Source organism: Paramisgurnus dabryanus, chromosome 8, assembly GCF_030506205.2.
Source record: "Paramisgurnus dabryanus chromosome 8, PD_genome_1.1, whole genome shotgun sequence".
Lineage (NCBI taxonomy): Eukaryota > Metazoa > Chordata > Actinopteri > Cypriniformes > Cobitidae > Paramisgurnus > Paramisgurnus dabryanus.
This window is the reverse complement of record NC_133344.1, coordinates 9,529,896-9,601,984: the sequence shown is the minus strand read 5'-3', so window position 1 is coordinate 9,601,984 and position 72,089 is coordinate 9,529,896. Positions and strand designations below refer to the sequence as shown.

The 72,089-nt window shown below is 38.3% G+C and overlaps 3 long non-coding RNA genes across 3 annotated transcripts; 2 read left to right on the top strand and 1 right to left on the bottom strand.

Annotated features, from left to right (window-relative positions):
- Positions 1–23,888: 23,888 nt before the first annotated feature.
- Positions 23,889–31,280, bottom strand: LOC135771867 (uncharacterized). The gene is made up of 3 exons (XR_010543098.1): positions 31,009–31,280; positions 30,728–30,799; positions 23,889–24,079 (listed from the first exon to the last, which is right to left on the bottom strand). It is a non-coding gene; the product is annotated as an uncharacterized lncRNA (long non-coding RNA).
- Positions 31,281–38,388: 7,108 nt separating this feature from the next.
- LOC135771860 (uncharacterized) lies at positions 38,389–40,402 on the top strand. Its single transcript, XR_010543090.1, has 3 exons — positions 38,389–38,500; positions 38,949–39,061; positions 39,606–40,402. It is a non-coding gene; the product is annotated as an uncharacterized lncRNA (long non-coding RNA).
- Positions 40,403–55,183: 14,781 nt separating this feature from the next.
- LOC135771852 (uncharacterized) lies at positions 55,184–58,339 on the top strand. Its single transcript, XR_010543072.1, has 3 exons — positions 55,184–55,322; positions 56,469–56,581; positions 57,676–58,339. It is a non-coding gene; the product is annotated as an uncharacterized lncRNA (long non-coding RNA).
- The last annotated feature ends 13,750 nt before the right edge of the window (positions 58,340–72,089 follow it).

The following is a 72,089-nucleotide window of genomic DNA, read 5'->3' as shown; positions in this document are numbered from 1 at the left end:
TGATGTCTGTAGCCATAGAAGGCCACCAAAAACGTTGGCGGACGGCAGCCAACGTTCTCCGAATACCTGGATGGCCGACAAATCTGGATTCATGGCCCCACCGGATGACATCGGAACGTAAAAACTCAGGAACCCACAGACACCCCGCTGGACACCCATCCGGCCTTTCCTCCTCTCGTCCGGCCTCTCTCACCCGCTGCTCGATACCCCAAATGAGGGCACCGACCACCCTGCCCTTAGGAAGAATGGTTTCGGTCCGCTCAGACTCGGAATGACCGAACAGACGGGAGAGAGCATCAGGTTTAGTATTCTTGGAGCCAGGCCGGTACGAGAGGGTGAAATTAAAACGGTCAAAGAAAAGTGCCCAACGAGCCTGCCTAGATGTTAACCTTCTGGCCGAACGGATATATTCTAAGTTCTTATGATCCGTCCAGACCAGAAAGGGCTCCGAGGTTCCCTCCAACCAGTGACGCCACTCACCCAGCGCGAGTCTAACCGCCAGCAGCTCCCTATTACCTATGTCATAATTTCGTTCCGCTGGGTTTAACCGGTGAGAGAAAAAAGCACACGGATGTACTTTCCCGTCAATGGACGACCGCTGTGATAAAACGGCACCTACCCCGACATCAGAAGCATCTACCTCCACTATAAATTGTTTTGCCGGGTCAGGAATAGAGAGGACCGGAGCAGAAATGAAACAGGACTTTAATTCATCAAAGGACTCCTGAGCCTCTTTATTCCAGCGGAAACACACTTTAGAGGAGGTGAGAGCAGTGAGAGGTTTAGCGATCTGACCAAAGTTTCTGATGAAACGCCGGTAAAAATTGGCGAACCCCAGAAAACGCTGAAGCTCTTTACGAGTGTCGGGCACTGGCCATTCGGTGACCGCTTTAACTTTAGCGGGATCGGGGCGAATCTCTCCCTCAGCAATAACGAAACCCAGAAACGAGACTGACACCCTGTGGAACTCGCACTTCTCCGCCTTAACAAAAAGTTGGTTCTCTAAAAGCCGTTGTAAAACCTGGCGAACATGCTGAGTGTGTATCTGCATGGAGGGAGAAAAGATGAGAATGTCATCAAGATACACAAAGACAAAATTATTAATCATGTCTCCCAGCACTTCATTTACCATAGTTTGGAAAACAGCCGGTGCGTTACAAAGACCAAATGGTAAAACGCAGTATTCCCAGTGTCCTGATGGTGTATTGAAAGCTGTCTTCCACTCATCGCCCTCCTTAATACGTACCAAATGATAAGCATTACGCAAATCTAATTTGGTAAACACGCGTGCTCCCTGAAGTAATTCAAAAGCTGATGACATTAAAGGCAAGGGGTACTTGTTCTTAACAGTAATGTCATTAAGCACTCTATAATCAATGCACGGGCGAAGAGAACCGTCTTTCTTTTTAACAAAGAAAAATCCAGCACCGGCTGGAGACGAGGAGCGGCGAATGAGACCGGCATTAAGCGCTTCATTAATGTACTTATCCATAGCCTCTCTTTCAGGTTTAGAAAGGGAAAAAACACGACCCTTAGGCGGAAAAGTACCTGGGAGGAGATCGATAGAACAATCGTACGACCGGTGAGGAGGTAAAGAGGTGGCCCGAGCCTTGCTGAACACCTGGTGCAGATCTGAATACTCCGCCGGGACCCCCGAGAGATCGGCAGCAGGAATCTGAAAAGTAGAACAAACAGAAGCAGAAGGAGCAGGACCAAGACACGAAACATGACACGAAGACTTCCAAGACAAGACAATATTGTTCTGCCAATCAACGTGAGGATTATGTTTAGTTAACCAGTCATGCCCCAAAATAATGGGAGAATTACATGACTGTAACAGATAGAATTCAATGTCCTCACGATGATTGCCAGAAACATACAGACCTACAGGGGGAGTGCGATGGGTGATTACTGCCATATGCTGACCCTTTAACGTCCAGGCAGAGAGAGAAGAGGTTAAAGGGATAGCAGGAATACCCCAAGATTCAGCCAACCTGGCATCCAAGAAACTTGCCTCCGCACCAGAATCCAGCAATGCCTGTGAATTAAAATCAGAGTGGTTATATTTCAAAATTACAGGCAATAAGGTGCGGTTTACGGGAGAATCAAAGGATGAAACGCCCACCGATACTCCCGGGTTTATCGGCGGGCACCCCCTTTTACTGGACACGCAGCGACTAAATGCCCCGCCTTACCGCAGTAGAGGCACAATCCATTATTCAAGCGACGTTGTCGTTCGCTGCCGGTAAGGCGGAGCCTACCCAATTGCATGGGTTCCTCAAGCTCAGACGGTGAAACAGGTGTAACAGGTGAAACCGAAGACTCAGATGCCACAGTAAAGCGACGAAATGACTGGCGAAGGTCTCGTTGACGCTGACGAGTCTCTATGCGTAATGCCATGTCAATCGCAGCCTCCAATGACGTAGGTGGGTCCCGTGCAGCGACTTCATCCTGGATGTGCGGGTTGAGACCCTCAAGGAACTGAGCTCGGAGAGCAGCATCATTCCATCCACAAGTGACAGCCAAGGTCTTAAAGGTGATAGCGTAGTCAGTGACGGAAGAATCTCGTTGTAATAATCGCACTAATTCAGCTGCTGCCATGTCACCTTGTAGAGATCGATCGAAAAGTCTCAGCATTTCGTCCTTGAGGGCCTCGAACGAAGCCGTGCACGGGGCCTGGACCTCCCAAACAGCCATTCCCCAGTCTCTCGCCCTCCCCGTGAGCAGCGTGAGAACAAACGCCACTCTGGAAACAGACGCTGCAAACCTCCGGGGCTGGAGAGCGAAGACCAGGGAGCAAAGGAATAGGACACGTCTGGGAAACAATCAGAGAAACGAATGGGAGGAGCGAGTGCACACGTGAGGAACCAACACCAAAGGTAAACAAACAGACACACATACACTGCCGATCACCCAGGTGCCATGACAGTTTTATTCTCAATAATTCACGTTTGTACTGTCGGGTTGCTTTTGAAACATTTGATGAAACAGAAATTAAAAATGAAAATGTAATTTAATTATTTTTTGCAAAGAAAAACAACAAAATATGTTTGCAGTTACATATTAATGAGGTCATAGTCGTTTATATTTACTAAAAACAAGTGTAACACAAAAATCTATCTTCTTCTGTTGTGTTACTTTCGTTTCAGCTGACAGAGTCAAAATAACAATGCACTTCTTATGTAATGCAATGCTAACAGGAGTTAACTTACACACTGCAAAAAAATTATTTTCAAGAAAAAGTTTTCTTAGTTTTTTTGTCTTGTTTTCAGTAACAATATCTACAAATATCTTTAATTAAGATGCATTTTCTTGATAAGCAAAACGACCCAAACAAATAAGTCTAGAAATTTAAGTGATTTTGTGCATAAAACAAGCAAAAAAATCTGCCAATGAGGTAAGCAAATTTTTCTTGAATTTAGAGTTTAAGAAAAATTTTCAAGATTTTAACACCAGATATAAACACCAGTTGATTCATTTTCATGAGCTTGATAAGACGTTTTAAATGCTTTATGCATAGCTTATTGCAGAGATTCATAGTATTATGTATTTTTTTGTGTGAAATAATTTTGTCTCCCATTTACTTTTTAAGAGTTAAATGCCATGCCACACAACAATTGCAATGCTAACTTCATAAAATAAATAAAGTCTTGAATTTGCAGAGTGCAGTTCAGTGTATTTCATTTATTTTTAGATGTGCCTGTCAATCAAACATAAACACACTTATTTATTCTGATGTGAAAGGTACACATGGTTTCATCCACAGGTTCCCCAGAGACCCAAAGACCCTCTGCCACAAACACAACGCATACAATCTGAACCTTCAGAGCAAAATTCACTCATAGTTTAAATTAAAATTATTTGATTCAGTCAGCTTGAGATTAAACTTTTTTTTAAACCATTTTTAAATTTTATCATGTGGTATACAGTAGGACTATAGAGGTGGGGGGGATCAGGTGTCAGGTGGAATTCAATCAATAAGCATTGATGTCTTTTTAATTGACATCACAGTGAGGAACATTACATTGAAAAAAATAGAAAAGTAAGCTGAGAAAGGACCTGCTTTAAAGATACTAAAGCCTTCTCACAATGTGTCCTTTCACCAAGCAAAAAGCCTGCAAATACCTCTTAATTTAAAGACACAAAACATATAATCCACGGCACTATTTCTGCGTGCGTGTATAAAAGACTTTAATCAGTTGTGTAGATAAATGTTCACTAGATGGCGAAATAAGATCAGTTTAGTAAGACATGAGATGCAGCAATGAGCACATTATCACAATCCACACTGTGTGCTGGAGAAATTAAAGTTTGTATCCAGACTCACAGTTTCTGCTTTCTGTATCAAAATTACAGCATTACGGCATGTTTGAAAGTAGGAAGCTTTATTTCCTCTTTATCATCATCATTACACTCAGAGGAGAAACTGTTGTACTGCAGCTAAAAACATCTTTATTAAAGTAGACACAATGGTAAGACCAGCTCTTTTTAATGAGATTTAATGAGTAAACTTTCTTTTAGGTCCACTGCATGAATTTAATGTGGGGTGGGGGTTATGTTTTTAAGTGTTGTTTTCATGACACCCATATTGATGATTAAATTTGCCAAAGTTTCCTGTGGCCCCATTCATTTCTTATCCTGGTTATAGATCTGTACTTACATATTCATAGCTACCATAAACTAATTTGTCACTTTGTATAGAAAACGGTCAAATTAGTTTTGTGATTACTTTACAAATTACTTTTATCCTTAAGACCAATGAACAAAACTATGCAGGGTAAAAGAAAGTTGGACCCATGATGAAATTTGAGTTCACTTGCAATGAGAATAACACATGGTTTGTGGCATCCACAGCACTGAAAAAAATGATTCATTCAATTTACTCATTTTTTTAAGGTAAGTGGTTGCAATCAATTTATTTAAGCTACATTTAAACAAAAGTGTTTTATTTTATTTAAATGTAGCTTAAATAAATTGATTGCAACCACTTACCTTAAAAAATGAGTAAATTGAATAAATCATTTTTTTCAGTGAGTGTGGATTATGTAGTGAATCATTGTCTGCAGAGAGCATTTGGTATATGAAATGTTGGTATATAATAAACAATGTTTGTTTTACTGTGTTGATTTTAGTTTAATCTCATGGAAAGTCATGTTATATACACTGTCAGAAATAAAGGTGCAAAACTGTACCTTTTCTGTCACTGGGCTGTACCCTAAGTTTCCATTTGGTACCTTTACATGAATAAAAACAGAATACAATTTTGGTTAGATTACCGTAACCTTTAAGACCTACACTGTTAGAAAACAGTCAAAATATGTACCCTAGCTGTCAGTGGGGCAGCGCCCTTTAAGAAGGTAATTGTATGAACCATTAGGTACAGATATGTAAACATTTAGTACCAATATGTACCTTTGAAATACTAATATGTATTTTTCAGGTACTAATAAGCTCTCTTTGGTCCCAGCATTTACCTCTGAGGTACTAAAATGAAATCCTTAGGTGCAAAGCTGTACTTTTTGAAAGGGTACAGCCCCAGTGACAGAAAAGGTACAGATTTGTACCTTTATTTCTGACAGTGTAGTCATGCAAAATTTGATCAATTTATTTGTGTCCATGGCACAAAATTCAGCCTTTTTTGTGCCTTGAGTCTTCTTTTTCGTTTCATTTTATGTCTTTTTTACATTGTTTTTTCCTATTTTCCATTGTTGCTTGGGGTTGGGGTTAAAATCACTTTCTGTTACATTTTTAGACATCCTAACTCAAACCCCAACTCTAACCCCAACTCCAGGCGAGAATAGTTTGAAAAGCAGAAGAAAAACATGTAGAAACCACTACTTAAAAGTACATCCTAACCCAAATCCAACCCCAAGCGACAATGATTTAAAAATAGAAAAAACAAGATAAAACAATACATAAAATGACAGCCGTGCCACAGACACAACAAACTATTCGCTTTAAAAGCTTGTGCGAGTGTACCTGCAATGGGCACTGTAAAGAACCAAGCAGCCAAAGGCAAAATTAACACAGGTTTTCCAAAACAAAGATGGTTTATTCAGGGTCAAACCCATCAAAAGTTACAACTTAAATTTGAATAAAGAAATCAGAAAAAAGAAATCCAAAATTAAATATTCCATTAAATGCTAAACAAATTATGTGTTAACACAAAAATGTGAATTTAGTGTCATGCAGTTACCGCTCTAATGTGCGGCTGCATCAATCGCCATCACAGATACAAATAAATTAACCAAATTTTTTATAACACGATTTAACACACCTGAAAATCCCAATCAAAGGCTTGAGTATGACTTGGAAATGACATTCAGGTGTGTTTGATTAAGGTTGTAGCTAAACTTTGCAGGACAGTGGCCCTCCAGGACAAGGAATGCCCACCCCCCTGATTTAGCATGCGTACAGACAACGTGATCTCATGAGAATACATGTGTATTTTTAAGTTTCAGTGTGGTTGTACCATACGTATAGTTACTTACATTTAAAACACACTGAAACATATAATATCGACGTTTTGACAGGACTAATACGTAAATTATTTATGCATTTACAGCTTTACAAACGTACTATTTTGTATGCAAGTTCTTCCTATTCATAAATATTAAAATTTTGGGCATTGACATTTCTTACTCATATTTATTTAAGACAGTTTACCCATTTACCTAATGAAATGATTATGATATTCCGAGAATTTTAAAATATTGAACATTTTATAACTTTAAAATGAATAACATTCCTGTATTTATTTAACTTTTTTTTTTAATATCTAGTTAGTTTGCCATGACACACAAAAACTTGTTTTCTCCTATGCTGTCTTTTATGCATCACTTTATTTTAACTACTAAGCAATAGTTACACCAAAATACAACATAAATTCACAAAAGCGGTTTCCCGGACAGGGATTACACTAGTCCTAGACTAAAATAAACGTATGAGCTGTCCAAACTGACAACAACTTGCACTGACATATCTTAAAATAAATCAGTGCCCTTTGTTTTGCCTCAAAATGTAAAAAAATAATGTTTTAATTAAGGCACGTTTTTTAAAATTAGTTATAGTTCCTAATTAAACTAAGGCCTAGTCATGGCTTAAGCTAATCTCTGTCCTGGAAATCACCCCATATTCATTTGCTGTAATCCACATCTTTAAAATTCATACGATTGCAAGGAACAGATCCAAATTCAGCCCTTGATCCAGCGATCTTGATCCGAGTTCTCATCAGCAACCGTAGAGTCAGATTGTGCATTCATTATATGAATTTGAAAATTAAATATTGTGCCTCAAGATGCTTTATGACACATTGCTTTACAGCAGTGATATCAAAAGCTCATTGGCTCTTTGCGTGCCACGTGACATATTTGCGTCATTTCTTTTTCTGTACGTTTAAAATTTATAAAAAGCGTGCCGTGACTGAGGGAAGCCGGATCAACGTTCTCTTGAATTAATAAATTTAATACTTCTCTTTACTTTACTTCATATACTCCAGAGAGGACCGCGGCTGCAGCACATCGTAATTTTAACTACTTTTGTTACTGATTTTAATATTCGCAATAAATAAGTTGTTGTTATTACACTTGTCTGTCTTTTATGCTTTTTGTAACAGTAATGTTAAATGATTTTAATAAACTGTTTTGCATAAGACTGTGATGGCTTTAAATATCGTTTGAATGCTATATTGTTACTAATATGTTCCTAAACATATCTGTCCGTTACAGTGCATAATATAAAACGAATACATGACGTATTTAAACATTTTGTATAAAAGGGTGATGATAAGTTTACCCAGACTCCTTTCCCACCCTGGACCACCCCCTATGAACTCTTGTGTTCCCCCACCCCCCCCTCCCTTGTTTGTTATTTTTATTGTCCCACCCTAGTCCTGTCATAGTTTTATCCTGTTTGCCCTTGTTAGTCTTTGTTATGTTTTCGTGGGTTATGTCTTGTATGCAGTCTGTTTTGTCCCGTGTTTAGTGTTCCCCTTGAGGAGCGTCTAGTAGCCGCTCTTTAAGGGGGGGTTACTGTCAGGATCCGTCCGAAATCATCTGTTTTTTTACATCTAGTCTTTGTGTTCGGGGTCCTGGCAGTACCATGTTTTATGTGGGAAATGTGTGGTTTTAGTATTTTGCAAGCAAATCATATTTTTTGACATTACATTATCTTTTGTCTTTTATTTTAGGTTTTGAATGCAGAAAGAATGTAATATCTTTATTTTTGTTACTTTTAGTTATTTTTTATTGTTAAGAAACAAAAACATTTCATTTCCTGTCTTAAAATGAAAACCTAAAATATTTTAATATTTTAACTTAATTAAATAAAGAATATTTAATATAAAAAACCTAAATAAATTAGTATTATAGATAATATTTTCTGATTTCCATAGTATGTGTATGAATTGACATATCAACCATTTTGTAGAGGCCGATATTTAAAAAATGATGGGATGTGTTGAAAAAAAATACATTGAGTGTATTAACTAGCAACATAAGGAGATAAGAAATGCAAACACATTTTTTTTTCAAAAGCCTTTTTCTTGGTGTGGCAGTTAAAGGGTTAAGTGTCACGTTTTAACTCTGTGAAATGGATGCATGTAGACACTGAGCGATTTAGTAACTTACCCCGATGTTGTTTTGTATTTGTTTGTATGATACAATCTCTGTGTATGTGCAATGTTTCTTTTTAGGTTGTTGGCAAATAATTAGAAAACATTTTGTAATAATTTCACAACAAACTTTGTTTCCTTGTGCAGCTGTCTATCCCATCACCTGGATTATAGTGGTTTTCTGCATATTTTAAGATATTAATTAAACTTAATGAAATACAAGAAGTTGTTTACATATTCATATATTTTTACGGTGGTTTTCTGGCAATCACATCTGCATTTTACCATTAAAAAAATAAGAGTTTCTAACAGGTAATAAATTAAAGAAAGGGCCAAAACACACATTTATAAAATAAACAAAACAAACTGACTACCAATGGTTCCCGTTACTGATGCACTCTGCCATTGACCTTGAAGATTACAAATTCAAAGTCTCCGTCTTTTAGCTCTACTGTAAACAGAGTTGTTTTAAATATCACACTGGGAAAAGGGACACAACGCATGTCACTAATTAAACGAAAACAAAAACATTTTTAATAGTGCTGTCAGACTCCACTACCCACTTAAATATTACTCAAAATGTGACTGTCATATTTTGTAAAAAAAAAAAAAAACATTTTGTCCTGAAATTAATGAGTACACTGAATAAACAACTTCCACGTAAAAAATCCACGTAACAATTTTGGAAGTAAAATTTACAGCTTTTTTAAGTACAACTTACCTGCCAAAGTCAAATAAAATCTACTTAATAATGCATAAAGCATTTGTTATATAATTAAGTAAATGTCACTTAATTATTGTTATTTTAGAAGTTAGATTTATTTTAATTATTTAGGTAAAGTCTCTAACCTTTTTAAATACTAAAGCATTGTCCTAAAAAATTAAATAAATCTTATTTGCTGTTGCATGTTAGATTATATTTAATGTTTGTTGTTTTCTTTAACATAGTTGTATGGACTTAGTTACTCTTGGTGTTATAACACAAATCTCACAATTTGGCTATAAGTCAGTCATTAAAAAACCTTGATCTTCCATGTAAAACACACACAAATGTTTTTTTTACATGCATTGTCTGTGGAGAGAAATACAATAAAATATTCAGAAATTTTATTTAATTATTTTAGGACTATGTGCAGTGACTATAAAACAGTTAAATAATACATAGAAATATATAATACGATTTAGTATTCCCACACAGTTCATTTTGTACATGAATTAATTGTGCATTTATTACCCATTTACTTTACTTAAAATCTAGTTCTCAATAAATGTTAATATAGAAATTATGAGGGTAAATGTAATATATTTTACTACACCAAAAAGATTGTTATTTCAGTGTTGAACTAACAATTTAATCACAAATCTTACTTAAATGTTAGCAGCTATGTTATCTTAATGATTAAGATTAACATATTTTATATTAATTCTATATATTTTATGCATTTCTAAACTTGATTACATAAGTTACATTATTTAGTCAAATTAAGGTTAAGCAACTTATTGTGGTGGATTTCCCAAAACCACCATTAGCCAATATTGTCACAACTTCTGTTGTTACAGTATAATTTAACTATTCGGATGTTTCCCAAGACCACCCAAAGAACATTTGCAGACTGCATTACAAACTTGTCTGGTTGGTCAATATATATCACAACATACATGCAACATGCATACAATACATTTTATAATCATCATTTGAAATATATACAATTAACTTTCTACATCCATTAGTTTCTCACAAGTATTCAAGTGCAGCTTGCATGTGTATGCATGCTTTGCTACAAGGGTTGTCAAATGTTATGATGCCAGAAACCTGCAAATATAAAGAATCTTTTGTGAAAGACCCTTTTCCTTCTTACTATTGCTGCTTGCAGTTAGGGTTTAAATCACTTTCTGTTAGATTTTTAGACATCCTAACCCAAACCCCAACTCTAACCCCAACCTCAAGCGACAATGATTTAAAAATAGGGGGGAAAATGTAGAAAAAAATACATAAAATTAAAACGAAAAAGAAAGTCGTGCCACACAAAAACGCTATTTATAGATATCCATGCGAGTGACACGAAGAAGACATTCGTGTTCAAGGCAATCAAAAAAGCTGAATTTCGTGCTATTGACACAAATAAATTATTTTTTACATTTTTCGTGACTATAACACGACTTTCTGTGAGATCAGTCGGGTCTATAGTTAACCTAGACAGTGAAATTATGGTTATTGCTTGTTGGGAAGTGAAGCGCTGATGAGGGGTTGATCAGATGAATGCATATAATTCTCCCAGCTCGAAAACACATGTAGCTTTGATACACTCCTTAAGTTTTAACGCGCTATAAACAAATACAACACAATAACTGCAGTTATATAAAACAAGGCTACACTTTAAAACTTTAAAATGAATAACATTTCTGTAACCATTTTGTAATGCATACCCCTGGTTTCCCAGACAAGGCTTAAGACTAGCCTTAGTTCTCCTAGACTAAGACACATGTTTGAGCTGTCTTTACTGAAGATAACTTGTACTGATAGATCTTAAAAAATGCCATTGTCACTCATTTTTCCCAAGATGCACATTAGTAACGTCGTTTTAAGGCATGTTTATACACTCTTAAAACGAATGTGTTAAAATAACACATCTATTGTGTTGTCCTTAACTTATTTTTGGAACAATACATTTTGTGTTGTTTTAACACATCTTGTGATGTCCCTTTTATTTATTTGAACTAAAAATCAATGCGAAATGACACATACAGTAAGTGTTTAAATAACACATAATGTGTTAAATAGTTTAACCCAAAACAATGTGTTAAAATTAACACATCCTGTATATTTCACAAAAATGTCCTAAAAGCACCATTAGCCAATAATGTAACAACAACTTCCGTTGTTACAGTATAATTTAACAATTCGGATGTTTCCCAAGACCACCCAAAGAACATTTGCAGACTGCATTACCAACTTGTCTGTTTGGTCAATATGTAGACTCACATACAGTACACGGTAAACATTTGCAACATGCTTGCAATACATTATATAATCATCATTTGAAATATATACAAATACCATTCTACATCCATTAGGTTCTCGAAAGTATTAAAAATGCAGCTTTTAAAGAATAGGCATGTGTATGCATGCTTTGCTACAAGGCCGTCAAATGTTATGATGCCAGAAACCTGCAAATAAGGAACTTTTTGTGAAAGACCCTCTTCCTTAAACAAACGTAAACAATTATTTAATGTTGTATGCAAACTTGAAAATAAACAATATTAACATAATTTTTTTGCAGTGCAGCAACTTTCACAATAAATCTTCTTTTATACCAGCTTTACAGAGATAAAACTTTTTTTATAAATATAAGCCATTCAGGAAAGTTTGAAGCAAGAACACAAAAAAAAAACATTACATTTACTCAATTTTTTATGGTAAGTGGTTGCAATCAAGTTATTTAAGCTACATTTAAAATCCAAAATAAAGGTACAATTTTAAAAATATGTTAACAAAAGTCATTATTGACTGTTTATTTCACGCTTCACTGAAAAAAAATGATTCATTCAATTTACTAAATTTTTAAAAATAAGTGGTTGCAATAAATTTATTTCAGCTACATTTAAAAAAATAGAAAAGATTTAAAATAATCGTGGGAAACAAGAAATATAACTTTAATATTTTAAGGTCAATGGACATTTATGGATATACATAAACTATGGAAATGCATTATTCTTCTTAAAAAAGCCAAATGGTTTACAGCCAAGTGTCAACAATGTGATGCTGACTGTTTTAGACAATTTCTGAAAACAGCTGAATGTGTTAATGTGTTAGTTTAACAGGCTTACAAAAGCAGAAATGACATCAAGCAGTGATTAAACATATTAACAACAGTTATTTAAAGTAATAAAATGTATCTAGATCGGTTTTGTAGATCTGTCAAACTCAGATAGCTATAGTTGAAATAAATGTAATGATGTTCAATTAAACCCAGATGTATATTTTAACAAGTCCTTATTTTCAGTTTCTTTTAGTCCAATGTTCATTAATTTGTAGAGATAGCAAAGTCAAACCTGATCTTTTTTATACCGTCGCACTCTTCTGTTCGTAGAGAGTAATATATTACAGTAATGTTGCACTTGAAACCTTGGCTGTAAAGGATATTTGAAAAACCGTAGTCTACGCTGGTGAATGTCGCCCTCTCTTGTGAATCAGTGTACTGTCTTCAACGTTGCCAGGAGCCAACACTCCCGTCTTCTCTTAATCAGCAAACTGATGCTCCGCCCACACTCAGCTATAGTCTTCTCTTCGGATAATCGCCAATCTTCTCTTTAATTTATCTGACTTTAATCTTCTTTGGCGATACGTTTTCACTGTAGCTGCACTGGTTCAATAAAATAATGCCCACGCATCGTACTGATGTCGTTTGAATTTATTTTCACACTCTCTCACTCGCTCTCTCTTCAAACACCGTGAAAACTATAAAAAATATAAACATATAATATTCAAATGCACATCTCACAGACATAATAAACATCCACAAAACGCAATCCTTTCATAATTAGTCCCAATCACGACATTACAATACACAATACACTTATACACACGACGATATACATCTTACATAACAGCACATGAACAACATTATAACATTTAACACAGTTACCGTGTGCGCCTTTTGAACCACATGCAGATAAATCGTAGTTATTTGTGGAAGCCGATCATGTCAGCATGTTAACGTGTCCATGTCGTTGCTACACTCTGTCCCACAATTCCATAGTCCCGCGCTAGAACCATAGACAGTAAAAGAAATGGACACAGCGACCCCATTGGATTCAACGGAGACAAGTGAAGTCAATTAGAAGCACGCACTTCCTGGGTGTCGAGCGTACTGCGCAGACTCAAACTGAGCTCAATGACGTGGATGTCACGTGAGCAACCTGTCTGGCAATTGTAAGTCTTCTAATAGCCGTGCCACGGGAAATCTGAATCACCTACTGAATCTTGCAGAGACGGCGAGCGTGAACAGGAGCACATTTTGGTTAGTATTCTGATTAATAATCTCCCTTGACTTTATGCCTTCACGTCCACCCCATTGCCTCATAGTCAGTAAAAGATTGCCTGTGAGCTTCTCTCCCAGTCCATATGGTAATTTCTCTACTGTGCGACAGAAAGTCGCAGGTTATGACGCAATCGTTAGCCTATTTTTACAAAAACTGCTTCTACTGGGACATAACGTAAGATACATGGTAATGGAGCCTTTTATACATTTTCGTGTTTCTTTAGAAATAATTAATGGACAAATGGAGTCTTTAAACGCCTCAGATGTAAAGTTATTCGCTGTCAAAGTGACGCCAAAATGAATGGGAGTCAATGGGATGCTAACAGCAGATGGGTGTTCGCTAAGCAATGGCGGCGTCCAGGGAAGCTTCAATAAAATATGAAACCCTGCCCCCCTGGCTAGAACACTGGCGTCACGTGCAGAGGCGATTCTAGGGTTAGAGCTTTAGGGGTGCTGAGCACCCAATGAGCTCCGCTGCCACCATCCACTCTTTTTTCCTACAGAAACCAATAATATGTTCAACGGTTCATGGCATGCGCAATGTAGTCTCATGCCCTGTATGTGACCTCAGATAGCGTGTTTCCCTTTCGCGCGAAAGAAGAGGTGACTGGTTTGGAGTATAAGTACTGCAGGTTATGTTACGTGTATCCAGTTTATCACGCCCCACTTGTAATGTTCCTATTCCCCACCAGTGGGGCCCGCCCCACACTTTGAGAAACGCTGCTTTAAAGAATGTTAAAAGAATTAACCTCCTTGAATAATTCTAGGCATAAGATACCCAAAAAGACTCTTACATGTCTTATAAATTAGCCATAGAGATTCCCTATGCTGGTCAGCAGCTAAAACAATCATATAGTTAGGTTTGATTTGTGTAATCAAAATACATTATTTTATTAAACTATGCCTATACCATGAGTTATATCCAGTGTTATCCAGTTAACATACTGTAATTAAATGTGAGTGACAAATACTTTAATTCTTTACACGTTTCTAGTCTTCTATTAAGTTTTCTCGACGTGGGCACCATTCTTACCTCTCTCTCTCTCTCTCTCTCTCTCGCTCGCTCTCTCTCTCCTCTACAATGTCAAATGATCCTTTGTAAAAGCGCGTTCTTGCAGTTGAGTTTTTTCGCTTGAGTTGCATAACTCGCGCGAAGACGCGTTTAAAGGGGAAAGCGCGTGTTTTCGCGGCAATTGCGCCGCCCAATTCGCGTCATTTGCATCGCCCTGTGAGAACGCACCTGGTTGCGTCTTTGCATTGACTTTGTATGTAATCTGTTCGCGCAAATCGTTAAACTTGCGTTGGTGAGTATGCCCTATAATGAATGGAAACGCATTATTCCCTTCACTTCAGTGCACACGCACCAGCGCAGCGAGTGCACGCACACAAGCGCAGCTGGTACACTGGCAAGAGCAGAGCGAGACTTTCAGCCTATGTGCCGGGGCTTAGCCCCGGACGGCCCCGTTGAAAACCCGTGAGAAAGCATGGGAACAGCGGATAGCAACGAATATGTGATAGGGCCGCCGACTGTCAATCAAATTCTTCCAGATCGGGCGGGCCCCTGATTGGTCCGGGCCCGTAAGCAACGCTTACCCTGCTTACCGATAGTTACGCCCCTGGCTTTGGCATGAAATACTTCATGTTAAAGGAATGGCTTCATGTTAAAGGAACTTGGGTGGAGTGATTGCTCGCTGCACCTGAGAAGCCCCATGGTGAGGAGCAGAGAGTTCGCTCACCATACATTCACACGAGACAGAAGCGTTAACGCTTGACGAAAAGCTTGTCTGAAACGTGGCCAAAAGACAATCACTGTGGCCGCAACACATGCTCCGGTCTACCATAAACTTTATTGGCTGGCTCTGCCTAGGATATTTGCATAAGACAATCTGATTGGCTGACGCACACTTTGCCGCTTGAAAAGTTGAGAAATGTTTAACTTCTACAGTGAGCAACGCATGACGTCACCCATTAAAAGTGAATGGGAAGCGTTAACGCTTACGCCCTGTGTGAATGTAAAGTCAGATTGAGCTAATCACTCTGCCCAAGTAGCAGTGCTTCGTCTTCTGAGAATATAGTTCCCAGTATGAATATGGTTAAAAGAACGCTGTGTCTCATATGACCTTGTTATTTGTACACGCTGTAACTATACAAATCACAACATATAAAAAGGAAAACGTTGGCGTTATTTTGTCACTTATTGGGAGCAGTATGCTAGCTGGAGCCATTTCCTTCCAGTCTTTGTGCTAAGATAAGCTAGCGGTGGGTGCGTCAGACAAAGTTACAGCATGCACAGAAATGAAAAGGGTATGTATGGACTTATCTAACTCTGGGGGATACAGTGAATAAGCTAAAATCCCAAAAAGTCAGTGTGTTCCTTTCAAAAAGTGCTGGAGCTCTGAACAGTTTTTTGCAACTCTTTGAAGGTAGGGCCAATATTTGCAGGTTACATCCATAAAAAAGTAATACGTCTTCTGGCAATCTTTTCTTGCAGGTATAGGGGATGGGCAAAAATCTCCACCCTGTACATATTTAAAGCACAGAGCAGCACTCCGTGCCGACATACCACAACTCCAATCCCTCCTCGTCTATCTTGCTGGCAGTTTTTGGGAGATCTCTCTGGCTGCTGACCACTCCCCTCCACAAACACCTCTTCCACTGCCCTACAATATGGAAAATGGTGAAAATAAGACTTTCCTACACAAACTATTCAATAAGAGGATATTGTAGTCCTATAGTGTAATTATCATCTACAATTTTACAAGTTTGGTAATATCCTCATCCTTAGCTATGAAGATGCCTTCAAAGATGTCCGGTTCCTCAGATCTAAAAAAAGGGGCAAAACTATTTATGATAACTTCTTGTCTAGGTTTACTTGATGCACATTAAAAAGCTAAGTAAGGTAACTATATACAGTAAGATTGTATTTGTTAACAATTAGTTAATGCATTAGTTAACATGAACTAACAATGAACAATCCTTCTACAGCATTTATTAATCTTTGTTCATGTCACAGGTCGGGGCGGACCCGAGATAGCTAGAGGGTCACGCCCCTACCTAGTTCCCAACTCGAGGAGGTTCCCAAAGTCACCCCAATGACCAAACCAACACAATAGTAAAATTTAACAACTTTTATTAAATATTAAAAGTTAAAGGGGGAATGGGGAAGGGGCAATTTAAAATGTCTCTCTTTCTCTCTTCCTTCTGGTTTCTCCACAGGTTCGCTGAGGACCAAGGTGAGTGGTCTTAATAACACACGTTACTCACAACTTTGGGCTCTGGATCGTTCTACACAGGCTTGCTAGAAGCAGAGGTAAGTTAGCATTCATAGAAGTGCGTGACTCACAGACTGGGCTTTCTGGTTTCTCCACGGGTTCGCTGAGGACAGAGGTAAGTGGTCATTTAATAACACACGTTACTCACAACGTAGGGCTCTGGAACGTTCTGCACAGGATTTCCAAGAGCAGAGGTGAATTAGCATTCATAAAAGTACAGGACTCTCAGACTGGGACTTTCTGGTTTCTCCACAAATCACACTAATGTTACAGGCAAGTAATTCCTATCCACTGCGCTGGTCAGTTCGACACATTGTTATTTTCACACGGAGCCTCTGGGATGAAACAGTCTCTATCTCCAAAAGAAAGCACAGCACTACACTGCAAGCTTCAGTGAAAACACACAAATTGAGAGTCGGGACTCACCCACAGCATCACACGCACACACTCGTTGTGAGGTAAGGACATAGGCAGCTAATCTCAGATTCCTCCTGTGGCTCGTCGGCCGAAATTTCCAACACACAGGAAAGGTGGAAAGCGATTACTTCTGGATTTGTTCTTCGTATACACTAGACGTCCATCAGCTCACCCACACTTATTCCTCCGGTGGGGCCGGAACTATAAATAGACACTCCAAACACGCACAATAATTCCACCTCTGCAACGTATATACAATATCCCAGCTGTACTCACATGTCGACCCGTCTCATATTGTTTTCTTCACCCAGTTATCCTCACATAACTTCCTCCTCACGGTAAACATCCACCTCTTCCTGTCTCTTTCTTCCCCAAGGGATTTAGATCGTCGCTCTCCAGCCTATAACACAGCCAACCGTACACCAACACCGGCACCACAGAGAAGCACTCCAGTGCAGTGTTCCTTTAATTCTCACGCTCCGTCCTTTCCGCCTCCCTGGGCTGCCGCACTCTTTCCTTCCGCTATAAGCGCTTTATGGATCAACGGCGCCCTCCGGCTCCTCCAAGGACGGAGCGTGTGATCGAGTCTGCCCTAGGCAAAAAAAAAGAACTCGTGCCTGCAACAACCACCGTCCTTCGGGCTTCTTCTGGCCTTTTTTTATGTGCGTTGTCTCTATTCCCTCCTCCAATCATGAATTCCCAGCTTGATTCGTCACACCTGTTGCTCGTTTGTCCATAATCTGAGAGCTAGGGAGACCAGGAAGTAACATTGTGTTTATACACAGAGGTCTGGCAGGAAATCATCTTCAAGTTGAACCAACCTCCTCTGCTTTTGGTTCCGCTCCATTATAGTCACCCTGTGACATCCCCCCCTGCCAAACCGTTCTAGTCCCTAGAACGAGCAGTTGGTGATGGAGAAAGTTAAGTGGGGTCTTTTTTAAAAAAAAAAATGTGGTAGGCCATTGGAGGGCCTTGGTCGCTCAACTCGAGGTGGGGCCCTGCCGACTACGCCAAATCTGTCACAGGTCGGGGCGGACCCGAGATAGCTAGAGGGTCACGCCCCTACCTAGTTCCCACCTCGAGGAGGTTCCCAAAGTCACCCCAATGACCAAACCAACACAATAGTAAAATTTAACAACTTTTATTAAATATTAAAAGGTAAAGGGGGAATGGGGAAGGGGCAATTTAAAATGTCTCTCTTTCTCTCTTCCTTCTGGTTTCTCCACAGGTTCGCTGAGGACCAAGGTGAGTGGTCTTAATAACACACGTTACTCACAACTTTGGGCTCTGGATCGTTCTACACAGGCTTGCTAGAAGCAGAGGTAAGTTAGCATTCATAGAAGTGCGTGACTCACAGACTGGGCTTTCTGGTTTCTCCACGGGTTCACTGAGGACAGAGGTAAGTGGTCATTTAATAACACACATTACTCACAACGTAGGGCTCTGGAACGTTCTACACAGGCTGGCTAGAAGCAGAGGTAAGTTAGCATTCATAGAAGTGCATGGCTCACAGACTGGGCTTTCTGGTTTCTCCACAGGTTCACTGAGGACAGAGGTAAGTGGTCGTTTAATAACACACGTTACTCACAACTTAGGTCTCTGGAACGTTCTGCACAGGATTTCCAAAAGCAGAGTTGAATTAGCATTCATAAAAGTACAGGACTCTCAGACTGGGACTTTCTGGTTTCTCCACAAATCACACTAATGTTACAGGCAAGTAATTCCTATCCACTGCGCTGGTCAGTTCGACACATTGTTATTTTCACACGGAGCCTCTGGGATGAAACAGTCTCTATCTCCAAAAGAAAGCACAGCACTACACTGCAAGCTTCAGTGAAAACACACAAATTGAGAGTCGGGACTCACCCACAGCATCACACGCACACATTCGTTGTGAGGTAAGGACATAGGCAGCTAATCTCAGATTCCTCCTGTGGCTCGTCGGCCGAAATTTCCAACACACAGGAAAGGTGGAAAGCGATTACTTCTGGATTTGTTCTTCGTATACACTAGACATCCATCAGCTCACCCACACTTATTCCTCCGGTGGGGCCGGAACTATAAATAGACACTCCAAACACGCACAATAATTCCACCTCTGCAACGTATATACAATATCCCAGCTGTACTCACATGTCGACCCGTCTCATATTGTTTTCTTCACCCAGTTATTCTCACATAACTTCCTCCTCACGGTAAACATCCACCTCTTCCTGTCTCTTTCTTCCCCAAGGGATTTAGATCGTCGCTCTCCAGCCTATAACACAGCCAACCGTACACCAACACCGGCACCACAGAGAAGCACTCCAGTGCAGTGTTCCTTTAATTCTCACGCTCCGTCCTTTCCGCCTCCCTGGGCTGCCGCACTCTTTCCTTCCGCTATAAGCGCTTTATGGATCAACGGCGCCCTCCGGCTCCTCCAAGGACGGAGCGTGTGATCGAGTCTGCCCTAGGCAAAAAAAAAGAACTCGTGCCTGCAACAACCACCGTCCTTCGGGCTTCTTCGGGCCTTTTTTTATGTGCGTTGTCTCTATTCCCTCCTCCAATCATGAATTCCCAGCTTGATTCGTCACACCTGTTGCTCGTTTGTCCATAATCTGAGAGCTAGGGAGACCAGGAAGTAACATTGTGTTTATACACAGAGGTCTGGCAGGAAACCATCTTCAAGTGGAACCAACCTCCTCTGCTTTTGGTTCCGCTCCATTATAGTCACCCTGTGACATTCATGTTAATATCTGCATTTACAATACATTTATAAAATTAAAGGTTGTAACTGTTAACATGAATTAATGCACCATGAACAAACATTAATAACTGTACTGACATTAACTAACATTAACAATAATTTTATTAACATTTAATACATGATGAAAAATGATGTATGTGCATTTCGATTTGTGGAGTGCTTTTGTGGAATGGTCTGAGTAATTCAATCAAACAAAGTGTTAATATGCTGCAGTTTAAAAAAAGGTACAAGAGTTTTATTTTTGATAAGTACAAAAGTGGTGAGGGCGAATGATAATTCATTATTGATGTAAATGCTGCTTGATAAAGACTCCGTTATATGCTTCTTTTTGTAAATATTAAGTTTGATATATCTTGTTCGATTGTGATTTTTTTTATTTATTAGGTAGTTACTGGGGGTAGGTCTTGATAAGCCTAGGGCTTCTACCTATCCCTTTTCGAACAGGGTGTTAATATGTAAAATTTGTTTTATTTAATTATATGTATATTCTATACGCATAGTCGTCTTTTAATTGTTCGAAATAAAATATTTCATTCAAATATTGTTAATTGTTTGTTCATGTTAGTTAATGCATTTACTAATAGTTACTAATACAACATTATTGTAAAGTGTTACTATTTACTTCTTAATACAAACACTGTGTTACAAAGTTTGGAGTACCTAACAGCATTCTTTAAACGATATTACTTGTGGTTTCCCTCTACTGAAACAACAAGCATATCTGCGGTGCATGCAGATGAAGGCTCTTACTTGCATATATTGTCCACCTTGAATCGCACAGCCTCCCACTCAAAAAACGTTTCTGAAAACTGTCTCCTGAGATCTTGCCAGTCTATTAAAAATAAGGAAATCAACAGCTAATAATGTGCAACAAATACATTAGCACATAGCAGCTTTTCAACCTACAATTTTAATTATCAATACTGTAGGATAAATACTCACACAACCAAAGCAGACAGTTCGCTGATCCAGCATTCTTAAAAATGCTTGAAAGGACAGTCCTGGTGCCGCCATCTTCATTTCTTCAAATGAAAACAAGATATCTATTGCATAAATTGTGGCAAAATGAAGGGTTGCCGGCCAGTAGCCATTTCTGTTTAGGTATTTTTTACCATTTATTGTCATGACTGGGAACAGGAATCAGGACGCAAGTGCAGGGTTCACCATGAAATAAATAACATTTAATATAAAATGAACAGAAACAAAACACGAGGAGTAAAACAGCAACACTGGAACATCCAATACAGAGAACAACAGGAACAGACGTGGAAAGGCGACAATGACAATGATCCGGCCACAGGTGAGAAACAGACAGCACTATAAATACACAACACTTAACAGGGAACAGGTGTGATGAATCAGTCCGTGAATTGTCCAGGTGACGTAATCGGAGACACAAACAAAACATGACACGGATCACCGTGACATGACCCCTCCCTCTACGAGTGGCTACCAGACACTCACATAAACAAAACAAACACAAAAGTCTGGTAGCGAGAGTCCAAGGGAGGGGTGGAGGGCTTAGGGACCCTGGCGAAGCCGGCAGCCGCCGGGATGAGACCAACAGGAACGGTAGGCCGGACTGCGCCAGGAGAACCGGAGCGATCGCTCCGAGAACCGAGGCAGACGAATTACCCCCCTCCTGGGAATCGCCGACGATCAGCTGCCCCCGGAAGTCATCTCCCATCCCCTCGCGGAAACGGAGACCCTCTCTCGGTAGCCACCCCGGGGAAATGATCGGGCGTGGTCCGTTCCGGATCCCCCTGCGAGCAGGATGGTGGTCCTCCGAGGGACCGTCAACGACGACATAACCGTTGGAGGACTGCCTGGGCCGATCCTCCTCCCGCATGCTCGCAGGAGCGAGCGATCGCTCACGGTGGTCCCCAAGAGACATCGGGGCTGATGGGGAATGAACCCCGATGTCACTACTCCCCCTCGACGAAACTCCTGGGGGAGCCGCCCTCCGTGAACCCGCTGCGTCCAGTCTGGCCGGATCATTCTGTCATGACTGGGAACAGGAATCAGGACGCAAGTGCAGGCTTCACCATGAAATAAATAACATTTAATATAAAATGAACAGAAACAAAACACGAGGAGTAAAACAGCAACACAGGAACATCCAATACAGAGAACAACAGGAACAGACGTGGAAAGGCGACAATGATCCGGCCACAGGTGAGAAACAGACAGCAGTATAAATACACAACACTTAACAGGGAACAGGTGTGATGAATCAGTCCGTGAATTGTCCAGGTGACGTAATCGGAGACACAAACAAAACATGACACGGATCACCGTGACATGTATACATTACTTTCTACTCTTCATACATTACTAAAATGTTGAAATCAATTATGAAAAGATTTTTAAGACTCTACTATAACAGAACAAAACAAAGTTCTTCACATTCTTACCATTAATTGTGACCACAGCAACTGTCTTTCCTGGACAGACCCTTAACGACTCTGGTGAACAACCACAGATTTTGTCAGACATTTCCACAGGTACAAGCCGCATTGAAAAACATCAGTGGAGGACAATTAAGATCATTTGTTTTGACTGAGTAATATAAGATTGTAATGGTGGTGTAGCACATTGCTGAAAAAGTACATGAGATAGGCTTAAAATGCTGACTGAAACGGAGTATCCACATAAATTCAACACCAAACAATGATACAAAAAGGTATAATTGAAATAGTAGCATTTTACTGTAGTTTAACTATTCTGAAAATGATATATGTCGTACATACACAATATGTACATACACAAAACTTGGGAAAAAAACCACAATGGGAAAGAGCCTTATACACCACAACAGTTGTTGGAGGCAATGGCTGGAAGAATCCAGCAGTCATTGCATCTCTGCTATGGAGGACATGATGACGTCACTTTCAGCACAGAAGAAGGGACAAGGTCGTCAGTCACAACACTGGATAACAGCTTGGGCTTCTCCCACACTCTGGCAGATGTGCTGCCACATTTCTTGTGTTCAGCAGACAGGGTCTCTCTGCCCTCCACCTCTCTGAAAAGAGAATTTTTGTGTGCTCCAGTCTGAGGAAGCCTGAAGAGGATCTCTTGGGGTTCCAGGAGGTGATGCGTCATTACTTGAGAAATCTTTCAGTGAATACACTCTGTTAAAATATATAGAGTATACAAAAACAATACTTTTATATTTCCCTTTATGTACATATATTTACAGCATTTAATTGTACTTCATGGAATGGCTTTGAGTGTAAAAGGTCCAGCATTCTATCAAATTTAAGAAAAGAAACTACGTATTTACATTATAACCCACTGTCATATTCTGTATATGTACAGATAAAAATGATCATTTAAACACACTGAAGTACACCAACAGTCTCTAGAGCAAAGGCCACCTCACAATGAGTGTCAGAAGCATTGGGAGGATCAGTGTTCGGAATGTGATCAGCTTTAGAGGATAAAAACAACACAAAGCAACATTTATCTATAATATACAATAAAGTATACATACATACAAAATTCCAACTTGTCCCAAGGCTAGCGGCACAGTCTAGTTACCAGTCTGAAATGGTGCAAGCTCTTTGTTTAAATGTCTCGTTTTTACTGTGTTTTGAAGCTTTGATTGTGTTTACGGTGTGCAATATAACATTCAGTGTGTTTATGTTTCACATGTAAATAACATATTTTTCACACAATCTACTTATCTATATACCGCTGTCTGATGTCTTCTTTGTTCTATGAAGTCCTGTAAGTAAACAATGTACATTCTAAAAATATATTTTTAAAATATAAACAATGCTTACCTTTCTTTTTGCTTGACCTTGGCCTTGCATAGAAAATATTTCCATCAATGTCTCTTTTTCTCCAATGCACCCTCGGCTCAGGTGTCTTCATTGGTGCTGCTGCCTTTCTTGCAGTTCACCAAGAAAGTCATCAAGACTTTGGAGCTCATCCTTTAGTTCTTGACCATCAACCAACTTATCCAAGATCAAGAGATGTTCTTGGAGTTCTGAATGGATGGACATGGTGATGAGCAGAAACACAAACATACAGAAACACTCAAGACAGAGAGCACTACAGAAAGACTGACAAGTACAGTTTAACAAGACAGACGCAGACGTAAAATGTAAGTGTGTGTGCGCGCGCGTGTGTGTGTGTGTGTGTGTGCACATACATTTTACATCAGTATTCTTTTCATCTGTGTGGGAAAATTGAAAATTAAGCTCAAATCTATGTGACATTGATTTTAAACAGTTAAACTTGTATAATGTATACTGATCGTGTTGGCTAAAATTGGCTTTAATTATTTCATATTAAAACATGATGAGCCACAATAGGTGCTGTTATGAATTAAGATCTATTTCGACCTCACTCAGACCGTCACCACGGTCTTACCTTGAATGATGCAATCCTTCAACCTATCCTCGAGACATTATATCAACAAAGTCATGTGACCTCGGGAGGCCTGGCCGCCGTCTATAAAACCCCCCAGTGGCAACGCCTCTTCCTCTTTGCTTTACTCGCCTCATCTGAGACAGGTAAGTGGTGTATTTTGAGACACAAAACTATTTTGGGACTCCACTGTTGTTAATCCGTCACTTTTTGTGCAGGTGCCTTGTGTCCCTGAGGATTGTGTGTGGTGTTCCCACTGACAGAGAGTTGTTTTTTCTCTACAGGAGTAAAAACCCTTTACTATAACTATTTTGAGTTCATTCCCGTTTGCTTGCTGTCCGCAGGAAGTGGGGTTTGTTAACTCCCCTACCCCCCAGCGTGCGTTCGCGCACCTTATATGGGGGAGGTGAGTTTTTTGTTAATATAAAATATAAAGTAAAATGATTTAAAAAAAACAACAACATTTTGTTTGGCCTTTTTCTGTTTGTAGAACATTGGCAATTTGGGTTTTTTCACTTATTGAAGCTGGCCAGCAGTTAGACTAATTAATTAATTGTTAAATTAATTAGGTAATTGGACGCATACTGTGTGTATTGCTCTTGTCTTTTGTTACCCTTTTTCCAGCTATACGTAGCTGTTGGGCCCTGACTATTGTGGTTTTTTGTTCGCAAAAAACTAAAACATATCATAGTGATGTCGTCACACTTGTGCCGTTTTTGTCGGGTGGCACTGGATGCCCGTGATGGCCATTGTGAATGCCCCTCTTGCTTAGGCATGGCTCATTTATTAGAGGACATTGAGAACCCCTGTACAGCTGCGCTAGAGCTGTCTGCTGAGGAGCGTGCCCTGAGAGCCCAAAGGGCGGAGAAGTCTGTTCAGGCTTCAGCGGTACAGCCTTCACTGGGTGACACAGGACGTGTTTCTAAAAAACACTCCAAGAAACGTAAACGTGAGCACCCCCCTGAACACAGAAAGGGGCAAGGCTCAGATTCACAACCGGACCCTCAGTCCCAGATCTTAGCTGCCATACGTGGTTTGTCTGATCGTTTGGGAAAGATTGAGGCTCAACATTCTGTGGCGAGGCCCACTTCAGAGGCGGGACCCTCAAGGGTTTCCTCCCCTGAGAGGTTGACCTCCTATCAACAGGGAGATGAGGATCACCCTGACGCCCTCTCTCTTTATGCCCCAGCCTCCCCTTTTGGAAGTGGTGGGCAGGCTGAAGAGGCCGCTGAGTCTGACCATTTTTTAGATGGACTGTCTGCTTTGTCCGACCCAGGTGACAATGAGCCCTCAACCATGGATATTATCTCCAAGGTGTTGAGTGCGGCAAAGATTGTGGGTCTTGATGTTCCGACTGTGCCCCCGGCTCCGTTGGAGGGAGTGTGGGCAGGTATCTCCCAGTCCCAGCAATCGGTTTCGGTCCCTGTGGCTGGGGATTATTTGCAGATGCTAAGAAAGGCATGGAGCGCCCCTAGTGGGGCCCCTCAGTTTAATGCGGGCTGCCGGAGATTGGCTAAAATACCATATACTCCCGACACTGGTATGGGAGATATGCCTCCAGTTGAACGGGAAATGGCAGCCTTGACGTCTCTGGGCCCGGAGCGTGTGACGGCTACTCCACGCTGTCCGGTTAAAGAGTGCGATAAGACTAGTCTAGTGTGTCGCACCTACAATGCCGCCACAAGGGCGGCTCGCTCTGGTAACGCGCTTGCCATTTTGTTGGCGGCCCTTAGGAAGACTGCCAATCCTAATGACAAGGATACTATGAGTCTCATAGACTCCGCCCTTGTTACCCATTCTCAGCTAACCAGAGATATTGGGTCTACTATGGCGTCAGCTGTGATGTCACGACGGCAGGTTTGGTAAGCGCAAACGTCTCTACCGGAAAATATCCGGAAAGAGCTTGTGCAAATGCCGGTTGTCCCAGGACAGGTTGTTCATCCTGACTCCCAAGGATTGTTGGATAAGGCTGAGCAGTCTCGGCGAACTAGAGATTGCGTTCAATGCACTTTCGGCAGGGCTGCTGTTGCCAGGTATATGCCCAGGGGCTCCCGGCCTCCGCACCAACCCAATTGGGGGCATTGCAAGCAGCAGACTGTGGCGTTCTCACCTCCCAATGGTGGTTATGGACAACCACCCCAACGCAGGCAAGGTTTTCGGCCCTACCCTCCGGCCAGAGGTACTCCTCAGAGAAAGCGCCCCCCCCAGAGGCTCAGGGCCTCATGGGGGTCACCCCTAGGGGTATGGGGGTAGACGCCGGAACTCGTCCCCAGCGGTGCCTGGACAGCTGGGTGAGAAAGATTTCAGACCCGTGGGTACTGGGTACGGTATCAAACGAGTACCGACTACAGTTTCGGCGCCGTCCCCCTCCTTTCTCGCGGGTCCGCATGACTCTCGTCAGGGATCCGGTCCAGGCTCAGTTTTTAATACGGGAGATTTTAATCCTTCTACAGAAGGATGCAATCATGAAAGTCGATCCCAGCGAACAGCTCGCTGGCTTTTATTCCACGTATTTCCTCGTTCCAAAAAAAGATGGTGGGTTGCACCCCATCTTGGACCTAAGGCGGTTAAACACCTTCATGAAGGTTTTGCCTTTCAAGATGCTGACCACAAATCAGGTATTGGAATCTCTAGAGAGAGGAGAGTGGTTCACCTCCATCGATCTAAGAGATGCATACTTTCACGTGCCCATCTTCCCAGCCCACTGGCCTTTTCTTCGGTTTGCCTTCCAGGGACAAGCATACCAGTTCAAGGTCCTGCCATTTGGCCTGTCCCTCTCCCCGAGAGTGTTTACCCGGGTGGTAAGAGCTGCCTTGTCTCCACTCCTACTGTCAGGGATGAAAATCCTTCCCTATCTGGACGATTGGCTGGTTTGCGCTCCATCTCCCAGCCAAGTCTCAGAGGACACGAGGTCACTTGTCTCACACATCCAGTCCCTGGGCTTCACAGTGAATGTGAAGAAAAGCAACCTCGAGCCAAGGCAGCAGGCAGTCTTTTTGGGTCTCTGCCTGAATTCTGTCACAATGTCAGCGTCTCTCACTGTGCAGAGGGTGCAATCGATCTGACCCTCTTGGACCAATTTCAGCTGGGCAGGCGGGTGAAACTGGTTCAGTTTCAGCGGCTGCTGGGCATGATTTCGGCTGCTGTGGCTGTCGTTCCCTTAGGCCTTCTCAGGGCTCGGCCGCTGCAGAGATGGCTGAATGCCCTCAAACTCCACCCGAAGGTGGACAGGCACGTAAAGATTCGTGTGTCACGCACATGCCTCCAAGCTCTGTGTCCGTGGCGGGACCAAGCACTTTTGGTCCAAGGAGTCCCTCTGGGGCTCATTCCTTTGCGCCGAACGGTGGTGACAACAGATGCCTCCCTGACCGGTTGGGGAGGAGTCTGGGAAGGCAGGATGGTGCGAGGTGTGTGGGAACCACCTTGGACGGAAGCACACATCAATGTTTTGGAGTTGAGGGCGTGTCACCTTTCTCTGAAGGCTCTCCTCCCTTTTATTCGGGACAAACATGTCCTAGTGAGAAAAGACAGTTCCTGCACTGTGTATCACATAAATCACCAGGGAGGCACCAGGTCTCTGCAGTGTCTCCAGGTCGCACAGGAACTCCTGTTTTGGGCCATTCAACACCTGGCTTCACTCAGGGCGATTTACATTCCGTGAGTTCTGAACCAGGCAGCGGACCTTCTGTCCAGGTCTGGCCCTCCCCCAGGAGAGTGGAGACTCCATCCGGAGGTAGTGGCCCTCCTGTGGACTCGGTTTGGCAGGGCACGGACCGACCTGTTTGCATCAACAGTGACTACCCACTGCAAGATGTGGTTCTCCATGCTGGGTCAAGGAGGTCCCCTGGGCTTGGATGCACTATCTCGAGAGTGGCCGGAAGGATTATTGTATGCTTTTCCTCCGTTCCCTCTGCTTCCCAAGGTTCTCCACAGGGTCGCCATCGGCCATTACAAGGTGCTACTGATAGCTCCTCGATGGCCAAGAAGGCATTGGTTCCCTGCACTCCTTCGCTTGGTGTATGGGGAGCCTTGGGCCCTGCCAGTCAGAGCGGACCTACTTTCTCAGGCGGAGGGGCAAATATGGCACCCGAAGCCAGCCATCTTGCAGCTCTGGGCTTGGCCCCTTCTCAGCCCCTCTCTCAGGGGCTAGATAAAGGGGTTTTGCACAACATAGATAACGCCAGGGCTCCCTCCACTCGTTCTAACTATGCCCAGAAGTGGAGGGTGTTCTCAAGATGGTGTCGCAGTAGGCAGGAGGATCCAGCAACTTGCTCTGTCCAACATGTTCTTCGCTTTCTTCAGACGCTTCTGGACTCAGGGAGGGCGTCTAGCACCATTAAGGTGTATTCTTCTGCAATATCCCTTTTCCATAAAACTGTGGAGGGTGTTACTTTAGGGAGACATCCCTTGGTGTCCCAGTTCATTAAAGGGGTGTGTAGACTACGCCCGTACAGGTCCCCTAGATCTCCTTCATGGGAGCTTCCCTTGGTGCTGAAGGCCTTGACTCAAGCCCCTTATGAACCCCTAGAACAGGCTACACTTAGGTTTCTGTCTCACAAAACAGCCTTTCTCTTGGCTATATGTTCTGCTAAGAGGGTTGGCGAACTGCATGCTCTATCCGTTAGTGAGGACTGTTTAAGATGGAAGGCCGAAAACACTGGTGTGTCTCTCTGGCCGAACCCCTCTTTTCTGCCTAAGGTGGTCAACCCTCAGAATCTTAACCAGGTGATTGAGATAAGCTCCTTTCAGCTTGACCCGGCTCTTCCACCGGAGGATGCAAGCTTGCTTACTTTATGTCCAGTGAGGGCGCTGCGGGCTTATCTTGCTCGCACTCAGGCTCTGAGATGCTCTCATACCCAACTTTTTGTTTGTTTTGGTGACAGGAATTTGGGGCTCCCTGTGTCTAAACAGACCTTGTTCCACTGGATTGTGGACACCGTCTCTGCAGGCTATTCGGGACAAAATCTCCCAGTTCCAGCTAATCTGGTGGCCCACTCGACCAGGGGCGTGGCCGCTTCCTGGGCTGCTCTTAAAGAAGTTTCTCTTTCAGAAATTTGTGCTGCAGCAACATGGTCTGCTCCCTGTACTTTCTCCAGGTTCTACAGAGTGAATGTGGCATCCCTTCACCACTGGGTTCAGCCATTCTCCTCTCGGCCGTGGGGCGCGTTTGTGACGGGGCAGAGCCCCCTGTTCCTCGCGACCCTGATGGTACTTGTCATCCAAGGTATGACTGTGGTGACGGTCTGAAAATAATGAACTTTCATTTTTGGGTGAACAATCCCTGTAAGAAATAAAGTTAAACTTTCACTTTTGAGACAAAGTAAGAAGTCGGACATTATAAAACTAAAGTTTTCTTTGAAAAGTTTTTGCACTCGGAATTCACAGTGTCTCTCTAGCTGTGCCCCTCAGGCACGTGCCATTAAGCAAGACCAGCATTGGTGGCGTTAAGTCCGCTTGAAATGGTTTCGTATCCCACAGACACTAGCGTTAAGACGCTGCTCTCCATCTTCGTGGGCTGTGGAACCTCTGCAACGGTGGTATCCAAACAGATTTGTTTTCCTTTCTTTCGTCCTCGTTTACCTTTGTCTTTAGGTTAGATCGTAAGTTATGACTATAACTATGGATCTATGAGACCGAACGATGACCGTCACCATTTCTTGTCGCTCGGAACGGGCTGAGGCGTTCCAGGCAAGAGGAAGAGGCGTGGCCACCGGGGGGGGGGGTTTATAGACGGCGGCCAGGCCTCCCGAGGTCACATGACTTTGTTGATATAATGTCTCGAGGATAGGTTGAAGGATTGCATCATTCAAGGTAAGACCGTGGTGACGGTCATTGTTCGGTCTCATAGATCCATAGTTATAGTCATAACTTACATTATATTGTTTTATTATAGATCATATCTGACCGTTTATTGTATAATTTTGTGTGGATTTTAAATGATTACTGGACTGGAAAACAAACCAATCTGGCAACACTGTTCTTCGTCTGATCATGTTGGCTAAAATTGGATTAATAGTTGCGAGCTAGTGTAATATAGGTAACATATCACTACTGAAATCTTGCATTTCCCTGAATCTTGCATGATTAGTTACCTTATTTGCGACAGAATGAATTATAGCTAATTTTGCTATTAGCCTACTGCATATGTGGTGCAACATGACTTCTATTATTTACCATCCTAAGATTGCTACCGTATACATAATGTTCCAAACACAACTTATTGTTACGATTAAACATTTTTTTGCTGTGTAAATGTAAGAATTACCTTCATCTCAACTTCCGAGTTGAAATAGCATGGACCTTCGTCTCATTCGATGACGTCACAGTTATTACAGGACTTTAAATAAACAAATTAATAATTAATCAACTTATTAATTAATCGAACACAAGTAAAATGTATATTTAGATCTATATTTATTAACATCAACGATCATTTGATAAAAATTATTTAACACCCAGCATGCATCACGTCTAATAAAGCACTACATGATCAGAAAACGCTTAAAATACTTAATCTCATGTGCCGTGGAGCGTTGTTAAAGTCACCTCTGAATGTTGTCTTACATGCAGTTGAACGCTGTTTTAATAAAACTCCTCTCTGAATGTTATTTTACCCACATTTGAGCGTTGTTAAACTCACCGCTGAATGCTATTGATCCTGCAGTTGAACTCACCGGAAACAGCTGTTGACTCCGAGGGACTTTTAACATTAAAAACCAGTTGAAAATGACCAGATAAATATTGACTTGCGCTGGCGTAGATCGTTAATTGTTGCCGATTCCTATTTATTCTTATGTATTGCAGTCTTGATAAGATCTTGTGAAAAAATGTTGAGCTTCCCTGCAGCCCGACTGGCAGAAAAAATCGTGCTATATGCACGAAAGATGCATCCAATTGAAATACATTAGTTTAAAAAAACGTGCTGTAATTACGCAAATAACGAAATAAACGTGTTCCTGCCACGAATAAATAGATTAAATTACGTGACCAAATCACGAAATGCCGTGAGACTGGGTTGGCAGTTCAGTATATTTTATTCATTTTTAGATGTGCCTGTCAATCAAACCTGAACACACATATTTATTCTGATGTAAAAGGTACAGATGATTTCATCCACATATTCCCCAGAGATCCCATGACCCTCTGCCACACACACAACACATACAGTCTGAACCTTCAGGGTAAAATTCATTCATGGTTTAACGGAAATTATTTGATTCAGTCAGCTGGACTGAACATTAAACACTTTTAAACATTTTACATTTTATCATGGGGTATACAGTAGGTCTGTGGAGGAACAGAGAGAGAGAGAGAGAGAGAGAGAGAGAGAGAGAGAGAGAGAGAGAGAGAGAGAGAGAGAGAGAGAGAGAGAGAGAGAGAGAGAGAGAGAGAGAGAGAGAGAGAGCAGGTGTCAGGTGGAATTCAATCAATAAGCAGAACATTGACATCACAGTGAGAGGAGCATAACATCAAAAAAATGAGAATAGTAAGCTGAGGAAGGGCTGCTTCAATATACTTCCTAACAGATGCCTTCTCACAATGTGTCCTTTCACCAAACAAAAAGCAAATACCTCTTAGCCACAAAACATATTGCACTATTTCTGCATGTGTGGATAAAAACAGACTGTAATTTAAGCCAGTGGTTCTCAAACTGGGGGCCGGGGCCCCCAGGGGGGCCACGAGATGGTGCCAGGGGGGCCCCAGTTTTATGACATTTTATAAAATACATTCATTTATCATGAATTCTGTGTAATTAAACCTAAAATAAATAAGGCTACTAACCAACAGCACTACTTTGTATAACTTAATATGTTTTGTTTAATTAAAATGTTAAATTTTAGAACCGTTTTTTGTCATACATTTTCTCTGCGGGGGCCGCGAAGGAATGCACCGTACACAAGGGGGGGCGCACGCGGAAAAAGTTTGAGAACCACTGATTTAAGCAGTTGTGTAGGTAAATGTTCAGATGGCGAAATAAAATCAGTTCAGTAACACACAAGATGCAGCAATGAGCACATTATCACAATCCACACAGTGCTGCAGAAATAAAAGTTTGTATGCCACTGGTTGTGTGTATTATATTGCATTTCTCTCAAGAGATCCTTCTAGACCCCACACTGCACCCTTAAATGTACACTGTAAAAATACTTTGCTTCCTTAAAATTTTTTGTCAAATCAACTCGGATTTACAAGTAATTTCAACTTCCTATTATTTATCTTGACTAGAGATGAGTTGTTATAACTTATAAAATTAAGTTGACTTTTCTTAACTATATTTTATAGGTTGTGACAACTCATCTCTGTTGACATGACTTGTAAATCTGAGTTGATTTAACAAAATATTTTAAGGCAGCAAAGTATTTTTTACATTGTATAGTTCACACAAAAAGGGAAATTCTGTCATTATTTACTCACTCTCATGTTGTTACAAACCTGTATTCTGATGAAAACAATGGACAATACTTTGAGGAATGTTTGTAACCAAACCAATCAGAAGCACCATTGACTTCCATAGTATTCTTTATTTCTGAAAGTCAATGGGCCTTCAATTTGTAAGTTACAAACATTCCTTTAAGATTCATATGACATATACTTAACGGCCTTGAAACCTGGAGTGCATTAAAGTGCTTGTCTTTAAACACCCAGTATCTTTAAGGTCTTGAGTCAAAAGATGTGTTACATAGATGCAAAATTTGTCCAACACCTTATGCCACATGTAGGGGTGGTGTCCAAGGGTTATGTTTGAGCTGCCTTAATTTAAAAACAACTTGCATTGACATATCTTAAGCTAACCAGTCTCACAAATTTATGTACCTAAAGTCACGTAATTTTTGGGTTCTTTTTCATGATAATGTCACGAATTTCTGTTTATGTCTCATTGTCATGTATTGGTTACTCAATTGCTTTTTCCTAGTTTTAAACCATTTTCGTTTCAGTTTAGGGTTAGATTTGGTGTTTGCAATTAGGATGTCAATTTAAGTATTGGTTTATACTACTAAATTTTAAACCATTGTCGCCTGGCGTTAGGGTTAGAGTTGGGTTTGGGTAAGGATGTCATTTTATGTAAATCTAACCCTAAGCCGAAGTGAAAATAATAAGAGTCAGAGTCACCAATACGTGACAATGACACATAAACAGAAATTCTTGATAGAATCACGAAAAAATGCGGAATTTCGGTGACAGTATCACGAAAAAGAATCCAAAAATTATGTGACTATATAGGTACATAATTTTGTGTGACTGATCTTAACATGTGTCATTGTTTTGTCTCAAGATGCACATTTTATTCTGTACTACATAAATGTTTTATTCTGTACTACATAAATGTTCTAATATTTAACTTAGGCCTAGTCCTGGATTAATTTTAACCCTGTCCGGGAAACCACCCCGAAGATAATTTCAAATGTTTCAAATCTGACTACAGTTATAGCCTAAGTAACACATGTTAATGGTATCTGTCTCATAGCTCTAAAATATCTTTAATGGTGGTGGTGGGTTGTTCCCATTCACCCTTTAGGGATTGATCGTGTACAAAAAAGGCCACTTAATTAAACCGCTGTAAAGATTTATCAGATTCTTTTTTTCTAATTTTTTTTCATAAATCTGTTAATCAACCTCAGTACTGATCAAACATTCCAAATGTTTACAAACTTTCCATGATTTTAACTCTTTAATTGCCAAGTTCATAAGTGGTGTCACTAATTTGGGGGGAAAAACACAAATGGACTTATTTTCAATATAAAAAGTGATTGTGGATTGGATTTTTTTTAACCTTTTTTTTACAGTCTTGGGCATGCCAAAGATTGGTAAAACGTTGGTTTTTATGCATTTTTTGTTTTTGTGCAGCATCAGTTTTTATTCTCTTTCTCCCTCATTTACTGTTTCTGCCCCATTGACTTCCATTACAGTTTTTCTGAATTGCTAAAACACATTTTTTGAAACCATCACTCATTTTCTCAAAACATAAAACACAAATCCCAATTTTAAACAAAATTCACGGAACCCCTGACTCTTATAGCAAAATCAAACAATTCCTTCAAAACCATTTCACTTGTACTCAAAATCAAACTAAGCTTTCAAATCATACACACATAAGTCTATAATATAAAACACTTCAAGCATCCATTAGACACTACCTTAAAAAATGGAAAACACAACATCCAGGAGATCTGCTTACAGAAAAATACATGTTTATTGTACATAACAACACACTTGACAAATACTGTTAAAAATCTATATTACTGTAATCACAAGTTTAGTTCAGTGAATATAGTGAATACTTTACTGTAAGTACTGCAAGTAATAATCAGTTTTCAATATTACTGTAAGCAGCACTTGTATTTTGTAAAAAGTCAGCAATCCAACTGCAAATTTTGACAATGGCATCGTCTCTGGTGTCCTTTTCTTCCTCATACTCTTCATCTGCCTCTCAGACTATTTCCAATCCACACAATTGGTAAAAAAATACCATTAGATAAAAGTGTGTAGAATTTTGAGTTGTTGTGTTTACTCGATGATAACGGTGTTTTAGTTGTGTTCAACTTTTGCCTGCCTGTGTTTAGTATTTATAAAACAAGTGCATTGCAGTGTGAAATGTGTGTTTTAGTGAGAAGTTTGTGTTTAGAAATTTGCAAAAAGAGTGCATGATTTGACAAATGGGTTTAGGCCACTATGAATTTGGTTCAGAGATTGGGGGTTAGTGTTTTAGCAATTCAAAAAAACTGTATAACAACATTTTTCGATTGCAAAGCCATGACACCGTGTTAGCATGCATTCTTGATTGTTGGCGGTTTTTCCTTTTGCTAAGAGGTATAATTTGTCACTTTTACTTTTGATCACCATGTGGTACTATTAACCCTTTAGTAGACCTGTGCAAAAAACAGAGCTTCATTTCTGGCTTGTACAAAGAGTTATATAGAGTATAACAGCAAATTAGAGAGAGAGAGAGAGAGAGAGAGAGAGAGAACGAGAGAGAGAGAGAGAGAGAGAGAGAGAGAGAGAGAGAGAGAGAGAGAGAGAGAGAGAGAGAGAGAATTGAATTTAAAAGTCCATTTAATGACAAAAAAGGTTACTTCTAATACATCTCTTCACAAAACATACATAATAACATACATACACATAACATATTCACAAGAAATTAAACATTTACATACATGCAATACAACCTCTTCCTAATACAAAGCAAAACCTTACTGCAAAAAAGATGCAAAGACTAACATCCCTTCACAGACAGAACACAACGCCTCATTACAACACCATTTCATTTCAAAGGACAACAGGTCATTCATGGCCTTAAAATAATTAAAATCTGTAACTACCCTTGACTTAATCAAATTAGTAAGAACCATCAGAACATCTTGTCCAGATATGTTTTCAACCTTATTTTGTCTGCTCACATAAATTGACCATTTTTGACAGACCCAGAACAAAATTCAGCAATTGACATTCAAAAGACCTTTTTCTTACGTATTTAAAACCACAAATAAACATTTGCATAGAAAAAACCTCACCGAAACATGTTAAAAAATGTTCTAAAACACAGAATAAAAGTCTCAATCTACAACAATGCATGAATGCATGAAAAACAGTTTCTCTTTGACCACAAAAAGGGCAATCAGGACTTATTTCCGGATTCAACACTGAAATAAAAGCATTTACAGCTATTACCCCATGTAAAATCCTCCATTAAATATCACCTCCCCTCTTGGGTAACGGTGGCTTATATAGTGCTCTCCATTCTGGTTTACACTCTGTGCTTAACCCAAGGACATTACGCCAAGGAGTATCACATCTGTTATTCAAGACTTTTCCTCCAGTTTAGGAGACAAGATTAAAGTATAAAAAATGTCCTCCTCATTAGGATTTAAAATTCCTTGACAAAAGTCTGCGAGGATTTTTAATTCCTCTTCTAACAATGCTGACTTCCATTTTGTTAATATTTGCCAAACCAACCTTATGGATTTAATGCCCAGCTTTAAAGCAGTCTCTTCAAGATTTTCAAAATTATGTCCAGCAGTATTTATCAGTTGTCCAAGTGTCACTACGCCAGAGAGAGAGAGAGAGAGAGAGAGAGAGAGAGAGAGAGAGAGAGAGAGAGAGAGAGAGAGAGAGAGAGAGAGAGAGAGAGAGAGAGAGAGAGATTGAGAGAGAGAGAGAGAGAGAGAGAGAGATTGAGAGAGAGAGGGTGTGTGTGAGCGTGTGCGTGTGTGCGTGCATGCGTGTGGGCGCGTGTGCGTGCGCGTGTTTGAAAAAAATCTTCTCTGCATCAGATTTATGAACATTTATTATGAACCAAAATGCAAAAACAACTTCAAATAAATTGAACAATGAAGCAAGGGTAGACGATGGATGGAGAACTAAACAAATCAAACTAACTTTTAGTGTGTATGTATCACACTGGGAAACATTCACTAAATTGTGAATTTAAATGAAATACAGAAACATTTTCAATAGTGGTGTCAGTCTCCATTACCCACTTAATATATTAAGTTGGTCTAAATCAATATTACTGAAAATGTCATGTTTTGTAAAAATATTTAAAATGAGTAGGAATAACATTTTAATCACAGCTGCTATGATGGTTAAGTTTAACATATTTTATATATATTTTATGCATTTATAAACTTGATTACAAAAGTTTTTAAAGGCACTGTTACAGTATTCAGTTAAATTGAGGTTAAGCAACTTGTCAGCAGCTCAATGGGGTGCGTTTCCCAACTTCTATTGTTACAGTATAATTCAACGAGTCGGATGTTTCCCAAGACCATCGTTCCAACGAACATTTGCACACTGAATTACAAACTTGTGTGGTTAGAACATGCATACAGTAGCCTACATTTTATATCCATCATTTCAAATATATAAAAAAAATTATTCATCCTTTATGTTCTCAAAAGTATTAAAGAGTATGAATGCGTATGCATGCTTTGCTACAGGGCTTGTCAAATGTTATTATGTCAGAAAACCCTAAATATGATAAACCTTTTGTGAAAGACCCTCTTCCTAAAATGTACTGTATATAAGCTATTCAACTATATTTTATGTATAAAAAGATTTCAGTTGTGTTAGATAAATAGTATTTGTGATATTATATTGTTTCCAAACTTAAATAATTGGTTACACCTATAGAGTAATGTTGGACCTGAAGAGAAACAATTTTAAGTCAAATTTATTTGCAGTGCAGCAACTTTCACAATAAATCTTCTTTTATACCAGCTTTACAAAGATACAAAATAAAATAAATATAAACAATTCTGGAAAGTATACAGTAAGAAATGTGAATAGTCATAAAAAGTCAATAATGACTTTGTTAACATATTTTTGATATTTTACCTTTATTTTGGATTATAAAAATCTAGGGAAACAATAAACAATTGTAATATTTTAAGGTCCGTGGCGTTTATTGATATACATAAACAATGTAAAAACACTGTACCTTTATACAACCAGTTTTTGAAAAAATGCCAAATGGTTTATAACCAAGTGTCAACAATGTGATGTTGACTGTTTTAGACAGTTTTCTGAAAACTGCTGAATGTGTTAGTTTTGTGTTACAACCATACGCCCCATTCAGACAGCCAGCGACCAGCAGTAGCAGAGCAACGCGATCTTATTCATTTCAAGGAAAACTGGCGACATGAACAAAAGAAGTCACGGTAGGTGACCGTATGGGCGTGTCCAGTTGACACGGGGAAGTTAAGAAAATTTTAACTTTATGCAAATGTTGAGCAATTTTTCGGGAGCGACTACCAATGAGAACGAAGCAGTAGTGTTCACATCATCCTTCTCTCGTCAGTTACTGGAGTGGATGGTACTCATTTGTTTATGACAACCAGATTTAGAAACGCCTTATTGAAAGAGATGTGCGACACACACCCATATTGTCGCTGGCTGTCTGAATGGGGCGTTACACTGTGTCATCACATGACTCATGTGGGGTGCTGGTTCAGGATAAATAGGGCTGTTTTTCTTTATGTCTCAGAGAAGATTTATTTCGACTCATTTCTGAAGACTGGTGTAAAGAAGTGCAACTGTTATGGTAGGTAGACCTATCTAAGAAAATGCTAAGATTGTAATAACTGCACGAGTACTTGGTTCATAGTTTCAGTGACATCAAGAGGTGGTTTTCTGGACCTGCATGTAAGATTTTGACTGTGCTAAATAAAAAAATACTATTATATTTGAAGTTATATTGAAGAAACGTGCTAACTTAAGATATCTGAAAACAGCATGCACATTGTTTTGTCTTGTATTTATAAGGCATATTTATAAACAATATATAAATGTCCTATTATAGTTAATGCCTCGTGGCTTAATCTAAACCCTGTTCCGGAAACCACCCCCAAAAAAATTAAGAGTATTTAAATGTGCAAAATTAAATAATCTCTGATGTGTAAAGCTCTTCGGAGTTTCCAGAAAATCAGCATTTTATTTTGCATGAAATTATAAATGATTCATGATTATTTTATTAAATTGTTTTGCTGTAGGCTTATCATATGAAGGGACTCTTCCTGATCTGGCTGCTTTCGATTTGTATTAGAAGCACAGAGGCTCAGGATTTTAACAATCTTGCTTCCATTACAAAGTTCTTGGACAAAAAGTAAGTTATGTTTATTTTCTGATCTTTGAGAGAAAACATTTATATTTGCACTTTTCAGAAAACTGTTTTTATGACTTCTAAGTATAATGACTTGAATAGCCAATTTGATTTAACTTTAAAGTTTAAAGGGATAGCTCACCCAAAATTTGAATTCTGTCATCATTGACTCATTCTCATGTTGTTTTAAATCTGTATGAGTTTATTTATTTTGTTAAACACAAAAGGAGATATGTTCATGATGGTGAGCACACAGTTGACATTAACTTCAATAGTATTTGTATTTCCTACTATGGAAGTCAATGAACTTTAAAGCTTTAAAACTTGATCACAGTAAGCTATATGGATAGTATTTTTGTTTGCTCTGTTTCTTGTCTTCATTTTTTTCTAGATTATATGGCAGAATAAGAACAGAATTAAAGTCCCCATTTACCATTTTAACATCATTTAACTTAGTTGCACAAATATTGTTATTAGCTACACTTATACATAGATTGTTTGAGTCTAACAGCTTTATAATGTCTGTAATACTTAATGTTTTCTTTAGTTATCAGGTCATAGGGCAGTATGCAGCAGCCATCAATGTCCCACAGGAACAGTGTCACGATTTCCAACCCTCGACTAAAACCTTCTTAACAAATGACAAAGGAAAAAATGTAAAAGAAATTATAAAAGTTGAAACAAATCCAGTCTACGAAGGCACAGAGCTCATCGCTGCAGGAGTCCAGACAAAACCTTATACAAAACATTCAGAGTTTCTGCTTCTAGACCCTGTAAATAATTCACCTTTGACATATTTACTGAATAAGAAAAATGATGGATGTGTGGTGTTTTACACCCTAAACTCTCCCTGTATGAACAGATGTCTCAATGGAAAGTACAACATTATACCAGGTGTAGATGAACTAAGAAACTATCAGGGAATAAAAGCCTTTGCTTTCAAAAATATCTGGAAACATGATCAAGACAAACCAGAGGAGCTGAAAGTAAACCTGAAGACTATTGCTGATCGTGTCCCACTCTACCGCTGCAAAAAAAACAAACCATGCATCCTTTGTGGAGAGCCAAATTCAAATGTTGAAATAAATAGTGAATGTTTGTCTGGTTGAAAAAAAAATACCAGTTGTCTGGGTTGCTTGATTGGTTAATTTTAATGAGCTTCATAAGATGCTTCAGATGCTTTTTCAACTCAAACTCCATAAAAATCATCTAATTTCATATTGTATTTTATGTTTTTTTGTGTAAAATAATTTTGTCTCTCATTTACTTTTTAAGGGTTAAATGTCATGTCACACAACAATTGCAATGCTTACTTCATAAAATAAATAAAGTCTTGAATTTGCAGAGTGCAGTTCAGTATATTTCATTCATTTTTCAGATGTGCCTGTCAATCAAACATAACACACATATTTATTCTGATGTGAAAGGTACAGATGGTTTCATCCACAGGTTCCCCAGAGACCCCATGACCCTCTGCCACACACACAACACATACATATGACAAAATATAAACATTCCTTTTAGATTCATATGACATATACTTCACAGCCTTGAAACCTGGAGTGCACATTAAAGTTCTTGTCTTTAAAAACCCTTTAAGTTCTTGAGTCAAAAGACGTGTTAAATAGATGCAACATTTGTTTAATGAGACATGACTGTGAAATTTAAATGTTTTTATATGGAATTGATATGTGATGGTTCAGTTTGCATAAATAATATTGAATCAAAATTAACTAGTTAATAAATGCTTAAAAGTTGAAGACTAGCAGGATTAATTGCAGCGCCGGCGCCACGGGGGGCGTTGCCTCCTCCACTGCACTATCCCGCCCCCTCAGATCACCATTAATGATGAATGGGATTTTAATGTGGTATTTTAAAATCACATTTGCCTAGTGTATTGTCTTCCTATAGTAAATAATAAACTAAAATAGCAATATTTTTAGTTAAGGAAGTCTGTGAGGCAAGGTCGAATTTTGATTGGTTGCTTGACTAAGCGTGTTCCCTCACCTTAATAACATTACGTAAAATTTCTTGCACTGTGGAAAAGCAAACACAAAGGCTATACCAACATTACATAATTTTACGGTTGTATATTGCATTAACTTATTTCACAATGGACATTGGAAAATGGATTAAAAATAAAGTTTATTTTGTTTTTGTAATATATAGTAAGATTGTTCAGAGGTCTGTACGTTGCTCATTATAGCTGCAGTTTGTATGGTTGTATTACCAAGATGCTTGTTTATAACGCTTAAAGGAACGTACCAAAGCTATATGTATTTTCTAGCTGGGAGAATTATATGCATTCATGTGATCGCCCCTCTCAGTATTTCAGAAACCCCCTCATCACCGCTCGGCTGGCGCCGGCACTGATTAATTCACCTTTCCAACAAGCAATAGCCATAATTTCACCGAATGTGAACACGGCAGTCCTCACTTAAATGATTCAGTATTTTAACAATAAGTATGTCTAACCTATAAAATCTGGAATCGGTGCAGTTAAAAGTTGTTCTATCACTGAAATAATTTTAGTGACATTATTTAAAGGTAAAAAAACTACATAGTGTTGCTTTAAATCGTTTTAATGTGTTTTGCCATAAACTAAAAAATAAACATAAACTGCTTTTACACACACTTTTGACCAGCAGATGTCGCCAGCGTGTATGGTGTTTCGAACGCTTCGAAAAACTGAATAAATTTGCGAAATCAATCTTTGGGTATGCGGGTGACCACCAGCTAAACCAGCATCAAACCAGCATAGACCAGCATAATTCCCATGCTGGTTTGATGCTGTTTTTTTCAGCAGGGCAAGACGAGCCTCAGATGATCGCGCCTGCGTGTCTCAAACGGACATGCCTCAACACTGTCAGAAAAAAGGTACAAAGTTGTTCATTTTTCTGTCGCTGCGGTGGTACCCTCAAAGGTACCTTTTTGTTCCTTTATGGGTATAAAACACATTGAAATGTTGTACCTTATTATACTCTAAGGACCTATTGTGTACCTTAAGGAACAATTTTGTACCAGTTAAATTTTAGGGGTACAAAACAGCTAACTGTACCTTTAAGGTACAAAATAGATCCTTAAGGGACAGTAATGTACCCCAAATGGTACAACATTGTATTATGTTTATATACCTGTAAAGGTACAAAACGGTACCTTGGGGAACCACCCCAGCGACAAAAAAAGGTACAGTTTTGTACTTTTTTTCTGACAGTGAAGTCTGGACGAAACCATGCAGTGAATGGGAGGGGTATTTTGCTGGAAATGCCGATACAATCCATCTTTCTGTTTTATTGGTAACTCTTTGCTAGATACATTTATGATATCAATTACAATACAACTATTAGTGTTACTAATAAAATATATATATATCTTGGGGCCCCAACATGGGCCCTTAGAATCATCCTAACTCCCCCCCAGGAGCACCCCTGGTGTTGTTGTATGAATAGTCTTCATGATTCTTCATCATTGAATATCTTCTGAATATTAAATTATATGTCATTAAAAAATATAAAGCATTCATGACAATACATAAATCTAAATATATTGGTTATACATATTGTGATATTTTTAGATGTTGGCAATATTCTTGCTTGATTTTAATTTCCATTAGTATCATACCAATTGAAGTCCCCATTGACTTTCAGAAATAAAGAATAATATGGAAGTCAATGGTGCTGATTGTTTTGGTCAAACATTCCTCAAAGTATTGTTCTTTGTTTTCATCAGAATGTATACAGGTTTATAACAACATGAGAGTGAGTAAATGATGACAGAATTTTAATTTTTGGGTAAACTATCCATTTAAGTGTGGGACTTTTAAAGGGATCTCTTGACAGAAATGCAATATAATACACATAACTATTATCAATGGTGTATAAAGACTTTACAAAATTAACTGTGTTGTTTTGATTACCTTAGATTTTTTCACCAATTATCAGACACCTCACACTTACTGTAAACTCGTGGAATAAACTAGTAAGAGTTAACTGGTAAGTGCTTTAGTGTTTTTAGTTTACAGACTCATCAGTCCAGCACAGAGAAACTTCACCGCCTCAGACAGAGATCGACAGCTCTCTCCTGTAAGATTACAGCTCACAAAAACATTTCCCACTTTTAAACAAGCTGATCTGTAATTTTGAAACCGACAGCAGAAACTGTGAGTCTGGATACAAACTTTTATTTCTCCAGCACACATTGTGGATTGTGATAATGTGCTCATTGCTCTCTCTCTCTCTCTCTCTCTCTCTCTCTCTCTCTCTCTCTCTCTCTCTCTCTCTCTCTCTCTCTCTCTCTCTCTCTCTCTCTCTCTCTCTCTCTCTCGATATACCTACTGTTTACCCCATTATACCATGCACTTCAACTTTTCACCCCCCCCAGATGTTAACCCTTAAAACGGAAATGAGACAAAATTATTTACACAAAAAATAAATAGAATACAATATGAAATTACATCATTTTTATTGAGTCTTTGAAAAAGCATCAAAAGCATCTTTTCAAGCTCAAACAACCCAGACAACTGGTGTTTTTTTTCAACCAGACAAACATTCACTATTTATTTCAACATTTGAATTTGGCTTTCCACAAAGGATGCATTGGTTGCTGTTTTTGCAGCGGTAGAGTGGGACACCATTAGAAATCAGTCTCAGTTTTTCTTTCAGCTCCTGTGGTTTGTCTTGATCATGTGTCCAGATATTTGTGAAAGCAAAGGCTTTTATTCCCCGATAGTTTTTTTAAATTTATTTACACCTGATATAATGTTGTACCTTCCAGTGAGACAGGAGTTCATACAGGGAGAGTTTAGGGTGTAAAACACCACACATCCATCATTTCTTTTATTCAGTAAATTTTTCAAAGGTGAATTACTTTCAGGGTTTATAAGCAGAAACTCTGAATGTGCTGGATGAGGTTCTTTCTGGAATCCTGCAGCGATGAGTTCGGTGCCTCTGTAGACTGGACTTGTATCACCTCTTATAATATTTTTAACATCAGTTCCTGGGTCATGTTTTAAGAAGTTGTCAGTTGAGGGTATGAAATCCTGACACTGTTCCTGTGGGACATTGATGGCTGCTGCATACTGCCCTACACGATAACTAAAGAAAACAAATAAGCAATTACAGACATTATGAAGGTGTTAGACTCAAACAATCTATAATAACAATATTTGTGCAATTAAGTTAAATAGTGATGTTAAATGATAATGTTAAAATGTTAAAGGGTGACTTAAATTTTGTTCTTTTATTGCATATAACAAAAAAAACATGAACACAAGAAAGAGAGAAAACAAATTGTTTTTTTGATTTTCTCTTCTTGTTTTCCTATTTAGACCGATTGCAATAAAATGTTTACATTCGGTTAAAGGAACACGACCACATTTTGGGAATTTAGCTTATCGACTGTATTCCCCAGTGTTAGATATGTCCATACATACCTTTCTCATCTCTGTGCGTGCTGTAACTCTGTCTGACGCAGCCCCGCTAGCTTAGCTTAGCACAAAGACTGGAAGTAAATGGCTCCAGCTAGCATACTGCTCCCAATAAGTGACAAAATAACGCCAACATATCTACTCCGGCGAAGTGATTTACTCTGGGGGATACGGTGAATAAGCTAAATTCCCAAAACGTGGGCGTGTTCCTTTAAGAAGATCAGTTGTTTACAATGATACTAACTGTAGGTTCACACCAGCCGCGGAAGAGGCGGCAAAAACGCGTGAACCGCGTCCAGTTTGCCGCTTGAACATTTTGAGTTTACTCGCTTAATCCGCGCGTGAACGCCGCGCGTGAAATTCTAGTCATTCGAGAAATTCACGCGGAAATCCGCGTCATGGGAGGGGCTTCTGCGACTCCGCGGAGACTACACCACTCCGCTCGCTTCCTGTAATCACGTCACTACTACAGCAAGCTCCTGATTGGTTAACACGGCGCGGAATTCCGCCAAAGTTCAGATTTTTGAACTTGCGCGTTTCCCGCGGCAACGCTCAATTCGCGCGGAACGCCCCGCGCCTTCCGCGCGTTCCGCGACATCCGCGCCGCGGCTACCGCGTGTACCGCGCCGCAGGATGCCTAATCGCGTGTTTGCATTGACTTAACATGTAAATCATCCGCGCTTGCCGCCTCTTCCGCGGCTGGTGTGAATCCACAGTAAGACAGCTTGTTTATGTGTATTTGTCTGTTAACCAAAAAGACGCCAACATGAACTCATTCAGCTTTATGCACGCGGGCTATTGTTTGGTAGGAAGCGCTGTGCCGCGAACAAGATGCGCGTTGCGTTTTTTTCAAGTTCAAGGCGGCAGTCCAGTCCAACACAGTTAATCTCATTATCGTAAAAGCATCTTAATTTAACTGAATACTGTAACAGTGCCTTTAAAGTTTATAAATGCATAAAATATATAGAATAAATAAAATATGTTAAACTTAACCATCATAGTAACATGGCAGCTGTGATTAAAATGTTATTTCTACTCATTGATTGAAAAAAAAATCTCAAAACATGACATTTTCAATAATATTTAGTTAGACCAACTTAATAAATTAAGTGGGTAGTGGAGTCTGAAACCACTATTGAGAATGTTTCTGTATTTCATTTAATTTTACAAAATAGTGACATGCGTGTTTCTTTTGCCAGTGTGATATTCAACAACTCTGTTTACAATAGAGCAAGAAGACGGGGACTTTGACCGCGTAGGCTGATCCTCAAGGTCAATGGCAGAATGATGGCAGAATGTGTCAGTGGTTGTCTGTTTATTTGGCGGGATTTGGGGGTAATTTTTTTTTTCTGGGGGCGGCGAAGGGATGGTTCGCCCAGGGTGTAAATCTAGCCAGGACCACCACTCTATCTATCTATCTATCTATCTATCTATCTATCTATCTATCTATCTATCTATCTATCTATCTATCTATCTATCTATCTATCTATCTATCTATCTATCTATCTATCTATCTATCTATCTATCTACTGTTGAAAAGGGAACCTAAGCATTCATTCAGCATTCTTTTCTTTGGTTAAAAGAATAAGGTCGATTTTTCTATTATAAAAATAGTCTAGGCTAGCATGCAAGTGCAGGGTATACAGTATAAGTAAAATAATCGTATGGGCAATCATGTTTAATTAACAATCAAAAACGCATCCACAATGGCCACATTACAGCAAGCAGGCTTAGCTCAGCTGTTGAATGATGTATTAAAGCAATACGGATTTCCTTTTAATTCATCGGTTATCAGCAACAGATTAGTTTTCCCAAATTGAAAGGACATACCTTAGAATAATAATACAAAAGAGCGGAAATGTATTGTCGGGGCTCACGCCTTTAGTTACTTTAACGCGCTGCTTTCGCGGCTCACGTACGCAGTCCGTTCGGCTACCGCAACCAGCGGTACACAGCTACAAGACAAATACAAGACAAATACAACAAATACAAGAGTAAATGTTTAAAATCGTATTATTTAATAAAGAAATTGAAGAAAATGGGTTTATTGGTTTGTTTAGTGGCGTTAATTGACAGATTTGTGGCCAGGGTTTCAAACCTGGAAAACAAACTATACAGTGGGAGAACACTGACAAATTTGAAACTCTGAAAAATTGTTTGCGCAACATCGTAAAAAAGATGTTGCGGTTCCGAAAAAGGAAATCTCAAAAACAACATAATGTTTGCAGATATATTTTTATTTTTTTACATTTTGCAAGCTTGCAAATCTTATTTTTCGGTGTTGCAAAACTTTTTTTTGTATGATTTTGAGTTTGCGAACACTAAATTTCAACCTTTCCGAGCTTCATTTTCAGTTTTGAATCCTGGCACTACGGTGGCCGACAGGGGTCGCTGCACGGCAACGAAAGAAAACACATGCAAATAGAAAAACACCAGCAAATCAAGGAAACATCTTCATCAGTTTGACAACACATACGCTGCAGATATCGCTACACATCCAAATACAGAAACGCGTTGCAAATATCACAACACGAACAAAAAAAGAAACGCGTTCCAAATCTCACAACACCAACAATAACTGAAACGCGCTGCAAATTTCTCAAAACACGAGCAATAACAGAAACGCGCTGCATTAACAGAAACGCACGGCAAGTAGTTCAAACGACAACGGAAGTGTTTCAGGGGGGGTCACAAAAAGTGATGCACTGGTCTGAGAAGTGTTTTCGATTTACATTCAATTCGTCAGTGGAGCTTTTGTGAGTTTACATCGATCAAATGTAAGTTTTTCTTGTTTATTTTAATATCCTAATCGCATATTTGTTTTAGCCTTTCCATTATTATTAGCCTATAGACTTAAATAATTTGACGAAATACATAATAAACTGAGAAGCGTTGTGTTAGCTGGCTTAATAACACAAATGTCACTAGATAGTGTTCTAGGAGGACAATAAATACCACATTCTTCATTAAAACAAGTAAAAATAATGTGTGAGTGTGTGTGTGTGTGTGTGTGTGTGTGTGTGTGTGTGTGTGCGTGCGTGCGTGCGTGCGTGCGTGCGTGCGTGTGTGTACACGCGTGTTTCTATGAGAGGTTTTTGTGCTAATAATAGCTTATAGAACGTCTAACCGAACGTCTAACCAAACGTTGTGTGTGTGTGTGTGTGTGTGTGTGTGTGTGTGTTATTTTCAGGCAGCAAACATACAGTTTATAACTATATACAATAGTGTTAATTCAAGTTGTTTTTCATATTTTATTAGTTTTATATAATCTTTTTTATAAACTCTTTTATTATGTCTCAAACTTGTTTAATTTATATTGTGTGCTATGTGTTTTACAAATAGTTTTCAAAGTCTTTTATTTCATGGGATCATAATGTCATTAATTGTACATTAACTTTGCATGGTATAGGAACACTGAGAAAGTTGCTGTTCAGATTATTCAGTAAATGCTTTGTTCATTTTTACAATGATTATGTCTCCAGCCTTCTGCTATAGGCCTATTCTCTGGGCTGGTAAATGAGATTTAACATAATTATTCTGTATTTTGTCTTTTTATTCTTCTAGGAAAGCTAAAGGACCTGTTATTACATTGAGAGCAACCAGATGCATAGTGTGATATGGTAGCACCATAGAAATGAACTGCAAGAGCCTGTAGAGAGGGAGAAAGACTACTGAGAGGAACACAACTGCCTTCCTGCAGGTCTACCAGTACAGAAAGGAGCCGGTTCCATTGTTAAAATGCCCACTTATACCAAACTGTTTCCACCTACATCCTCTGGCAATACATACAGAAGTGTAAGCTACAGGACGTAAAGATTAAGGAACAGTTTTATCCAGCAGCCATCAAATAGTTCAATATGTCAAAAACATTAATTGACCCCAATATCACTGTCATTATTTTAATCTCTACACAAACATTAGTTCAATACTGCAGTTTTTGATACACATAGTCATAGCCTAGTGGTTAGAGGGTTGGACTTGTAACCCGAAAGTTGCCAGTTCGACTTTTCATCTTTGCCGGCAGGTTACAACTGTGATGTCCTTGAACAAGGCACCTTAAACCCAATTGCTCCCCGGGCACTGAAGGAATAGCTGCCCACTGCTCCGTGTATTTTCACCACTTACTGGGATGGGTACTGCAGAGGTCACATTTTGAGTATGCGTTGCATACTTGGCAAGCATGTCACACTTACACTGCACAGACAACATTATATTGTATAACAGGTTTCTTTCTACTTTATTATTTTAATGACAATCACAGTTGAATGTAATGTGGCAATAAAAAAGGAAGAATGTCATTGTACAGGTATCTATACATATGAAAATAAAGGCTTTAAACTTCCAATGCATTTTTCATTTGCATATTCAAGAGAGAATATTTAAAATAATTTATTTAATTCCTTTTAAAACACTCTTTCATTTTAGGGAAGAAAAGGAAACAGCAAAATGTATAATCTTAAAATGTAAGTAATGTGATAAAAATAGAAAATAACAACCTACCAAGGATGATAGAAAAGAAACAGTTGTGTTACTGTATTTACATATAGCCATGGTATTTGTAGTAAACAAATAGGCAATCAATCAGCTTTACTGCAAGTTTATTAACAGCATTGTCCTTTACGAGAAGTTCTAAGCAGGAACTAAAAAGAAGTTTCAACATTGTAAGATGTTATAGTAACTGTATTATTCATTCAAATAAAAGTCATACAGTACATGTCAAAGTGATAAGATTGATGTTCTGGTTGTAGTAAACTTCACTACATTTAAGGTTTAGCTGGTTGAGGTGGCCAAATATGGACCATATTCCAGTAAGAAAATCAGGAGAGGAGTCTTTGAACAAGATGTTTAATGTTAATCCAATATATGCATCTTCATATGCCGCAGATATGACATGAAATACAATGCAATGGTCTACAAAGAAACAAGATAAATAATTACAAATAATCACCATTCTCAGATTAACATTAACATTGTAATTCTGTATGACCAGATTATCACCTACCAGCATCCAAAAATGTCAGAAATTGAGCTACAAAACATAAGCTGTTCCTAATGAAAAATACAAATAATGGCCGTGATGCTTAACTTACAATTGTGTTACAATTAGAAAATGTGTTATTTGTTATATGTTATGTTGTTTTAAGCTAGTAAACAAATGTTGTTTTTTTAAATACAATTTAATTTATCTTTAGTTTGCAGTAAAAAATCTCATAACTTGCTCTGGAATAGATACAATGATAGACCAGTCTGACCCAAGCCCCTAGCTCAAATTTAAAGCCACCTAACAAAACTCTGGTTAATTTTGGTGCGTTCGTTTGTAAAATGTGTAAAGGAAGGCAGTTGTGTTCCTCTCAGTAGTCTTTCTCCCTCTCTACAGGCTCTTGCAGTTCATTTCTATGGTGCTACCATATCACACTATGCATCTGGTCGGGATGCTCTCAATGTAAGAAACAGGTCCTTTAGCTTTCCTAGAAGAAAAAAAAGACAAAATACAGAATAATTATGTTAAATCTCATTTACCAGCCCAGAGAATAGGCCTATAGCAGAAGGCTGGAGACATAATCATTGTAAAAAGGAACAAAGCATTTACTGAATAATTTGAACAGCAACTTTCTCAGTGTTCCTATACCATGCAAAGTTAATGTACAATTAATGACATTATGATCCCATGAAATAAAAGACTTTGAAAACTATTTGTAAAACACATAGCACACAATATAAATGAAACAAGTTTGAGACATAATAAAAGAGTTTATAAAAAAGATTATATAAAACTAATAAAATATGAAAAACAACTTGAATTAACACTATTGTATATAGTTATAAACTGTATGTTTGCTGCCTGAAAATAACACAAACACACACACACAACGTTTGTTTAGACGTTCGGTTAGACGTTCTATAAGCTATTATTAGCACAAAAACTTCACATAGAAACACGCGTGTACACACACACACACACACACACACACACACACACACACACACACACACACACACACACACACACACACACACACACACACACACACACACACACACACACACACACACACACACACACACACACACAACGCACACGCGCACACGCGCACACACGCACACACACACACACACACACACACACACACACACACACACACACACACACACACACTCACACGTTATTTTTACTTGTTTTAACGAAGAATGTGGTATTTATTGTCCTCCTAGAACACTATCTAGTGACATTTGTGTAATTAAGCCAGCTAACACAACGCTTCTCAGTTTATTATGTATTTCGTCAAATTATTTAAGTCTATAGGCTAATAATAATGGAAAGGCTAAAACAAATATGCGATTAGGATATTAAAATAAACAAGAAAAACTTACATTTGATCGATGTAAACTCACAAATGCTCCACGGACGAATTGAATGTAAACCGAAAACACTTCTCAGACCAGTGCATCACTTTTTGTGACCCCCCCTGAAACACTTCCGTTGTCGTTTGAACTACTTGCCGTGCGTTTCTGTTAATGCAGCGCGTTTCGGTTATTGCTCGTGTTTTGAGAAATTTGCAGCGCGTTTCAGTTATTGTTCGTGTTGTGAGATTTGGAATGCGTTTCTTTTTTTTTTCGTGTTGTGATATTTGCAACGCGTTTCTGTATTTGGATGTGTTGCGATATCTGCAGCGTATGTGTTGTCAAACTGATGAAGATGTTTTCTTGATTTGCTGGTGTTTTTTCTATTCGCATTTGTTTTCTTTCATTGCAGTGCAGTGACCCCTGTCGGCCACCGTAGCTGAGCCTGGTCAATACTTGGATGGGAGACCACCTGGGAAAACCAGGTTGCTGCTGGTAGAGGTGTTAGTGAGACCAGCAGGGGGTGCTCACCCTGTGGTTTGTGTGGGTCCTAACACCCCAGTATAGTGACGGGGACACTATACTGTCAAAAAGCATCGTCCTACGGATGAGACGTTAAACTGAGGTCCTGACTCTCTGTGGTCATTAAAAATCCCTGGATGTCCTTCGAAAAACAGTAGGGGTGTGCCAAAAAAAAAAAAAAAAAACTTGCCCATTGGCCTACTAATCATCCCTCATACTAATTGGCTATATCACTCTGTCTCCTCTCCACTGATAAGCTGGTGCGTGGTGGGCGTTCTGGCGCAATATGGCTGCCGTCGCAACATCCAGGTGGATGCTGCACATTGGTGGTGGTTGAGGAGATTCCCCCGTTCATATGGAAAGTGCTTTGAGTACTGAGAAAGCGCTATATAAATGTAAGGAATTATTTATTATTATTATTAGCATTTAGCCTAGTCCCATTTATTCCTTAGGATCCAAACAGGGAAGAATTTAGAAGCCCACAAACACTTCCATGTTTTCCCTATTTAAAGACTGTTACATGAGTAGTTACACGCGTAAGTATGGTGGCAAAAAATGAGAACTATATTGTATGGCGGAAGAGCACATAGTTTGCAGCACTTCAACCTCTGGCGCAGTAACATCATCACTCCTGTGAAGATGTTACGGTGCACTGAGGTCGAAATGCTGCAAACTAAGTGCTCTTCCTCCATGCATTGAAAATAGATAGTTATGTATTCATTTGTCTAAGTTGAGGTAAGAACATAGTAAAAAAATAGTGGTTTTCCTTTAAGTCAGAAGTGTAGGCCTATTTGTCAGCGTTTCACACTCTCTCAGTCGTGCATTAAACTGCATGCCAACGTGCAAGTGTGAATCTGAATTTGCTTTCGCGACAGTTATAATAACACAAATCACATCACACCCAATAACTCAATCGCCCTTGCTTTTTTCCCACTCCATCATTTTAATTATTGCCCACTAAAAGCTGCACAGATATATATTTGCTTACCTGAACTCTGGTGTCTGGTATGAACTAGTTGATGCATGAAAACAGCACCCTGACTGGTTGACTGGCTTAAAGTATTTTGAGTATTTTAAAAATACAAAAATACTCATCTTAAATGTATTTAAATACAAATTACATTTCATTTTTTTCAAAGGCTTTAAAATACAAAATACAAAATACTATTTTGTATTTCAAATACGTATTTGAAATACATGTATTTGAAATACTGCCCATCCCTGGTGTGAGCATACCAGTGAACACCCCTGACCACTCGGTGAGTTTCTCGTCTTTGTAAACGAAAGTTTAATGCATTTTAGGAAGGATTGTTCCAGTGCACCATTAAACCCATTGAGGTCTGAGTTGAAAAACACAAACACGCGAAAATTCTCAGGGCAGCCGAAAATGTCGAAATTTCAGTCAAAACCATTCTATTTCACCATAAACAATCTGAAAACAGGGCTTTAAGTCTAAAATACCGAACTTGTCCTTTAAAATATTTTTTTCCTGAAATCAATGAGTAGAAATAACATTTTATTCACACCTGCTATGTTACTATGATGGTTAAGTTTAACATGTTCTATTTATTCTATATATTTTATGCATTTATAAACTTGATTACAAAAGTTTTTCAAGGCACTGTTACATTATTCCGTTAAATTAAGATTAAGCAACTTGTCAGCAGCTCAATTGGGTGCGTTTCCCAAAAGCACCATAAGCCAGTACGGTCACAACTTCTATTCAACTTCCCAAGACAATCATTCCAACAAACATTTGCACACTGCATTACGAACTTGTGTGGTTAGAACATGCAAACAGTAGGGTGACCATACGTGCCATTCTTCCGGGACGCATCCCGTCCAGGATTTCGGTGCGTCTTCCGGAAGTCGTATTTGTTGACCGCATACGCCATTCAGTTAAAAGCATAAGATATACAATCGTAGTTTCATTCTTACCTTGAAATGTAACGGTTACTTTCCTGTAATAATAATAACAATCCTCTATGACGTATGCGGTTGACAAATACGACTTCCGGAAGACAAACACAAAATCCTGGATGGGATGCGTCCGGGAAGAATGGCACGTATGGTCACCCAAGCAAACAGTAACCTACATTTTATATCCATCATTTCAAATATATACAAATACCATTCTCAAAAGTATTAAAGAGTATGCATGTTGTGTATGCATGCTGTGTTATAGGCAGGGGCGTCATTAGGCCATTTTTAGGGGGTCTCCAGACTGAAACACAAATAAACAAATTCTTCCCAAATTCTTTCTTAGCCCCCCCCCCCTATAAAAATTATGTGTTAGCTCTATAAACTAAACACGGATTCGTGATCATTTCAGTCCTCTTTAAATTTCATGTGAAAACAGCAACAGGGCAGACTTCGCCTTTTTCAGCCCATCTGCAATGTGGAATACTCCAATATGGTGGCGGAGCTAAAACGACATCCAAATTTAAGGCGCTACTTTTACTCCTTACAAAAAAATTCCCATTAACGGCACATTGTTACAGACAAATATTAAGAAAATATTAACGTTCGTACTTTGCAAATTTTACATAATGATTTCATCTTAGGCTGGATTAGGGTGCATATTTGTCTTTCTGTGGACTGAATAAAGTTTATGCTTATAGATTGAGCTTTCTTTCTCTCTTTGTACTGTTTAACAGCAGAACTAAAGGCATGTTTTAATTCTTGAAGTGATGTTTTTATGATAATGAGATTAACTGTGTTGGGCTGTACTGCTGCCTTGAACTTGAAAACGCAACGCGCATCTTGCGCTTCAAACAATAGCAAGCATCCATAAAGCTGAATGAGTTCATGTTGGCGTCTTTTTGGTTAACAGACAAATACACATAAACATGTCTCAAAAAAAGCCGTCTTAGTATCATGGTAAACAACTGATCTTCTAAACCGAATGTAAACATTTTATTGCATTCGGTCTTGATGAAGTCTCTGCCATAAAAGTCTAAACTAAATAAGAAAACAAGAAGAGAAAATCACTCACTGCTATGACTGGCTAACTAAAAATCTGTTACAAAGATTCATCCATATTTATTTTAAATAGGCAAATTACTTTTTTGCTAAAATCCATAAGTTTAAAGTTTATCATGTAGTTTAGATTTCCTGAACAACTTACTGAAAGTTACTGGAGTTAAAATGAGATCTGTTGTTTCATTAACAGTTTCATTTCAATAAATCAATTGTGAGAAATAGAAAAGTTTTAAAATTCAGCCTTAAATTATATTTAGCTACAGGAATCCATGCAGTCAGTGCAGTAGCCTATATGCATTTTTATCTAATGTGGGGTAATATGAAGTAATCAGCAACCATGAGATTCATTTATGCTTTTGTTGCACATAATTTTCTTTAATGGCCGACCCGTAAAGTAGCCTTGGCCACACTCTTTAATTCTAGCTCTGGTGTTCGTATATACACCTAACCAAACAATGTATGCAAACTTTATTTTATTTTAATTATACCCTCATCAGCAACTTTCACAATAAATCTTTTTTATACCAGCTTTAAGGTACAAAATAAAATAAATATAAACAAATCTGAGAAGTATGTAACAAGAAATGTGAAATAAACAGCTAATAATGACTTTTGTTAACATATTTTTTTAAATATTTTACCTTTATTTTGGATTTTAAAAATCCAGGTAAACGATAAACTTGTAATATTGTAAGGTCAGATGACGTTTAGGGATAAACCGTGTAAATACATTGCACCCTTATAGATTTTGAAAAAAATCCAAATGGTTTTTAACCAAGTGTCAACAATGACTGTTGACTTTTTTTAGACAGTTTTCTAAAAAACAGATGAATATGTTAGTTTTGTGTAACAACCTTACACTTTGTCATTTAGTCACATGACTCAATGTGGGGTGCTGGTTCAGGATAAATAGGGAAGAATCTCTTCCTGTCTCAGAAAAGATTTGGCTCGACTCATTTCTGAAGACTGGTGTAAAGAAGTGCAACTGATATGGTAGGTAGACCATATCTAAATGCTAAGATTTTAATAACTTCATGTACTTAGTTCCCAGTTTCAGTGACATCAAGGGGTGGTTTTCCGGACAGGACTGAAAGGAGCTGCATGTAGGATTTTGACTGTGCTAAATAAAATAAAATATAATATATTTGTTGATATTTAAGAAACATGCTAACTTTATCTCTGAAAAACATCTCCAATATTAAGACTAAAATGCTTGTTTGAGCGTCTTAACCCTTAATCAGTGTTCAAAAAGATAACGTTTTTGGAGTCTGATAGTCCCAAACTTAGACTATATAAACTTTTTATATGGAAAACCATATATCATTTTTTTTATTTACTTCTCAACGTTACATTTATGCTGTGTTTTTGTGGAAATTGTAAAGTTTTTTACCTATTTACTGCACAATTACTTAACTTTGCCATAAATTGGCTCATGAAAATATTTTCTTAAAAGAAAAAAAATCACTTAAATATCGATCTTAATTAAAAAACTTTAGAAATGACCACATTTATCCAATAGAGGTCCATAGGGACATTTTCACTTAATTTTCTTGATGCTTCACTTTATGATATATATTTTGTGAATATATATTTAAACATTCTGAAAAACATAAAAAAATCTGAATTTTGTGTGTTTGTGTATGAGATGGAAAGTTTGTTCCAATGTGGAGTCATTTTGACCCCAAACACCTTAAACGGTATCTTTTTAAACACCTTTAGAACAACCAAATCAAGTCCAGTTTTTTTGTGCACGTTTAGATAGATTATTTAGGAAAAGTCACAGAATTGCATGCTCCTGAGATGAAGGTAACACTTTAAAAAATGAAGGAAAAGTCCATTGGGGTCCCCCGGGATCCCAAACACCGATTAAGTGTTAACTGAAACAGCTTGCACAGACATATCTAAAAAAAAAAAATATCAACAGTGCCATTTTGTCTTGTATTTAAAAGGTAGGCTATATTTGTCAAAACTATATAAATGTAAATGTTCTAGTACTGGCTTGATCTACTCTCTGTTTAGTTGTAAAGTTTTTCAGAGTTTTTAGAAAATCAGTATTTGATTCTGCATGAAATGATTAATTATTGATGATTATTTTGTTAAGTCTTTATCATTGTATTAAATGTGTTTGTTTTGCTGTAGGCTTATCATATGAAGGGACTCTTCCTGATCTGCCTGCTTTCAATTTCTACTACAAGCACAGAGGCTCAGAATATTAAAAATCTTGCTTCCATTGTAAATTTCTTGAACTCAAAGTAAGTAAATAAGCATGTTTATTTTCTTATTTTTTGAGAGAAAACATTTATATTTGCACTTTCAGTAAACGTTTATCCAAATTGAATGTTGTATACATTTTATTAGCAATTTTAACTTATTTTTTTACTTGTATGTATAATGGCTTGTACAGCCAATTTGATTTCACTTTAAAGTTTAAAGGGATAGCTCACCCAAAAATGTATATTCTGCCATCATTCACTCATCCTCATGTTGTTGTATGGGTGTATTTATTTCGTTGAACACAAAAGAAGATATTTTGATAAATGATGGTGAGCACAGTTGATGTTACCCATTGACTTTCATAGTATTTGTATTTCCTATATGGAAGTCAATAAACTACCCATTAAAAACTTTAAAACTTGACCACAATAAGGTAGTAAGCTATGGATAGTATTTTTGTTTTCTCTCTTTCTTGTGTTCATGTTTTTTGTAGATTATATATAATAAAAGAACAGAATTAAAGTCACCCTTAACATTTTAACATTATCATTTAACATCACTATTTAATAGGGATGCACCGATAGGATTTTTTTGGGCCGATGCCGATACCGATTTAAACAGACAACTTCTGGCCGATACCGATGCCGATACCGATATTAAACACTTGTATACAATACTATACAGTTGGTCTATAAGGTAGTTTATTTCTGCATCAAATTATTTTTACTGAACATGGATTGGATCTAATTAACATTCAACTGACCAACATAATAAGAGAGGCCCAAATTAAGCTAAAACAAATATAATAAGACAGCATGACAACCTTCAAAGGTGGTTTTTGCTATACAGAATTTATTTTATTAACAACATTAACTCATTTTTTTTTACATATAATGAATTTCTTTATGCATTTAATTAATAAATAATCGGTATCGGCCTTTCTCGTGCTATTGCCGATATGCCGATGGTTTCAAATTCATCAAAAATCGGCCGATAAATTATCGACGGCCGATACATCTGTGCATCACTACTATTTAACTTATTTGCACAAATATTGTTATTAACTAAACTTATAGATTGTTTGAGTCTAACACCTTCATGATGTCTGTAATTGCTTATTTGTTTTCTTTAGTTACCAGGTACTGCAGTATGCAGCAGCCATCAATGTCCCACAGGAACAGTGTCAGGAGAATTTCGAACCCTCGACTATCAACTTCTTAAAAGATGACAAAGGAAATAATGTAAAAAATACTATAAGAGGTGATACAAGACCAGTCTACGAAGGCACAGAGCTCATCGCTGCAGGAGTCCAGAAAAAACCTAATAAAGCACATTCAGAGTTTCTGCTTCTAGACCCTGTAAATAATTCACATTTGACAGATTTACTGAATAAGAGAAAGGATGGATGTGTGGTGTTTTACACCCTAAACTCTCCCTGTATGAAGACCTGTCTCACTGGAGAGCACCAGATTATACCAAGTGTAGATGAACTAAAAAACTATCAGGGAATAAAAGCCTTTGCTTTCCAAAATATCTGGAAATATGATAAAGGCAAACCAGAGGAGCTGAAAGTAAAACTGAAGACTATTGCTGATCGTGTCCCACTCTACCGCTGCCAAATCAATAAACCATGCATCCTTTGTGGAGAGCCAAATTCAAATGTTGAAATAAACAAAGCATGTTTGTCTGGTTGAAAAAAAAAACACTGGTCATGGTGCTTGATTGGTTAATTTTCATGAGCTTATAAGATGCTTCAGATGCTTTTTCAAAGACTCATTAAAAATGATCTAATTTCATATTGTATTCGATGTATTTTTTGTGTAAAATAATTTTGTCTAATTTCCTTTTTAAGGGTTTAATTTCATGCCAAACAACAATTGCAACGCTAACTTCATAAAATAAATAAAGTCTTGAATTTGCTGGGTGCAGTTCAATATATTACATTCATTTTTCAGATGTGCCTGTCAATCAAACACACATATGTGACCTGTCACGGAAATCAGTGACACAAGTCGGCAGCACAACTTTCGAGATAATGAGAAAGAAAGGTTTTTTTCAAAATTGCTTGCTAAGTTAATTTTTTTCAAACTTACAGCGTGCGTCTCCCCAGACTGTAAACGAAGCTCAGGCAAAAAAAAAAGAAAAAGAAAGAAGCTGAGGCGGAACAGATAAACATCAGCTGCGTCACTGGCTTGTGCGACTTTCAAGAAATCTTACGGAGTAGTTTAATTTCGACTCACTCTCGCGGTACTTTGACGTCATCTGTCTGTCAGTTCTTGCAGCGCAGCATGAAGTCAAACACACACAAAAAAGTCACACAGAGATCGTTGAATGCGTTATATAATTGGCTACATGTTTTGTCTATCAATATTTTCCATGAAGACATCCCTAAAAGACTTCACGTTTTCGACTGTGCTGTTTGGATTATCTATTATACTACCTTCCTATTTTAAAGACAAACTTTGAAGGCGGGTTCATGTGTTTAATGGAACGTAAATTACCGGAGTGCAGTCTCATATACCCTTACATGTTACGATGTAAATAGTCCTTAGATTGTATATTATATTCTATTACCAGACGTTAATGCGAAATCTGATGTTAACAATATAGACTATATATCTATATTTCACGGATTATACGCATTTGTGGACAAAAATGGTCATTGGATGATTCACACATCTGAAACAGACTGGATCAACACAAAGGTAAAAAGTCCTGTTTATTTTTGCATGTTGTCATCCGGACTTCTGTCACAAAATACTACATATGATGCTAGAACATCTGTATCTCAAAACAGCTTTACAGGGGGTATAGCTTAGCTAAATGAGATGTAAATGAGCCCTATTGTCTCCCCCCAGCTGGAAAAAAAAGAGTACCTTGCTAGCTCTATTTTCTCGGTTTGAGTTTTTCTGAGTTCCTACATTCAAATGGCCACAACTTCTTCAAATCGTATCAGATTTCCATGTGTTACACATCGTTGGAAAGCTTTCAGAATCGGTGAATAACTCAAAATGCCCCAGATCCGACTTGTGTCCCTACTTTCCGTGACTGGTCACGTATTTATTATGATGTAAAAGGTACAGATGGTTTCATCCACAGGTTCCCCAGAGAGCCCATGACCTTCTGCCACAAACAAAACACAACTGAACCTTCAGGACAAAATTCACTCATGGTTTAAGTAAAGAATAATTGATGACGGGCCATTGAATTATAAGAAAAAAATGCACACCCAAGGTGCAATGCGCCACAACGCGAAGCGGAGTGCCGTTACACCGCGGGTGTGCATTATTTTCAAATAATTCAAAGGACCGGAGTCAATTAATCCTCTTATACCACGGTTACCACAAACATTGCTCTGGTGCGTATTTTTTAAACATTTTACGAGAGAGAGGGAGAGAGAGAGAGAGAGAGAGAGAGAGAGAGAGAGAGAGAGAGAGAGAGAGAGAGAGAGAGAGAGAGAGAGAGAGAGATCAGGTGTCAGCTGGAATTCAATCAATAAGCAGAACATTGACTTCACAGTGAGAGGAATATTACATCGAAAAAATGAGAAAAGTAAGCTGAAGAAGGGCCTGCTTTAAATATATAGATGCCTTCTCACAATGTGTCCTTTCACCAAACAAAAAGACAGCAAGTTTCTCTTAATTTAAAGACACGAAACATATAATCCACTGCCAGGGGCGGGGCCAGGGGGGGGCCAGGGGGGGCACGGGCCACCCCCACAATTTGATTGGCCACCCCAAGTGCCCCCCCTCCCACACCATCAGTCTCGTCAGTATTAATTATGTACTAGTGGTTTTGCTTTTCTTAAAATAAAACTTCATATTTTACAGGGCTTTGATTTATTTATATTACATTTTTTTATTAGCTTAAAATATTAAAATAAAAATTTTTGTGGAGGCTCCGCCTATGAAAAATTGTCTAGACCCGAGGAACCACTCTACCGTGACATGTTGTTATCGGAGTCAATTAGTAGGCGCACACTTATAGTAACGAACGGTGGTGGCACCAATAAAAAGCAAGGAAAAACAAGGAAAAACACAGAGGACGGAGAAAGGAGTTTTATGCAGATAGTGAAAAAGGACAACAAAGTCATAGGTGAGTGAGCTGAGTTTTGATATGTTTCCTTAAATGTGGAAACCTGCGATTAGGAAGTTAGAGCTAGCTCCTCTCTGTTACTGTCGAGAATGCTCATTACTAAAGTTGAAGACAACCTAACGGTACATTAAAAGAATATATAAAGTCACGTTTGCCTTTGCGTTTGTAATAAATAGTGGTGTGTTAGATCGCAGTTTATCCATACGGATCAGAACCCACGTTTCAACCCGCATGTGATTCGATCGCGGATTAAACAGGGATAGTTTATAATTTACACGTGTTTTAAAATGTTAACCTTCAAGTGCTTTTAAGCAATTTAACACTAAAAAGGCACTAAGTGAGTAGCTGTATGCAAAGACAGGTTGAATGTGTCCGGTCCCGTTCCAATCAGACGTAATCCTCCCTATATCCTTCAAATATTGATGTGTAAACTTTAGGGAGAGTTGCGCTATTGTATCTCATAGTGTATGGAATAGATCAATGAAAAACAACGTAACGTTTTTATGTGGAGTGACTGTTTAAGCTGCGCCGTCTGTGTGTGCATGGGTTTATTTAAGACGACAAACAAGTGCCCTCAATAGTCGACACACGGAGAGAGCTTTGCGTTGATTCGGCGCATGCAAAAACATTAACATGTCATACGACTATGAATAAACGTCTAGAATTTCCTCAGCCTCTAAACTTTCATTGCTATTAACTGTTTTCCTTTTGTTAAGTACATTTTCTGTTGCATGAAGCAGGTTTCACTTTCAGGTGCACAGGCTTTGCAAACTCTAGATAAAACACAAAGTTTAAACCAAGCACTGTCCAACATCTGATCCTGATCTAAACCAGTTTGGATTTATCTAGATTTGTCGACTCCAAACTTACTCTGAATTTTGAAAATTAAGAGTTTGTTGTTCAAATAGCTTCATGCAACAGACCACAGCCTCAGAAGCATATTTAAAGAAAACAACATAAACATTATTTCTTTCTATACATTAACTCACTGGGGCTCTGTGCAATATGCCATTTAATACAACCAAATGTTAGGGATGGCGAAAACGAAAAATATTCTTGACCGGCCACCGAGCCTCATTGGCCGGTTGAAACCGGTTAACTGATAGGCCTATTAGTTTAAAATATGCTATGCTATTTAAAATAAACAGCCATTTCGAGCCGCGCCTGCAATTTCGCAACTCGCATCTCTCTGCGCTCTGCCTCCGGCTCACACACACACACAGACCTCACAATACTTTTTAAATCCCCTACAGCGCCAAACATGAGTCCCGCAAACGCGGCGCCGTGCTTAGTTTTGAAATAGTTTAGGTACTAGGTGATCGCGTTGAACTTGAAAATAAAGGTGTTTGTGAAGCTCATTTGAAAATTGCCGCGTCTCATTTAATAAAATGACAGCTCAGAAGAGAGACTGCGCTTTAGTTTGGGGTAGTAATATTAAAGACATAGGATGATCATCATCACCTTTTCTGTTACCACTGAAATATAGATGTAATGTATTTCCAAATCTAAACCCATCTTATGCGGAATGTTGCCTAATAGACTGCAACACGATAAAACCAATGGATTAAACGGGCACCTTCAGAATGTGTAAAAGCACCGGCCAAAGCAGGTCTCGCACTGTTTTTGTTCTAGAACAAATGCAGCAAAGATATTTAATGCTTGTATGAGGCATATAGGCCTACGCTGAGTTTTATTTATTTATGATGAGGTGCGTTCTAATTAACAATGCAATGCAAGTGAACGCGCAGTGCCGGCGCCTTCATGCACGGACCGGTAATTATATACTCTGCTATATTTGATTTTTATTTAATAAATACATGCATTTGGTTGATTAAACATTTATTAAAATTAAGATACAATTTATACAAAACGAAATTCACTTCAAAGAAATGCTTTCTACAAAGCAAAACTTAATAAAGTGGTAAAAATCATGGCTGAGGATTTACAGAAACAAAACTTACTCTGCACTTTACTGTTAGCCTAAAAGACATAAATGTTAATAATTTGGAACACAACCAGGAGAGACTTTAATTTTAATTATTGTATTACTGTATTTTATTTACTATTCGAATAAAGGAATTTATCAAAAAATAGCCTGTAGCATTTACTTTTCGCAAACCTTGTGAACATGCGAAACCAAAAGCAGTGACCTCACGCCAAATGTTTTTTTATTGGTTTATAAAGTACAAACAGACCAGTTATGAAAAACTGAGTGTGAGGGATTTGTTCACTTCACACAAAAAGATCTTGGAAAGAAAGAGATGACTAACTGTAGTAGGGTTTAGTCTATAATAGCCCTTTACAGATCCCTTTTTTTAACCGACAACCGACAACTTTGACAGGTTAACGTTGATACGGTCAACCATCGGTCAAACGGTCATCGGTTAACATCCCTACCAAATGTAATATCTTTATTAAGATGATATGCGGACAACATTCAACTTTAGGAAATAAATTAGTTTATGACTTGACAAAGTAACTGAGAAAAATGCCTTATTATTTCTTTAGGGACAGACAGACAGTCAGATACAGGCAATAGGACCAATGAAAAGGTCTCAAAAAATTCAGAATTTCTTCATTTTGAAGAAAAAAAGAGAGATCGAAGCAGAAAGGCATGAGGAGAGGGAAGAGAGGAAGATGCAGCAGTAGTCCACTGACTTTTCTGCAAACCAAGGTATTTGTATTACATGCAGAGACCAGAGGGAGGTTAAAACAAAAACACATCAGGAGGTTTAAATGTACTGAATGTATCAGGATACAGTATACAGTATTATTACCTTCAATGTAGGGCAAGTTACACTAATTCACTGTTTATATGTATTTAAATGTGCCACCCCTCTCTAAGTCTGTGCCCCAGTCCGGCCCCCCCATGAAAAATTCTCTAGACCCGCCCCTGTCCACTGCACATGTGCCTGAAGATGGTGTTTCTGTGTGCGTGAATAAAAAACAGACTGTAATGTAAGCAGTTGTGTAGGTAAATGTTCACTAGATGACAAAATAAGATCAGTTTAGTCAGACATGAGATGCAGCAATGAGCACATTATCACAATCCACAATGTGTGCTGGAGAAATAAAAGTTTGTATCCAGACTCACAGTTTCTGTTGTCTGTTTCAAAATTACAGATCAGCTTGTTTAAAAGTGGGAAATGTTTTTGTGAGCTGTAATCTTACAGGAGAGAGCTGTCGATCTCTGTCTGAGGCGGTGAAGTTTCTCTGTGCTGCATGGACTGATGAGTCTGTAAACTAAAAACACTAAGGCACTTACCAGTTAACTCTTACTAGTTTATTCCATGAGTTTACAGTAAGTGTGAGGTGTCTGATAACTGCTGAAAAAATCTAAGGTAATCAAAACAATACAGTTTATTTTGTAAAGTCTTTATACACCATTGATAATAGTTATGTGTATTATATTGCATTTCTGTCAAGAGATCCCTATATAAAAGTCCCACACTTAAATGGATAGTTCACCCAAAAATTAAAATTCTGTCATTATTTACTCACTTTCATGTTGTTACAAACCTGTATACCAGCATGGGATGCTGGTGCCAATGCTGGTTTGGTGCTGTTTTAGCTGGTGCTAAAGCTGGTTTGGTGCTGGTTTAGGTGGTGCTAATGCTGGTGCTGATGCTAGTTTAGCTGGTGTTCACTAGCAAACCTGCACCAAAACACAACATATGCTGGTCTTGCTGGTTTGCTGTTTTTTTTCAGCAGGGTGTGGTGCGGAGCAAAGGGCCAGTTATAAACAAAGCTTCAGTTAGTTACTGAGTGAGATGTAAACTATCAAATTAGAGAGGTCTTTGACTAGCAAGTATAGGTCTGGACATTAGAAACTAAGAGAGAGAGAGAGAGAGAGAGAGAGAGAGAGAGAGAGAGAGAGAGAGAGAGAGAGAGAGAGAGAGAGAGAGAGAGAGAGAGAGAGAGAGAGAAATGGACTGGCAATTAGTCATGGGAGAAACAAAGCTTTTCGAAACTTCGAATAAATTGAACCATCATTAAACACATCATTAAAACGATTTTAATTCTGCACATTTATGTCATTAAATCTGTCTATAAACAAAAATAAGACAAATTGGTAGTGTTATTAGTCAGAAGGATGAATGTTTTATGAACTTTTATAATAAAACTGACCCGAGTTCACCTACACTGGTCATTTGTGATCAACTCCCCCTATTGGTAAATTAATCGTTGGATTTTCGAAACGTTTCGAAACAGTTATGACGTAATGAAGCCTCTTTTGCTAAAATCACATGATTGGCCAGTTTGAAAAAGTTTCAAACCATGATTCGAAACAAAAGATTAATGTTTTGAAGCCTCATGAAGTGTGCTTCGAAATCGCGCATCACTAGGCGTCCCCCGTTGCTACGCAGCCATGAACCGCGCGCTCCGTGATTACGAGGATAAAGGAATGCGTGATCGGATTTTAATTCCTCATCTGAATCTCGCGTCAATCATATCATTGTCACCATGCGATCAGTTAATCTGGTTCGGACTTTGTAGTGTTTGTCCAGAGAAGATTTGTTACTTCCAGGTGGATACTCGGCTGTTACTCAGAGAAGAGCTTCGGTGGGGTTCACGTCAACAAGGAGTCAGCGCATAGGGAGGCAGAGCCGTAGATGTAATGCAACACATAAACTACAGATAAGAAAAAGAGCCATCAAAGTGCCCAGGTTAAGAAAAGAGGAAAGATGAGGAAAAACATACAGAGAATAAAAGTATGTATACTGCTAGGTATGAAGTATAATATATTATTATGTAGCTTGTTGTGCAATTACACATAGAGCAGTATTATATATTTTTTTTCTGTTTAACTAGCTTATGTAACATTGACTACCCATTCAAAAGTTTTAGGATCACTTTCACTTTGTAAGACGCCACCCAATTGGCCCAACGTCGAAGTCCAATGCGTGGTGAAGGGAATCACGTGTCCTTTCCCTCCGTAGCGCTTCTAGAAGAGTAATTCCATTTATTTAATTTGTTTCTTTGACCTCTGTGGTTAAATTATAATCTGACTCCAATTTATTAGTTACCAATACTATTCTGATGCTGATCATAATTTATAAAGTTATTATTATATTTATTTAGAATGAATTATATTCACATAGGGAATAAGGTGTAATTCTGAAGGTGCTAAGGCAGTTCCATACAGCTGGGCATAGAGGCATTCTCCTTCTAACTTAAGTTAAAGTTAGAGGTTTCTCCAAACACATTGAAAATAAGAGGATCCATCTATGTTTTAGGTTGAGGTTACTCCATCTAACCTTAAAACGGGGAGGCAATTACTCCAGTAATATTTTCAATAGAGGCAATTCTCCTAATCTATGCCCCCTTCAATACATCTAACTTAACCCCTGAAAATATAATAAAGATTTGACAAGTTTTAGAATGAATAAAGATTAACAATTTATTTTGCCAGGCAGGTTACACTTAAATCAATAATTTGGTTATTCAAATCCATCAAAAATATATCAAAACATTCACTTAAAGATCAGCATAGAAAAATGAACATTTCACAAAATACAAAGCATACCTGGCAATTAAAGACACACAAAGTGGTCTAGGAAGATTCTTGTTAAAGATTTCTTCCATTATGTTTTACTACACACAAAAAGTGTGGAAGCTCCTGGTTACAGGATCCTCCATAAGGTTTGAATACACACGTAGTGTGGGAGCTTCTGAGTACAGAATGGCTCCCCGAACAACTAGCCAGGCCACCTTTTATACACAGCGTGAGACAAAGACATCGTAAAACTACAAAGTCCAGTTTGACCTGCACCAAATGTTCCTAAAGAACATCTGGTCAAAATAGCCAGAGGTGTCCTGGCAAAAACCCCACCTCTTAAAGAAATGCATCTTCTATCTAACCCCTTGAACCATCTTATTTTAGATATATAGAAATGAGACCTTTTTACTCATCGCACCATGACCTTTAAAATAATATTACACATGAATATGTATGTAAAACACAATCTTAGAACCCCATAATATGTATACATTACATTTCAGCAGATACTCAGTGATGTGAGCAAAAAGGCTAACAGTTCAAAAACCTTTGTGATGAATAGATTAACACATCAAAGTGTTGTATATCTGAAGACCTCTTTCATCTACGGGTCACATTTGGGTTCCCAACACCCCCTGAGGTTTAATTGTTTTACAGTGTCTTTTCATAAATAAACTTAGTTTATCGGGTTAACAACACCACCTGAGGTTTAATTGTTTTACAGTGTCTCTTCCTGAATAAACTTAAAGTTGATGAATTATAATCCAGTACTACAGTCCTTCCCTGGCCCTTTTGGGGCAATCTCAGAATCGTCCCTAGGGGCCATTTACTGGTCATTCAAATCCTTGTGCATTTTTAATTATTGTAACAGTCTCTGTATGGCGGGCACTTGTAGGGGACTTAGGGTGATAGCAGCATTGGCAGATGTCCGTAAAGAGCGAATTGTGGACCTGAAAACCAGCATTGAAGCAAAGAGACCATAAACACAAGTCCACTGCCAATCACACATCCACGAAACATCCAGTCCCACCAAGTGTATACATACTGTGCAAAGTGAATAGATGAACTTGACAAACTCTTTGCTGTTCCTTTGGCCAGGTTTGTTTCTACCTGAGCCTGGTTGAGATGATACTCAGTCTGTAGAATCGTCTGTTGCACCAAATTCATGGTGTCAGTCAATGACTGTGTGCTGTGTTCGTTGAAAGTGTCACCCCACCACGGAGAGACGTGTGTCTAGTGGGATCCTTCCCTGGATATTTATCTGACATTTTGAAAAGTCCTCTGTTACCTATTGGCAGAAGGTTATTTTTGTAGAATAGTCAGACCTCCATAGGTGAAGGAATTCCTCACACTGACAATGCACCACTGTATGTGGGACATCTGAAGAACATCATACACATGATCATGCAATGGCTGAACACTGAAGAACTTGACTTTCATTGGAAGAAAATGGTTGTGAAAGATTACAAAAACAAATGACATTATTAGAGGTTTCATAATAGTAGGTGCGAATTGTAAAAAGGTCTTATTTCTCTTTTCAGAGTAATTTATCCCATAAGATGATCCCATTTAATTACCAAATTCTTCACTACTATGCATCTCTTGTATAGAGTGGAATTTTGATATAATCTGTGTATTTTAAAGGAAGAGTGGCAAAATTGAATTTAACTGGCATATTTACCAGTGGTATACATCATTAAAACATTTAATAACAATACCATTCAAATATAATACAAATACATGCAATATATGTATATAAAAATACAAATATTTATAGTAAGGTATATATAATATGATATATTTATAATTTTAATAATCATAGAATAATTCAGAACCTTTAAATGCAAGTTAACAAAGTAGATCCAAGATTTCAATTAAGTAACTTAAAACATACCCAGAGAACTTAAATCAAATAATTTCTGAATTTCTAATTTATCCATTGTCAACAATTCTTTGCATGTTGTCAAATAATTCTGTACATATATGTTGGTTTAGTCACATTCAATGGTTAGGAGTCTGATTGGGATTTATGTGATTGATCACTAGAAGTGCCAGCACTTCAAATATAACCATTTTGTAAAGTTTGAAATGTTTAGACATGTCTGCAGCCATGCTAATGATTTCATTCTTCACTTACTTATTTTAATCTGAAATAGGTCTTATGTAATCAATTAATAGTTTTTATTTTACCTGTATTTGTACAATCAGAGACAAAACAATTGATGGGTGACTATAACCATACATATGTTCTATGTACCCTGAAATGTTTCACATACTTCAATAGAAAATTGACCCAATAGTTTATATTACCATGAAATTAAAATCATGAGTAGACCTTCTAATTTTCTCTCCTATGTATGAGATGCTATTGTATGTATGACAAACTCTAGTGATTGGATTCTGCGTCATTAATCATACATATGTGGTGCTTTAAACCTGGATAGTTTTTAAACTTATACCAGGTAACAATGTTATGTTTTAGTGGTAAAAATGTGTGCACTATATGTTCAAATCTGGGAGATGGGTGGATTCTAATCTAGAAGAATTTGTGTTGCACAATTTTAAACCGATGCTACATCGGGAGGTCATATAACTAGTTAACTACCATCATAGTTTATTACTGTGAGATGTGTATGACCCCTTACATCATTATCACACCCATCTCCTGTATTTCAGGTTTGTGCCTGAATTTAGGCTCAGACACCCCTCTGGCATCTGGACTCTTAAGGAGTCACAGTGGTCCACCTGAAAGGAAAGATGTTAAGATAACAGAGAGAAACATTCATTTCTAAAATGTTGGCCAATTTGCATTAAGACATGATATCATTTTTAGTTTCCACTGATGATAAAACCAATAAGCTGTCAACGGTAGCATTAGTAATCTAACAGGGTTAATGACATCAGTAAATTCTTCATGTTAAGAAGATTTGTATTATTACTTTTTGCAAATTCATTTTCCGAGGCCAGATTAAGTTTGAAATAGTTTGACAAACCAGATTAAATTGGGGGATTTTTGGCAGTCTAAAGGCCTCAGTAAAGGGAAGGGTTATTTGGTCTGCTATCTTGTGTCACAATTTTCAGTGTTCCTGCAAAGCAAAAAACAAAGCAACATGCAAAAGCATACACAATCATAGACATACACATACCCCCGTTTGGCACTAGATAGTTGACCAATTAAATTTGAATCTAAATATTCTCAATGTCTTTTGGTGGATCTGAACCGTTTAAGTTTGAAATGCATGTAGTGTTATCACTTTTCACCATCTGAGGCCTGTCTGGCCATTACAATATAATGTATATCATAATGTGATTACAATATAAATTACATTATCTTAAAATAATATTTATTAAAATAATAATTTTATAACTGGTCTGAAGGGCTTCTAGTTGGACATTTTAAAATCTGCAAAATTAAGAACACTTTTCTCTACATTGACCCTAAGGTAGCAGATGCATTAACATGTTCACTAACAACAACAGCTCTCCGTTGTTTTAAACCACAATCACATGCTGAGGGGCTCGACTCTTTCCTCAGCTGGAATTTTTGAAATTGAGCACAATTTTCTCGTGTTTTTAGTTGAGATCTAACTAAGTGTTCTTTAGATGTTATTCTATTTTAATATGGAAGGAATTAAGGAATTTAAGCAGAGCAAACACAAATGCTGTTTTCTATTTTTAAAGGCTTTAACTTTATTCTAGGTAAAGACATATAGAGGTGTAAAAGACTTTTATTAGCTCCCACTGATTCACTTTAATCAGGAATTCTGTATTCCTGTGATGATTTCAGGATTATGCTATACACTTTACTTTTATGAATTTCACTATCTTAAGACAATTGGACATCAAATTGCTCTTTAACAATTTCTACAGTTTTATAGAGAAACTACAAAGACTTAGCTTCGACAATTTACAGAAAACTGGATTACATTGTTTATTTAACAATTAACACGTCATCATAAAGAAAGGATTAAGCCTATAACGTTTAATAGTGCTGACTACACAGTACTGTATATCATGATGTTAATTATGGCATTAAATATCACTTTGATTGATTTACAGAAAATAATGATGCATTTTATTTGTTACAACTTAGCTAAACATCTCACTTGAAACAAGGAGAAACAGCACATATTTTCTGAGAGGGGGGTTAAGCCCTTTTAATCTCAGTGGTGATTCTTTCTCAATGAGATATAAGATCACATGTGTTTTATTGACCATTGTAAAAACAGTTTCATCATTATCTTTCTTGTGCATCAGTCAAAGCTTTAGCTCAATTTGCATCATATCACCATTAGGGAATCCTGCAATAATTTAGGAGTTTTAAGATGTACTTTTTTCATTCTACACTTATCCAATCCTGAGTGTTCTTTAGGAGATTCACTCACAATCATTATTAAATCCCTACTTGCTTAATATCCAACATTTAGTTCCACTCTGCATGCACTGAACCTCTAACTCCAACAATGCTGCCTTCAATCATTTATACACTTACATTTATCTTTTATTCCCATAATTACACTTATCTCCTTAACTCATCAGGTATAGTTACTACACTGATGTTTGCAGCATTTAATGATTCAAAAGGACCAATATGAACCTTTGCTTTATTTGTGCTATTGCCATATCAATCTGCTTTCCCAAATTCACTTCTCATATACAAATACATTAAATTGCACTGTAATTTTCATTTATCTAACATCCTTGATTTAATTGTTAATTCTTGCTCAGAGGAGCTTGTTATTTAAGTGTTGCACATGTGATGTGACAACAGGAATAATCATATAAAGGGTTTACCCTTAGCTGAGAACCAGAATAAAATTTGGATGTTACTCCATTTTAAGTTTATCTTTTGTTGCTTTAACATACAAAAGATCTTTTGATTTACTAACAAAGGGGATTTATCCTCATCTACACTGCTGTTGTAATGCTGTGTATTTCCATTAACAGAGTTATTATCGCCTGTTTTGCGCAGGTTTGTTTACATACATAGACGCATCAACTTGGGCACGGAGTTTTCTCATTTCATCCGACTTTAATATTCACGGATATTCGCTAATACTTTACGGGTTTCCGATAAAGTTGCGAGATCGTTCCACGGAGCAAATAGATAATCGCCACGGCGATGCTTTTACTTTTAGACTCAAATTTACGACTTTTCGTAATGTACCGCGATAACATTTAGTCATGACTCATGAGTCCATGTAATATTCACTCCTTCTGAGTTTAACGCATATGTTTGATTCGGAGTGCAAGTGAATATATTATTTCATTTTCTGCACTGCCACAATTATATCACTGACAGCGGTGTTGTTGTTTTAATTATTTTGCCCCACCGGATTTCTCCGGACTTTCACTGAGTTTACCGTCCCATTCTACAACATACGGGTGCATTTATGCTCACCCTGAACATTTCTAATAGGCAAATAAAATCAACTTACCAACACAGCTGAAGATAGAAAAGTAGACGTTTAAACCTCCTATTTTGCGATGAATGGAATCCTCTGTTATGGTTGAATTGTCGCGCTGGAAAGCTTCCTGGAGTACCACGTCACTTTTTCGGGTGTACTACGTCACCAGAATTACGTCACATGTGGTATACGTCATCACGTCGGGGTCACCAAGCTGTAAGACGCCACCCAATTGGCCCAACGTCGAAGTCCAATGCGTGGTGAAGGGAATCACGTGTCCTTTCCCTCCGTAGCGCTTCTAGAAGAGTAATTCCATTTATTTAATTTGTTTCTTTGACCTCTGTGGTTAAATTATAATCTGACTCCAATTTATTAGTTACCAATACTATTCTGATGCTGATCATAATTTATAAAGTTATTATTATATTTATTTAGAATGAATTATATTCACATAGGGAATAAGGTGTAATTCTGAAGGTGCTAAGGCAGTTCCATACAGCTGGGCATAGAGGCATTCTCCTTCTAACTTAAGTTAAAGTTAGA